Below are 72,089 nucleotides of genomic sequence, written 5' to 3'. Positions count from 1 at the left end.
AACGGGTGGGTCAGATCGGGTTCGGGTTGGGTACATCGGGTTGCGAATAAAAAATGGGTCATTTTAAGTGGGTTAAAAATGGGTTCAGGTCAATCGGGTTGTGGGTCAGGTTGACCCATATTTTTCACATGAATTTTTTTTTTTTTAATAAAGAAAACAACATGTATTTGCCATTTGGAAAGTCATGCAACAAATTACTTGATGTAAAATGTATTACTTTGAATTCACCACTTATATCAAGAATGAACTCAATTAAACTTATTAATACTTATTCAATAATTTTAAAATTATACAAATCCTAACATTGCTATCTAAAACCAAATAACACAAAAATAAGTAAAACAAATGCACAAGTTTTATTTTTACAAAATATCAACATCCCAAAATATAAAACAAAATTACAAATGACTTATTGGATAACTCATTTGACAAACAATAAAAACATTTAAGAAATTTACAATCTTGAAAATTAATTTTATAATCTATTATCAATTGTGGTTGACACTCTATTTCAATTTGAGATATACATTAAAATTTGATTGTTTACTTATTTATACATGGTCTCTTTTATGAATATCATATCATTGTTAAGCAACATACACTCTAGGAAATATCATAATTTATTTTGAAAGCCATTTATTTTGGACATAAATCGTTAAAAAAAAAAAAGGTCTAAGCATTCATAATTTATGCTAATTTGATACTTTGGCTTCACTATTTTCACACTTATGAATGTTTCTCACACATATCTATACTTTGGCCCACCTCCCATGTATTGGCTAGGTACAAGTAGGTGGTGCCCTGGCCCTTTGTGCATTCCGTCTGAATTTGTTTATTTCTAGCCTTCACACCATTTCTGTTGCCTCCGTGTTTATTTTATTCAGTTGTGCATTCTGGTTGGTGTTTATCTTTTGTGGCATGAAGGATGTGAGGGCTTTTAGGCTCAGGTTCCCTGCCTTTTATCCCTTCTTCGACTGGGCATTACTTGGGCAAAGGCCCTCATCTTCCTATCGAGCCCATGTTTTTCTTTCTTGCATCCGTGGGCCTCTTGGCTATTGATCGTACCATATTGCTTCATCGTGACTGCTATAACTTTACTTTCCTCTTTCATTTCATGATACCCTGTTAAATTTGTGGGCTGATGTTCCTACCGTGCCAACCCACCTCTTCATCAGTCTTTTGCTTAAGGCTCCCTAGGCCCACTTTTCACATCTTTACCTTTTTTGGGCTTTGTTGGCTAACATTCCTGCTGTGCCAGCCTATTTCATTCCTTGAGCTTCCTCGGGCTATTTACTTCCTTGGGTCGTTTACTTTCTCTTTACCTCTTTTACTCCCACGGGTTTTTTACTAGATCCTTTGGGCTTCCTCAGGCCAATTACCACGTCTTTACCTCTTATTACCTTTTGGGCTTGTTGGCCTTTAGGCTTACCCATTGAGTTTACTAATTCATTTCTCAAGCTTCCCTGACCCATTTGCCTCTTCTTTATCTCCTTTTATTCCCATGAGCTTATTACTTCATTCTTTGTGCTTCCTCGTCTCATTTACTTCTTCTTTACCTCTTTTTTATTCTTGTTGGTTTGCCAACCATCAATCCTGCCATTTTAGTTTGCTGGGCTTATTTTCTCGTTTCTTTACTTTTTTCCCTTCCCACCTTCTCTATATTGTTAGGCTTCTTCTGTTGTTAGGCCCTTTGTCAAAAACAGGCATCAACATTCAACTTCCTGAGCATATGGATTGCTCCTACAATTCATATGCAAATACTCATGTAATTAATTTTTTTTTCACAGGTTTTTTAAACAGTGGACCCCACCTTGTTTCCTTTTCTGTCAATCTTGTCCGAAGGTGATTACCAATTTCTGCGGTCGTTTTATCTCTGATTTTTTGTTAGCTTATCATTAGGTTAGGTTGAAGCCATTTGGGTACCCTATCGTAGAGTTCTTTGATAAGGGGTTGGGCTTTTCTTGGAGAGCTTATAGATATTTGAGTAGTGGATTTACTTGTGCTGATTCGACCATAAGCCTTTTTATGGCCACTACTGGGACCACCACCCCATTGACTGCTTTTGATGGGAGGGGGATTACATCTTTGGCAGCCACCAATGCTGAGTGGTTGCCTTATCTAGCTGATAAAGGTATCTGCTATGTTCATTATTCTACCAATAGAGTAAAGATGTAGTTTGGGTTTGATCAGGACATACCCAACGAATTCACTACTATCTTGGAGTCTACTACTTCTGTCCACCCTTTCTTGCGCCTTAGTGCCTTTGAGTTTTGGAGTAAACACTTCACAACAGTCACTATTCTGAGTTCACAAAGAGAAGGCCTTTATACTACTCAAATGCACTAGTATTGGCAGGCCATAATGATCTCTTTTGGCCTAGAGTTGTTAGGTGACCATGGGTTTTATCTTATCCCTCCTAAGGGCCTTCATACTATTATTTTCACCAACCCACGGTTGTTGCTTCCCACTAAGTCCGTGGTGGCATTTGCTAGGAAGCAAAACAGGTCTACTATATTTGAGTGGCAGGAGAAGGAGAGGGGATGGTACCTGTATGCTGTTGAGTTCCTTCCGGGTTGGGAAAAGGGGGTAAATGTGGGGAACCTTCCTGCACCTATGAAGAAGGGCTCAATGTCTCGAACCACCAAGCCTAAGTCCATTAATAGGGGTGATGATTCTTCCGAGATTTGCCTTGATCTCGTCCCATATAAGGGAGGCCTTCCCCCTATCGACAACATAGTTCTTGAGGGCTCTCCTCCTCCCTCTACTCGTACTCGTTCCAGTAGGAATTCTAATGCAGGCAAGCCTAAGCCTTCCGCTCCGAAGCCATCCATGGATGCTCCTCCTTCCAGCAGGACCTATGGCAATAAAAGGAAGACGTCTCCACTAGCCTAACTGCCACTACCAAGAGGAGAGTATGTTATCTCTAATTTTTTTTTCTTTCTTTACTTTAGTTATCTATTGGGCTGTCCTGCGGCTAACTTTGTACATGTGTTTCTTCTCTTCCATTGGCAGTCCAAGTACAAGAAGGATACTTCAGCCACTCGCCTTATATTGCTTTATGAGCCCAAGTTTGAGGTACGCTCCTTTCCTTTTCTTTATTTGTGCATGCATCCTCATTCCTTGTTATTGTCACATGTTATCATATACTATCTTTCCTCTCTTTCTCTCTCTCTCTCTCTCTCTCTCTCTCTCTCTCCCTCTTTGGCATGTTTGTTTAACACCCTTTCCTTAGGTTAATCCCGAGCCCATCTCTGTTTATCACCCTACGAGTGAGGAAGTTCCTACTACTGCTAGTAAACCTATGAAAGGCTTCTTTGACAGGGCAAATGTTGTGGCTGAGGCCATGGCTTCTGCTTCTGATGCTACTGCACAGGGAGCTCTTGTCAAGGCTCTAGTTCCTCCATTTGAGCCCATTTCTACCGAGAAGAGTACCCAGGATGAAAGAGTTATTACTGGTGAGTCCGCTCTATTCCTACCGAGATCCCCACTCCTCAAAAGGGATTTACTCCTGCAATGGCATCCCAGACTGAGAGCATCTCTCCTGCTACTCCTCTTATTATATCTACCAATGATCCTTTCATTGCCCTCTCCCAAGCCATGAAAGATGGTTCTTCTTTGGTGGTCACCCCATCTTCTATCCCCAGTTCTGCCACCCGAGGGCTTGATGCAGACTTGTCTTCAAATAAGGGGTCGAAGGAGGTCTTTGAGGACTCCAAGAATGAACCTATCATGAAGACATAAGTCTCTAATTCAGATGAGGACAGTGATGGTGATGAGCAGGAGGCCAAGGCCATAGGTATGTGTCCTTTACTTCTACTAGGTCTTCTTTTTCTTCTCTTTCTGTTATTTCTTAGCGTATCCTTTATTTACTTCGTATGTGTTTCTTGCCTTGTAGTCACGGACATGCCTAAGGGGCCCAAGACTGTAGCAGACCCCACAATGCCTTCAGCCCCTATTTCTACAATACCTACAACCCCCACTCCTGTGGGTCTTGGTAATTTCCTTACCCTCGTACTATTTTCAATTAAAACTTTCATCGTTGCATTCATCTCTTTCCTTTGTGTATTCCTTATGGGCTTATGCTATGCCTTGTTTTCCTTTTCAGGCCCGTCTTCTGTCGAGGTGGCTCCGACCTCTCAATTTAAGATTGGTAGTACGTCTGCCACCATTCCTTATCTTGTAAGTGAGGTTGCTGCCTTCTTCACCCGTTTTGACCAAGTTAAGACCAACGACCTTGACCTATCAGGCTTCTGGGGTGCTGGATCTCCTTATGTTGATTTCCATGGCTTTTAGGTACCTGAGGAGTGTATCACTTGTTTAGAGGCAGTCTACAACAGCCATAGAGATTTTATGCAGGGATTCCTTTTTGGTTGTTCTACGAGGGAACATTTCCTCAAGTTGTTGGGGAGCATGATGAATGACATTGAGCATAACTTCATCAACACAATTTTTGTGGAGAGGATCTTGCAATGGAGGGCTGCAGTTCAAGAGCTGATTAGAGTGTGGAGTTTCTGTTGTACCATTTGTGAGAGATTGCTTAGGCCTTCTTCATGAAAAAGGTCCAGCCTGCTATGGATGCTATTGACACTCACATCGAGAGTTTGAAGAAGGAAGTGGCAGACTTAAAGGCACGTCGTGAGCGCCTTCTTTCTGGTGTTACTGGCTCCAACCGCTTTGAGGATCAGACCCTTATTTCAGGCCTTTGATTGGAAATTTATCCTTATGTAGCTTTATTTCCTTCCCTTATGTTTACTTCTTTCCCCCCTTCTCTACACAATACACTTTATTTCTCTAACACTTATGACTTATTTCGATAAGTTTGATATGACTTATACATTTTGGTTTGTAATCTATTATGCTAAATCTGCTACAGCTACTATTATGCTTTATGATACAGTATGTTTTGCTAATACATCATTCATGATCTTCATTACTTTCTGCTTTTGCTTTAAATCATGAGTTACAGGTAAAGCATGCTACAATGCTTTCTTGTGACACTATCCCTTGTAAGGGTGGTCACATGGGGGGGGGGGGGGGAAGGAATGATTACATGATATTTTTTATGCATAATAGCATTTCAGCCACTTGCCATTAATGGGGTTCATTAAATCTTTTCCATCCATCTAGGCTAAATGATATTACCCACTTGTGTGTGCTTCCCTTGCTATGAAGGGTCCTTCCCATTTTGGTGAGAATTTAGATGGTCCTGCCATACCTCACTTGACATGGTCTACTGTTCTCAACATGAGCTGTCCTTCAGTAAACATTCTCTCTTTAATTGTCCTGCCATAAGCTTTGATCATCCTTTCTTTGTATCTGCGACTACGCTCTTGGGCTTCCTCTCTCTTCTCATCCAACCCTTCTAGGTCCTCGCACCTTTCCACCCTAAAGACTTCCTTCTCCTATTCTTTCTTTCACGTCTGTATAACCCTTAAAGATGGTATCACTACTTCTTCCGGGCTTACCACTTCTATACCATATACTAAGGAGAAGGGAGAAAATCCTGTGGCAAATTTGGGCAAGCTTTGGTAAGCCTATAGTGCGTCTAGTAGATATGTTACCCAACCTCCACTGTACTCCTAGCTCATCTTGTTGAAGATCTTACTGAAGGTTTTGTTTGTTGCTTCCGCCTACCCATTCCCTTGCGAGTAATAAGGTGATGACCGGTGATGCTTCACCTGATAGAACTCTAGCATCTTCCTCACTTCTCTGTTGACAAATGGGTACCATTGTCACTTATGATTCTGTGAGGTACCCCAAATCAAAAAATTACGTTATCTTCAATGAAATTTGCCATAGCTTAGTGGCTTTATGGAGTGGTATGGCCTCTACCCACTTGGTGAAATATTCTGTAGCCACAAGGATCCATATGTACCCATGGGAAGGTGGATTGACTGGTCCTACCAAATCAAGCACCCAAGTATGGAAGGATCATGGAGTGACCATGCTCTGCAAGCTTTATGGGTGAGTGTGGATCAAATTGGCTTGCACTTGACTACTGTGGCACTTCTTTACAAATTCTGCTGCATCCTTCTTCATAGTGGGACAATAGTAGCCCATATACTGTATACACCGATACAGCTTCTTCTTTCCCTAATGCTCTTTGCATTCTCTTGCATGCATTTCTTTTAACATCTCGCCAGCTTCTACTAGACCTAAACACTATAGTGGGTCCCCATCATATCCCTTCTTAAAAAAGAATTCCCTCGTGTAGGAAGTAGCAAGTTACCAACTTCCTGAGTTTATACCTTTCTCCATGCTTTTGTGGCAGGATGCCTTTCATCAAGTATTCTATGAACGGGCTTCTCCAATCCTCTTTGGTAAACACAACATAGCTTTCTTCCCTGTCTAAGGCAGGCAGTAGGCTTCGCACTGAGTTTGGGTCAAGTCTGCGTCCTTACCCATACTTGGCCAATAAAAACCCACTCTCTGCAACCTTCGGTATAGGCTGATCTCACCATAGAACCCACAAGTTCTGTTGTGCACTTCTTTCAGCTTTCTTTGGGCCTCTTCGTGCCCCATACATCTTGATAGAATTCCTTCTGGCATTCTGCAGTATGGTTCTCCCTTTATCAAGACATTGTCCTTTAGTGTCTTCAATCCTACTATGTCTTCTTCTTTTAACAGGGCTTTCTTGATGGGAGCCCTCCAGTCCTCCTTGCATCCTTGCTTCTCCTAAAACCTTTCCTAGAGTATTTCAATTATGGATTCCCTTTACTTATCAATCTCAACTCTACTTCTGCTCCCTTCAAAGGCTATTTGTGAGCCCAACGCATCTGCATATCTATTCTCGTTCCTCTGAATGTGATCTATTTCAAATGTACAAAACTTTTCCTCCATCCTTTGGGCTAGTGTCCTGTATAGGGCTAGATTTGGTTCCTTTAAAGAAAAGCTCCCCTTAGCCTGGCAAACTACCAAATTAGAGTCTCCTACCACCTTTAAGTGTTTGATCCCCATTTCAAAGGCTGTTGCCAATCCTATCAGGTAGGCCTCGTATTCCGCTGTATTGTTTGAACATGGAAATTCCAACTTGAATAAGAGTGCCACAGTCTCTTCACCCTTGTGATAAAGGACCATTCTCGCACCTCCTAAGTTTGCTATAGAGGAACTATCAAACTTCATGATCCACTGTTCTTTGGCCACTTCTGCCATAGCTACTTCTCCTAGTACCTCATCATCTAGCGTGAACTCCTCTTCTCCTAGAAATTGAGCCAACAGGTCTACTATGGCCTAGCTTTTCACTACCTTGGGTGTTCCCGCCTTCAAGTCATACTATGATAGCTGTAATAGTCATTGAGATATTCTGCCGAATAGAATAGGTTGTTGAAGAAGAGCTTTGATCGCGTGGAATTTCATCATCAAATGTACCTCATAAGCCAAGAAGTAATGGCATAGTCTTTGCTATGCATAGACAATTGCTAAGCATACCCTTTCCGCCCTGGGATAGTGGGTCTCAGCATCCCTCAAGGCACGGCTTATGTAGCAGATCGGTTGCTCAATGCCACTTTCATCTTCTTAGGCTATCAAAGCCCCAATGGCAGATGAGCTGGAGGCTAGGTAAAGTAGCGACAATTTCTTGCAGACTAGGGCTTGCACTGTGGGGAGGTTCAACATAATCTGTTGTAGCTTTTGAAAAGCTATCTGCTATGTTACCCCCACTCAAAGTCTTGTCCTTTCTTTAATAACTTCGTAAAAGCCGAAGTGATTGATGCTAAACCTGGGACAAACCTTCTAATGTAGGAGACTTTGCCTAGGAAACTTTTCAACCCCTTGACTATGGCTGGTGGCTCATGATTGATATTGCCATTGCCTTGGCTAGATCCACGTTTATCCCTCTATTGTGGACCAGAAATCCCAGAAATTTCCCAGCAAACACTCCAAAGGCACACTTTTGTGGGTTCATTCTTAGCTTGAAAATTCAACATCTTTCGAATACCTTTCTTAAACCTTCACATGATCTTCTCACCTTCTCGATTTCACCACTATGTCGTCCACATAGTCCTCCAGTTCTCGATGCATCATGTCATGAAATATGGTAGTCATTGTGCGCTAATAGGTTGCATCTGCATTTTTTTAGCTTGAAGGCATCATTGTGTATTAAAAATTCCCGATAGGCGTTCTAAAAGCAGTCTTTTCCACATCCTTCAGTGCCATTCAAATCTGTTTGTACCCGCTGAATCCGTTCATAAAAGAAAACATGGCATTTCCCGCAGCAGAATTTATTAGCAGGTCCATGTTGGGCAATGGGAACTCGTCTTTGGGGCAGACTCGATTAAGATTTCTGAAATCGACACAACATTGTGTCTACCCGTTTTTCTTTTTCACAGGTACAATGTTGGACAACCACTATGGGTGTTGAATTGGTTTAATGAACTTGGCCGCTAATAATTTTTGCACCTCCTTCACTATCTGCTTCTCTATTTTGGTGTGGAACACCCTGGCAAGTTGACCACCTGGCTTGGCCTCAAGATCCACATTGAATGTGTGTACCACTAACCCTAGGTCTAGTCGAGGCATCTAGCTATAATCCCAAGTAAAAAGTCTCTAAACTCCTTTAGTAGTAGGATCAATTCTGCCTTTTATTCTTCCAACAACTTTAAGCTTATTGAAATTGGTCTCGGCTTTTGTGGGCTTGTGCCTAGGTCAATCTCTTCTAGCTTTTCTTCTGCCATTACTTACACGTCTTTTTCTACCGCAATCTCCTTTTCACTTTTCGTGTCACTTTCTTCCCCCAAACCATCTTGAGCCACACAGCATACTAGGGTCTTATGTTATGGCTTTCCTCTGGGACCCCTTTACATACAACAGGTGGGCCCCACACACCTTTATAATTTATATGCTATCCTGCTATTAGGTGTTCGGATCTTGACACATCATGGCATACTACCTAGCTCCAAAGTTGTCTCTTTTTTCCTTTTCCTCTTTCACATCAACAACTCTCTTAAGTTAGGCTCTAGGTCGTCCTAGATGTCCTCCCACCTAGGGACGTAGGTGCCTTACAGCTTAGATACTAAACTCTCTCCAGATGGCACTCATTTGTCGTAGAACATGATCTCAACCAAATGGGCCTCTACCTGCTCAAATGGGGATAGGTTTGCTGCTATTCGTATCATCTTACCACTCAATCTCCCTTTCACACACTAGTGATAAGTGGATGGAATTAGGTGATGTTTGTGCAGCCATGGCCTTCCCAGCAATATATGATAGGAAACTTTTGTCTTTACCACATGAAAACGGGCCAAGGAGGCTATCAGGCCCACCTTCAGCCATAGTTGTATTTGACTTGCAGTATACTCATCTCTTCCTTCGAACCCGATCACTTCCATTGGACATCCTTCAATCTTGCTTTCCAGTATTCCTGCTGCTTGCAACGTGTTGAGTGGGATGAGATTTACTGAAGCGCCCATGTCAACCAGAGCTCTCTTAATGACAATTTGGTTTATGGAAGTTGCTAGGTAAAGGGGCCTTCTATGGTTTAAGTACCCCACCGCCATGTCTTTATTGCTGAAAGTAATCTCATTAGTGTCTTACAGGAAAGCTTTGTCAGCCTTGGCTTCCATAGCAAGACATTCTACTCCCGCTTCTGAGGCAATTCTTACCAAAGCCTCTGTGGCCATCCTTTGTTCATTTGCTATGAGCTCCAGTTGGTCAAACAAGTTCTTTAACCGGGAGTTCTTGTGTAAGGTAGTAATGGTTGCAGCAAATGACGACTGCTGCTACCCCCTTTCCTTTATGATTGGGGAATGGGTTTCTTTGCACCTCTGGTTGGGAAAACTCAAGGGTTCCTTCTCTGATTCTACGATGCACTAGTCTGTGAAGTGTCCAGCATTTTACGGCAGCACTGCACATAGTTATGCAGAAGGCAGAAATGTGGGTCCCTCCATTCTTCTTCAGTGGGCTCTCTGGAGACTTGATTGGGTTTAAAAACTCCATCTGCAAGCCATTTGTCTAGGAGCACATCTAACTCCTTTGGTGTGTATGCTATTAGCCAAGGGCTCTCGTACTCCCTTCCTTCTGACTTCCTTTTCTTCTTGTTGGTGGACACTGTCATGGCCTGCAGTGTGGATTTCCGCTCCTTAGGCTTGTCAGAGCTAGGCCTGACTGATTGGGCGATCTTTCTAGCCTTTTGCAATAGCTACGCAAACTGTGAAATTTCCAAGTTTTCCAGAACGGCTCTAAACTCCATGATCATATTTCCCATGCACATTTTCACTAGCGTCTTCTCTTCACAGTGGTCATAGCAATTGAGGGCTATGTCCCTAAACCTTTTAATGTAATCCATCAGGTCTTCACCATTTTTCTGCTTAGTACCTTACAAAGTTACGAGCGTTACCATTTCTTCTCCATGGAAATACTTGGTGCAAAACACATCTACCATATCATCTCACGTTGGGATTGATCTTGACTTCAAGCCAGTGTACCAGGTATATACCTGGTCATATAATGACTTTGAAAACTCTCAGAGGCAAAGGTCCTCATCTGCTGCGTAAGGACCAAGGATGTCAATAAACTTACTTACATGCTCAACAGTTCTTCCCCTTCTTCCATCATATTGTGCGAAGGTTCACGACTCATATCTCTCGGGATACAACTTGCTGAGCATCCTCAATGGATAGGGAGGTCTTCATGCATAGAATCTTTCATTGGGTGCATTGGCCCTTTCTTGCTCTAACAGTGCTGCGACATTAGCCATCATGACGAAACACTGCTCTGTGTTCTACGGGCCACCACACACAGGGGTTTCTTCCTTGTCTATTACGTGCTCGAGGTCATGTTGGCTCCCCTTTTTCTTAGTCTTGTCTGCCTTCAGCTGGCGCATTTCTTCCATCAGTTACTATTGGGAATGCTGTACAGATTGCAACACTTCAATGAAGAAGTTAGTATTGTCAGCGGGGTTCCTTTGTTGCTACTGTGGCCCAGCCCCCACTCCATTAGCACCCTCTGCTTGATTAGGTCAGTGCGGCGTGGCTGGCCTTGACTCTACCTGCGATAGCACGACACTCATATTTCTTGTCGTCTTTGATCCTGGGGGCATAATTTGCAAGGGATCTATTTTCTTTCCCTGTCTTTTTCCTAACTCCCTAGTGGAGTTGCTAATTTAAATGAGGTGGGCCTTTTGTGTTGGGCTTTGATTTCTCCTGCTGTACTGCGGCCCATGGGTCTGAGGTAAAAGAATTAGGGTTGGCCTAAATGAAATACACTTTAGGCCAGTTTGTGCACAAGTCGAGCCGTCCCAATATATACGCGTTCTAGCAGAGGCATTGAGTGTACGATGTGCCCACAACAAGAACAATTGTTACAGATGTTATAGCAAGAATACAGTATGGCAGAATAACTATAATACTAATAGATGAAAGTAACACCAAAATAAAGGGAAGTAGCTCAATAAGGTTATGGCAGAATAATAAAACAAATAGCTGTGCATGTAAGTCTAAAAGTGGCTATATGTGAGTGTGCACTGCATAATTGATGGTAGTTAGTTAGTTACTGTTAGTTGGATAGAGTTGGTTAGTTAGTTAGAGACTTTGATGTATAAGATAAGTGTGGATGGTTACAGATTCATTCATTGAGTAATAACACCAGATTGAATATCTCTCTCTCTCTCTCTCTCTCTCTCTCTCTCTCTCTCTCTCTCTTAATTCTTTACATTTCTTCTTATACTCTGTCAATGGAAGCCTAGATCCCCTCGAAGTGATCTACCACTAAATTCCCTTTACTTCCTAAATCCTAACATTGGTATTAGAGCTTTGTTGATACCAATTCACCACCATGACTGAATCACGATCTAATTCCCAGAATACTGAGAAAATTACAATGATGTCTAAGGTCCTTGACTGCCATGAACAGACATTAAAAGAAATTCAAAAACAATTGCAACCCCCCAACTCGTTTATGCAAAGAATAGTTAAAAATGAAGAGAAGCGTCTTCATTCTCCCATTAATGGGTCACGAGCTTTTCAAATTGGGAATGCCAACAATTTAGAGTCTTGTTAAGTGTGTCCCATCAAGAACTTGAAATTGGAATTCCCTCGGTTCCAAGGTGAAGATCCAACTTACTGGATCTATAAGACCAACCAGTTCTTTTCATACCATAGTACACCTGAACATCAGAAGATAATCATGGCTTCATATCACCTTGATGGGGAAGCTTTGATTTGGTTTCAAGATGCTGAACAAGTAGGTGGCTTTGCTAGCTGGGAGGTCTTTATCAGAGCTTTACAAACTCATTTTGGTACCTCAGCCTATGATGATCCAATGGAAGCACTCACTAGGCTAAAGCAGACTACCACTGCGGTATCCTATAAAAGTAACTTCAAAATTCTTTCAAACAAAATCAAGGGGTTGTCTGAATCTCACAAACTGAGTTACTTTTTGAGTGGTCTAAAAGATGAAATTAGATTACCAGTAAAGATGTTAGTTCCTAAGTCCCTTAATGATGCCTTTGGGTTAGCTAAGATTCAAGAAGAGTACTTAATAAGTAATAGGAAGACTTTCAAACCAATATCAGATATTAGTAAACCTTCTATCTTAGGATTACCTAAGTTGGAGGGCAGAAATGATTCAAAGGTTAAGCTTCCATTGCAAAAGCAAACTAATGCTCAAATGGAGGAGAGAAGAAAACAAGGCTTGTGTTATAACTGTGATGAGAAATGGCATTTAGGACATAAGTGTAAAGGGGCAAAGCTGTTTTTACTGAAGAGTTGGGATGTGGAAGTTGGGCCTAATTTTGGTGCTCAATTAGTAGAGTTGGAGGAGGATGGGGTGGTGTTGGGACCTCAAGAGAATGTGCATTTAGCTAACATTGTAGGTGCACCTGCTGAAATCACTTTGTATGCTTTGGTGGGAAATCCATCTGCTCAGACTATGAGGGTGAAAGGTAGGATCAAGAATCATGAGATGGTGTCTCTCATTGATTTTGGGAGCACACACAATTTCTTGGATGCTGCTAAGCTACATACTCTAAACTTACCATTGGATACTTCTCAAATTTTAGAAGTTAAAGTGGCTGATAGCAACATTATCAAGACTTTGGGGTTTTGTCATGGAGTGCTAGTCATAATCCAAGGGTATAAATTTGTAGTGGATTTCAATGTGTAAGGTTGAATTTATTCAACCATCTTATTGGCTTTATTCCGTGCCAAATTTGCTTGTAATTCAGCATTTAGTAACCCTGTATTTAGGTGGGTTTGATGTAAGGGTAGTGAGTGAGATAGAGTGAAGTTTGCTCAAGAGTGTGCAAGAAAACAGAGTGTCGCGGCTGGGTCTCGCGGGTGACTCACGGCTTCAAGCCGCCAGAAGCAACCTCACGTGCCAAGCATGCTGGAAGGTGAACAGTCTGCTAGCTGGAGCACTACAGGACAAAACAGGACAACTGGCCATACGGTTATCTCGCGACTGGATCTCGCGACTTAGTCAAGCCGCAAGGTCAAGCCGCGAGCCACCCCTGTTTTGTAGAATTCTGACGTTTCACATTCCTCTCCACTCCAGTATAAATACCCCTATTACCCACGATTGAAAGAGAGCTTCTAGAGAGAATTTTGAGAGAGAAACCCTAAAGAAAAACCAGATTGTTTCACCCACAATCTCTACCTTAGAATCTCTTCAAATTCCTCAACTCTCTTCCTCTCCATTGTCAAATCCTTGAGAGGCATTATACCAAACCAGGTTCTCACCATCATCATCATTGTGAGTCTGTTGTTTGGATTTCTGGGAAGCAGTTAGGAAGGAACCAATTTTCATTGGTTGATGCTACGGTCTAGTAGCGGAATCCGGAAAGCTAGAAAAGAAAAAGGTTCGACGCAACCTCGTTGGAGCAAGAAGCTTGGAGGGCTTAGGTGCACTGGGTAGATTAGGCTTGGAGGGTCTATTGCTGTCCTTGTATCCCAACTATATTTTCTAGTGGATTGATTACCGCTTGGAGGGCGGCGGAGAGGTTTTTCGCCGAGGACTTCGGTTTCCTCTTCGATAACACATCGCGTGTTGTCTTTGTGTTTGCATCTTCCTTCCTCTATCTTTGCCTTTAAATTATCTGCTGTGGATTTTATTTTGTTATGGCTTAGATAGTATTTAATCAATTTCGTATGATAGCATATGTTAAGTTTCCGCACACTAGTTGTTTGACATATTGCTTGAATTGATTAAGTTGTTATTTGGGGGTCTAAACGTTCAAAGGTGTTTTTACACGTTTTTGAACTTTCACAATGTGTTGCATTTGGGGGGGGGGGGGGGGGCAGTGGTCCTTGGCACTCAGTGGCTGTGTACATTAGGTGAAATTGTATGGGATTTCAAACTTTTGACCATGAGATTTTGTTATTTAGGTAAAGAAGTGTTCTTGCAGGGCTTGCATATGTCACCTTACCCTTTTCAGAGGTAGATAAATTGTTTTCTAGTACTGAAAAGAAAGGCTTGGTCCTCTATATTTCAGCTGTCAAAAATGCTGGTTTTGATGTTCAGCCCTTGTTACCTGCTGCCCTGTCAGACTTGCTAGCTTAGCTCTCGAAGGTGTTTGAAGTTCCTATAGGATTACCTCCAATCCAAGGGCATGAACATCAGATTGTTCTCAAAGATGGCACACCACCAGTCTATGAAAGACCCTACAGGTACCCCTATTTCCAAAAGTCGAAAATTGAAAAAATTGTAAATGAATTACTAGAACTTAGTTCAATACAGCCTAGCCAAAATCCTTTTTCCTCACTTGTTTTACTTGTTAGAAAGGCTGATGGAAGTTGGAGGATGTGCATTGATTATAGAGCACTCAACAAGGCCACCATTAAGGATAAATTTCCAATTCTTGTGGTGGATGAGTTGCTAGATGAACTTGCAGGTTCCACCATCTTTTCTAAGTTGGATTTGAGGTCAGGGTATCATCAAATCCGTATGAAACTTGAGGATGTTCCTAAAATAGCCTTTAGGACTCATGAGGGTCACTATGAGTTCCTTGTGATGCCATTTGGCTTGACAAATGCTCCTTCAACATTTCAGGCTCTCATGAATGCTATTTTTAGGCCTTATTTGAGGAAATTTGTGATGGTCTTATTTGATGATATTTTGGTCTTTAGTTCAAATTTGTATGATCACCTTTCTCACTTGAAAATTGTGTTAAGGATTCTCTAGTCTCATCAATTGTATGCTAAGCAATCTAAATGTGTGTTTGGTTATGTTGAGGTTGAATATTTGGGCCATATCATATCTGGGGAAGGGGTGAAAGCTAATCCTAAGAAGACTTTGGTTATGCAACAATGGCCAATTCCCTAAAATGCTAAGACTTTGAGAGGGTTTTTCGGTCTTACAGGATGCTATAGGAAATTTATTCAAGGTTATGGGGCTATTGCTCAACCTTTGACTAACCTCCTCAAGAAAGATAGGTTCCATTGGTTAGACAAAGCTCTTATTTCTTTAATGAGCTCAAGGCTGCAGTAGCTCAACCTCCAGTTTTGGCTCTTCTTGATTTTACAAAGCCTTTCATCATTGACTGTGATGCTTCAGGATATGGGTTAGGGGTTGTTCTAATGCAAGAGCATAGGCCCATTGCTTATCATAGTCAGGCCTTGAAGGGGAAACATCTCCATTTGTCTGCTTATAAGACTAAGTTGCTTTCTTTGGCCATTGCAGTCAAGAAATGAAGGCTTTATTTGTTGGGCAGACCCTTCATTGTGAGGACAAACCATCAAAGTTTGAAGTTCTTGTTGGAGCAAAGAATTGCCACCCCAGCTCAGCAAAAGTGGTTGGCTAAGTTGCTGAGGTATGCCTTTGTAGTTGAATACAAGAAAGGTGTTGAAAACAAAGTGGCAAATGCACTTTCAAGGAGGTTTGATTACATTCCTATGTCATGTCAGCAAGATGAGTCTTCTAAGGCTAGTTGTCTGCTGCTTCTTTCAGTTCCTGATCCTACCTGGTTGCATATCCTCAAAGATAGCTACTCTCAAGACCAATATATGCAGTAACTTATTTAATCCATTCAAGCTGGTATTGCTCCCATTGGGTTTACTTGGAAAAATAATCTAGTTTTCTACAAGGGCAGATTCTTCCTGGGTCCTCAATGCCCTTTGAAGTCTCAAGTTTTGCAGTTGTTTCATAGCAACCCTATGGCTAGTCACTCAAGTTTTCTCAAGTCCTATCAGAGGGCTAAGAGAGAATTCTTTTAACAAGGGATGAAGGCAGATATTAAAGCTTTTGTGAGGGAGTGTGATGTGTGCCAAAGAATTGAGTCTAAGACTTTTGCTCCAGCTGCTTTGCTTCAACCTTTGGAAATTCCTACCACTCCTTGGACAGATGTAAGCTTGGATTTTGTTGAAGGTCTACCTAAGTCCCAAGGGTATGAGGTAATTCTGGTCGTGGTAGATAGGTTGACAAAATATTCCCATTTTGTGCCTATCTCTCATCCTTACTCTGCAGCTAAGGTTGCCTTCTTGTATATGCACTATATTTTCAAATTGCATGGCATGCCAACATCTATTGTGAGTGAGAGGGATGCTACATTCACTTTACTGTTCTGGTCTGAATTATTTAGGCTGCAGGGTACTAATTTGGCCATGTCAACTGCTTACCATCCTCAAACTGATGGTCAAACAAAAAATTGTTAATAAAAGCTTAGAGTAATACCTAAGGGCCTTCATTAGTGACAGTCCTCACAGATGGGCTAAATGGTTGCCTTTAGGAGAGTTTTTGTTTAACTCCAATTTCCATACCAACTTGAAGTTAACCCCCTTTGAAGCTTTGTATGGTTTCCTGCCTCCTACATTGCAATCCTATGTGCCAAGTACTACTAGGGTGGCTGCTTTGGATGCTTTATTGTGTCAAAGGGAAGCTATCCTAGCAACTCTTAGGAGGGAGTAGTGTTAGACATCTACTGTGTAAGTGTATCTAGGGTACAAGTGTGTGTGTGTGTGTGTGTGTGTGTGTGTGTGTTGGTGCAGGGGTATGCATGTACTGATGCAAGGGTGCGCGTGTACTAATGCAGGGGTGTGTGTGTATTGTTGCAAGGCTGTGCATGTAAGTGGGCAAGTGGCCACGTGTGAGTGTGCACTGCATAACTGAAGGTAGTTAGTTAGATACTGTCAATTGGATAGAGTTGGTTAGTTAGTTAGAGACTTTGATGTATAAGATGAGTGTGGGTGGTTAGGGATTCATTCATTTAGTAATAACACCGGATTGAATATATATATATCTCTCTCTCTCTCTCTCTCTCTCTCTCTCTCTCTCTCTCTCTCTCTCTCTCATTCTTTACATTTCTTCTTATACTCTGTCAATGGAGGCCTAGATCCCCTCAAAGTGATCTACCACTAAATTCCCTTTACTTCCTAAATCCTAACACTCAATCTCTCAAAGAGTGGGTCTGTCGAAAGGGAGAGAAAAATGTAGTCTATTAATGCATGCATCTATTCCTACCACTTATGTCTCTCTAATTTTTGCATATTCTTTTCTTTTCTCTCTTTTCTTTCTTGTTCTACCTCTTCTTCTTTCATTCCTTCCTGTCCCCGTCCCCCCGATACTGTTCACAGCTACCACTTTTTATACTATCTGCCATGGTGGGATTTACCATTTTTACCCCCTCAACTGCTTTTGGCTTGTTATGGGTGTCCTTCCGAGATTGCGCACTGGCCTGCTGGCTGCTCAACCACTACCATTGCTCTGAATGTGTTGGTTACACCACTCCCCATTCCCAAACAAAATCGCTTGTCTTGTTTCTTACGTCTCTTTGTTTTTCACTACCCTCATCTGGAAAAGGAACAAGCCTCTCCATTAACTACCTCAATGGCATGCATCAAGTGATTCCAGCCCACACTTACCTCTTTTGGGTGAGATGCCATCCCAACAGGACATCTCTACCCAAAGAAGTTTAAGTGGGAACCCCAAAATAGACCCCTTTTTTCTCCCCACTACCAGACCACACCCTCTGAATACCTTGACCCATGACCCATCTCCCATGTATTGGCTAGGTACAAGTAGGTGGTGCCCTGGCCCTTTGTGCATGCTCCACTTCATCTGAATTTATTTCTTTCTTGCCTTCACACCATTTCCGCTGCCTCCGTGTTTGTTTCATTTTGTTGTACGTTCTAGTTGGTGTTTATCTTTTGTGGCGTGAAGGATGTGTGGGCTTTTGGGCTCATGTTCCCCACCTTTTATCCCTTCTTGGACTAGGCGTTGCTTGGGCAAAGGCCCTCATCTTCCTACCGAGCCCATGTTTTTCTTTCTTGCATCCGTGGGCCTCTTGGCTATTGATTTTACCATATTGCTTCATCATGACTGCTATAGTTTTACCTTCTTCTTTTACTTTGTGTTACCCCGTTGAATTTATGGGCTGGTGTTCTTGCCGTGCTAGCCTACCTCTTCACCAGTCTTTTGCTCAGGGCTCCCTATGCCCACTTTTCACATATTTACCTCTTCTGTGCTTTGTTGGCTAACATTCCTACTGTGCCAGCCCATTTCATTCCTTGGGCTTCCTCGGCCTATTTACTTTCTCTTTACCTCTTTTACTCCCATGGGCTTTTTGCTAGATCCTTTTGGCTTTCTCAACCCAATTACCACGTTTTTACCTTTAGGGCTTATTGGCCTTTAGGCTGACCCATTGAGTTTACTAATTCATTTCCCAAACTTCCCTAACTCATTTACCTCTTCTTTACCTCTTTTTATTCCCATGGGCTTACTACTTCATTCTTTGGGCTTCCTTGGGCCATTTACTTCTTCTTTACCTCTTTTTTATTCTTGTGGGCCTGCCAGCCATCAATCCTGCCAATTCGGCTTGCTGGGCTTGTTTCCTCATTTCTTTATTGTTTTTCCCTTCCCACATTCTCTATATTGTTGGGCTTCTTCTGTTGTTAGGCCCTTTGTCAAAAATGGGATCAACAAGTAACTACAGGCTAGTAGAAAATAAGAATACAAGATAGACAAAAAGACAAAATATGGGGGTGGTTGACAACTAAGTGGAAGGTAGGGTTGTCCAACCCACCCATGGAACTGACCCACTCACTCAAACCAATCGGACTGATTCAAAAACTGGCCTATCTGACGCCCGTGATGATCGGCAGAGGTTTCCACACTTTAGAAACTAATTCTGGCAGGTCAATTGGAGGTTCATTACATCAAAACCCGAATTCTGGCAGGTCGATTGGTGGTTCATTACATCAAAACCTGATTCCAAACCACTTGACTGATCTCCACCCACTAAAATTCGTTATTTTCTGAAATATGAGGCACTCTTCAATTAGATCTCACTAGATTCAACGATATCTCGTTAAGATCTTGTCAGATTTGGCTAGATCTCATCGAGATCTCGCTAGATTTGGCCAGATCTAATGAGTTTTGGCCAAATCTTCTCATCCCTGACTCTGACCACAAGACCAACTACAACCCGAAGAAACCCAACTCACCCCAACCAAATCTTCTTAACGGTTGGCAGCAAGTGCAATTCCTAGGGATCTGAAGTGATCAAATCAAGTTTGGGTTAGGCACAAACCAAACTTGACCCAACTCATGGACAACCATATTAGAATGGCTTTTGATTCATTTTACTTAAATGCTTTGTTTTGTCCCCAAATTGAGTATATGAGTTTATGGTAGGCACACCCAGACCCATTTTCTCCTATCTTTAACCCTTATGAACCAAACAATGAAAAACCCACCTTCTCTCTCTACTTTTCCTTTTTGTGTTTTTCATCCACCCACTTTTCATCTCAACCAAACCAAACAGAGTGTAAGACTCTAAAATTTGAGTTATTAGCTCCTGCGCTTCTTTGGTGGATCTTGTATCTTCAACATATGATTCATTGGCTCTTACATCGAATCCTATCTTTTTATTGAAATAAATAAAAGTTGTAAGATTAAAATGCAAAATTCACCATAATTTATTTTAGTCCTCTAACTTTGCTTTTGTTCATTTTAGTTTAAGTTTCAAATTTATTCCATTCTATCAACTTCTATTAATATAAATATATATATATATATATATATTAAAAAATTATGGAAAATATTTTCCAATCATTAATTTGAATTTTTTTAATTTCAAAATATTGAACAAAAAAAAAAAAAAAAAAAATTGGACAATTACTTGCAATATTTAACAGAAGTTGATGGAAATGCTTTAATTGAATAAACTTGAAACTTAGAAGGCTGAAATAAATTCTGATGAAATATAGATGATGAGTTTTGCATTTTAGCCAAGATGCAACATGGCTCTTTGTACTTAGAGCTTGAGAATAACAAGTTGAGTTAAATGGAACACCATTCTTTCTTATGGGACACATAGCTATAGTACAATCGATCTTCACCATTATTGAAGTGCCAGGAGGACAACTTGCACTAACAGAAATTTTCAAGATTTATAAAAATGTTCTCCACTTCAAAAATAAATAGTTTAAAACTAGGACGAAACAAAAACAAGTTATGGGCCTTAAGATTTGCATATACATGATTCAATCGGCATTCAGTGAGAAGGATAACAAATTCACAATCCTAGATTTCAAACATTTGAAAACCACTGGTCAATAATAAATAAAGCTCTAAAAACTGAACCCAGACAAGAAGAAGATTATGCATTAATAAGCTAACTGAATGTCATCCCCATATGCTAATATAGCTAAAAAAATATGTAATATATGTACCTAAAGTATAAAACTACGCTATCACACAAAGCTAGCTTCCAATTACCAAAAACTCACCAGTATAACCTTCTCGAGAATCATTAACTGGGATGTCTCCATTTATATTATCACTACTACATCTTGTAACTTGGTATTTAAGATTCTAATTCATAGATGAACAGCAGACAAATTGTACCCAATATGGTCTCCCCTTGACTTTCCTCTTTTCTCTCTTAATTTCTGAAGGATACCTTGCTGGAGAGTTCCATTCTTTTTTCGCCTGTGACTTGGCAGCCTCATTTGTAGGCGACTCAGGACCTAAAATAGTGTTAACTGTTGTGGCAAAAGCACCATTATCTTTTGGCACTGTTTCATCTTTCTGAATTGCAGGAGCTGGATTTTCTTTAGGTCTTGGTGACTTTGATTTGGTTTCAAGGGAAGCTTCACCCAGAAGGGTTTTTAAAGGAGTGTGTTGCTTTCCAGTGCTCCAGTTTGTTACCTTCGCAATAATCTCTTCATTCTTCTTTCTCCCCTGTGATTCATTCACAACATGAGTAAGAGAAGGAAACCACCCGGCCTGCAAAGATGCAGACTGCTGTTGCGAATTCTGTCCCATCTGGATCTCGGAAGCAGCTGCTTTTTGGTCAACCCCATCTCTAGATTCAACTAATGTCATAAAAGATGGTGCCTCAAACATATCTGATTTTTCAGAATGCTGTTGTTCCTCAGCTGCTTCTCTTGGCTTCTCCAAGTTGCCTTTCTCTGCTTTTGCTGATGCTTGGGAATCAGATGATGGCAAAGCTTCAGCATCAATAACCACTGCTGCATCTGATTGGGTAGAAAGCACTGTTCCATGCACCAAAACAAAAAAGAGAAAGCATGGACCCTTATCAAATTAAGGTATAATGGAAGAGAGGATGAGTAACATTACTGAAAGAGGAGGAAGGTTCCCAAACAACCTAAATAGATTTGTTCTAAATGTTTACTGATCCACCACAGGATACCCTAAGGAGATCATTCATTGAAGTTAAACAAGTTTGATTCATTAATTAATAAAATAAAAGTATTAAAAATGATTGAATAAGTATAGACCATCCAAGACTTTCCATAGCTTTTTACAGAGTCTGTTCATGTGTCTATCCATATAAAATAATGAACAGAATCATCTCATCATACTAATTTGAGCTACGTAAATGCAAGATCTATACATACTGCAAGCTCTATTATTGTCTTTAAGTCTGATTAATATGCAATGAGGCACATTTAAAGCATGCAGCAAATGGCACAACACGCTGTTATATCGTTACGCCACATAAAAAGTTCCTAATAGCCTGAATCTCATAGTGAGAATAATAAATATACCTGAAACAGACCCCCAATGGCCTTCCAAACTATCAGTTTGGCTAGAGGAATCAACTGAAACATCCATTGCAGATGCAGCAACCTGTTGCTTAACAAAGTTACTATCGCCTTCCAAAGACTTGGAAGTAATTCCAGAAGCACCCACACCAAACTCTCTTGCATGGTTTTCATCAACAGCAGCAGAACTTTGAAAAGAAGATTCACTGTCCAAATGAGAGGGATGTGACTCTTTTGTCATGTCATCTCCTGAGGTTTTATGTAATGAGTTGACATGTCCCCCATGGTATGACTCATTAGCAGTACTTCCTCCAATAGATTTTATTTCCCCTTCATTGCCATTGATTTCATCTTTTTTTATGCCAGTATCTGAAAAACTGTTCTTGCCAACTCTGCTTAAATAAACTCCATCAAAATCCATGCATTCATGTTCTGGTAACTTTTTCACAGACCCATCCATTATGTTATCTGCAACCGTTTGTGATTCGTGAAGACTGCTGGCAGACTCAGAAAATAGTTTTGATTTCATTGAAAGATGCTCTTTAGATTCATCCTCGCTTTCAATTCCATCTACATCATACTTTTGAATTTTGCCCTTTTCACGATCACCAGCTTCATCACCTTCAGGTAATTTGATTGTTGGATAAACTGGGGATTCAAAGGGATTACCAATAGATTCAGAATTTTTTCCTGAGATTTTGGTATAGTTTTCCTCTGAAACAGATTTTCCAATGTTATCTCCAATCCCATCCAATTTCTCAGTCATAGCTTTCTCACAATTGCCAGCATCATCCCCACCAACTAGATTTGTTGCTTGGTTGATTACAGCATCAGATGATAATTCCATAGCATTTTCAGGAAAATTAACCTGTAACGCATCATCACAAATATCATGAGTTTCTGGTACTTCATGAGACTGGACGGTATGGTTTTCCTCCATGTCAGTGATCACAGCTTCTGCAGGAACTTCTTTTTCATTAATTGTGAGCTTGACCTGGGACACATCAGCTTCCTCTTCAACAAGCACTTCATTAACCACAGCCACACTGCTCCCATTCGAATCACCACTGTCTTCCAAAACAAGAATAGCTGAAGAAGGGACCTCAGCTCCCTCATTCAATTGCCTTGGTTGGAAACTGGAATATTGCTCCTTAGAAGCAGAACCATTAGCATCTTCCTTATCCATAATTGTTGCACATGAGTCCAGGCTTGCATATTCATGTAGTTTCACTCCTTTGTTGTCTTTAAAATCTTCAACCATGATTGCAGGAGGGTCTAATATTGATGTATCATCAGGCACAGAAAGGACATTCACATTTTCATTTTCATTTGTTTCTTCCTTTTTGTTGCAACTCTCACTTATATAGCCAGAATTGGCAGAGTGTATTCCTTCAGCAGCAATCACATTGATTTGAGAAGCATCAATAGAGGCATTCACATGATCAGAAGAATCATCACGCACAGGAAGGACATGTAGACTGTAATTCCCTTCTTCCTTTTTGCTGCCACTCTCAATTATGTCACCAGAGCTGGCAAGATCTTTTACTGCATGTGCAGCATCCACCTTGAGCTGAAACGTATCAATAGCAGCATTAACATGATCAGCAGAATCAACTTCGGGAGTAAGATCATTTTGGCTCATCTTAGAACTGGACCCACCATCATGCTCTTCCCCTGTCTGGATAACTGTATCATCTGGCACAGGATCTGAAGTTTTTCCCTCTGTTACTTCTGACTTTGACACTAACTCAAATGATTTTCCAGCAAATCTACTGGGTGAGACCATAGAAGCCATTAGATTTCTATCTAACTTAGTTTCTTCAGTTCCCTTTGTGTCAGGCTCCTGCACAACAGAAGCCAAAGGGCATTCGATAACATCCTCGCTAGCACTGATCTTCTCACTTTCTTGTGATGCATCTGTTAAAGTTTCAGGCTTGACGTTATTTGAATCGCTCGGTGAATTTTTCCCATCATAACTATGCATAACGGATTCTTCAGCTATACAATCTGAAAAAGAACTTGCTTTTGAACTGACTGTAAAGGTGGACACATGATCTTCAAACTCTGGTGAAGTCCTCAACTGATTAACTATACTTTCAGGATCTTCAGGATTCCCTGTTTGGCTGCTTTCACTGGAAAGACTCGGTGGCTCAATAATTTCTGTACATTTATATATAGCATAATCATTCTAAGAAACAATTTATAGAAAATAAAAGTCATTTTTAAGTTAAAATCAAATACTAGATCCCAAAAGAAAAATAAAAGCCTAATAGAAGATTGATGGATGCCCTGATTGGAAAAGAACAATGAGATTAAAAAATAAATAAAGGTTGTGAGGTTTGCACATGTATGTTTTGCAGGTGTCACTCAAACAAAACAAAATGCATTCAAGCTACAAAATATATACAGAGTGATTAAAAAAAATTCACCAATGTAGTAAAACAATATTTTTGGAAGACCTAAGCTTCATCTTGTTCAGTAGGTCTGATTAAGGTTGACTGTCAACTCAGGAATGTAGATTCGTTCCCATGGTTCAATCCTTCCCAGTAAAATGCGGCATAGGATCCTCTCAATTTCAAGTTAAATGGAGAGATTCCATTTCATGGTTAAGAGATTATCTCCTGGATCTGACAGTGTACAGAGTTCCACATCAATGGATAGACCTTTAGATCTGAAATATTTAATCTAAACCATGATATGGACCAATTTCAAACAGAGTTTCCTAATACATCAACTCAAGGGGACAGACTACCTTACTAAATCTAGATTCCATACAACAGGAACAACTGTTACAGATGCTTACTAAGTTTCTAATTCCTTCCAGATATCAGATGCTTGTTTGAGTTCCTATTAACAAGTTCTACCACTTCCAGTAGTAAAAATAGTCTATATACTCTTTTTTTCTCCTCTTGTTATGGTGATTTATTTGCCAAGATGTATCAATTGAGGATCTTTTAAGAAATAGACCTCGTCATTTGGGGGTGGTTTTCAATTTCTAGCAATCCCTAAAACTCTCAAGATTCCCTCTACAGGACCATGGTTGATAGCCTCACTATACAAATTTGAGGAGATGCTGTATGGAGTATCATTTATAATTTTCCAGTCCCATTCATGCTAAAGCTGAACTAAGTTTTGGTTTTTTAATAACTTGTTTTGAAGGAAATTTTTTTTTTTTTCCCTATATTGGCTGACAGAAATAAATACGTTAAGAATAGTTTTGGTATGTCATATAACATTATTTAGGGTCCATTTGAGATTCGCTTATTTTGCTGAAACTGAAAACTTTTTACTGTAAGTACTGTAGATAAAGGTAAAAGTTAACTGAAATAGTATAGTAGGACTCATGAATAGTATCAAAGAGTGCAGTGGGGCCTATAAATAGTAATAAAAATAAGCTAAATGGTAAAATAAGTTGACAAAAAAAAATTTTGCCGCATATACACTTAAGAGACATTTTTTTTTAACACAAACTTATAACCGTAGAAATCCTTTATCCAAAAATTTCAGCCCTCATAGTGGTTGGCCTTGCTAGTAAGTTAAATGATTGAGACAAACAAAACAAATGAAGAATTTTATGCCAACATTTGAGTTTTTATGGTCCGTTTGGATGGAGGGGGAGTAGAGTAAAGTAGAGTAGATTTAGCCTAAAATTAACTTATCTTTAGCTAACTCTACTCTACTCCCCTCCACTCTCCCTCCTTCCCCCTTCCATCCAAACGGGCTTTAAGTTCAGGTAAGTACATAGCTCTAGAAAAATCTTACAGATCTACCCTTGCAGAGTTAAAATACCAAGCTATTAACATATCCTTGTAACCATAAGTAAATGTCTCAACTACTCTAGCACATATATGTCAACCATTATTTGCAATGCAGAAAAAACAGCTAGTATCAATAAATACTTAGGCCCACTACAAGCTTACCAGCAATGCCACCATCCTTAAATGATTTGTTGATACTTGGATCATCCTTAGCAACCTTTTCCGCATTAGTAGCTGGTTCTTGATCATTCTTTAATGGTTCTTCAACCCTTGACTTAGTTCCACTATCTGAAAATTCGGCAACCGCATCTGAAAACACTTCATCTTCTGATATATTCGATCTTGCCCCAATTCCACCAATATCCTTTGCAATGTTACTTGGCTCGACAACTTTTGGACCTTACACACCCAAATTCACCCACAAGAACACGCCAATTCAAGATATAAAACCTTCCATTTTTCTTATTAGGAAATGAAGAAAAATTCGAGCAACTATTTGTCTAATTAGACACCAATTGAATATTTATTTAATTTTAGTATTAGACAATTAGTGCCAAGTAACAATTATTTCTTTCCCTTATATTTTATGAATAACCAAACACAGCACACCAAAGTACTAAACAGAAATAGAAAGTATATGTATAAAGCAATAATAGTTCTCACTAGGGGGTTTGTGATCATCATCAGAGTGCTCATCATCAGAAACATTCAAATGGGGGTTCCCCTCAGAGTCAACCAGCTTGTAACCTTCAATAGTTCCACAAATCCTCTTGTGTGCACGTCTGAGTTTGGCACTTGGGTGTGGATTTGGAAAGGGCCATCCACATTTGCGACAAACATGGACTCCATGGCCCTCGAGCCCTGCAAAATCAACAAAATTGAACCACCATTAAAAATAATAATAATAATAATAAAAAGAAACTTTTTTCCACACAAAAAAAAAAAAAAAAAAAAAAAAACCCCATAAGAGACTTTCCATACAAAATGAAGTACTGAAAGAAAACCAAAAAAGAAACTATCCAAGATTCATATACCATATACACACATATACGTAGAGAAAAATGAAAACATGAAAGTAGAAACAAACAAAAAAAAAAAAAACCCATAAAAAGATACATAAAGAATCAAACAAAACCTGGCGTGTGAAGCTTAATGTGATCTTGGTGATCCATCTCAAAGAAAGAAGAGAGGAGAAGCTTGTGTGTGTGAGAGAGAGAGAGAGAGAGAGAAAGAGCGCAAAGAAAGGGTTTTTACACAGAACTAAAAACCACAGGAGACTGACTGCTAGTGATGATAAAAGTCTTTTTCTTAAGTGGGTCCGGAGACTGGTACGTACTACTGTCTCTCTCTTTGAGAGACTGAATAACCCGTATCCCATGTGCGCATGATGATATGAATGACTCACACTATCAATGCCAAACCTCATACTACTTAATCCCAACCAAATATTTACTATTTGCTATTACTAATTATTACACTTTTTACCCACTCCATTTCACAATTATTTTATACAGTATATAGACTCTAATGATTTGTCATTTTCATATGTAACGCTATTTTTCCTATGCAGCTCAGTGCTCGTTTGGATTCAATCGCTGAATCTTGGGCTGCATTTTCTGATTTTTTTTTTTTTTTTTCTGCCAGCCGCTACATTTGATCAAGTCAATTGTGAACAGTATATTCGTGCACTATTTACGGACCTACAAATTTCACTTTTCATTAACTTTTTCATTAAAAATGGGTCCCACGACACTATTCACACATTTAAAAATTATTTTGCTATAGTGTTTTCAGTTTCAACAAAAATAAACTCAATCCAAACAAACCCATAGTGAGTCCAAAAACAGTGGCCGCTTTAGAAATTCGTTTTAGGATGATCACTGAAAATTTTAAATTATATAAAATTTAATAAAGAGACAATTTGAATATATTAAATTCATAAAAAAAAAAGACTAATAAGAGATAAATTGAAAATTGAAAATGCTAATATGAGAATAATAAAGTGGCCACAGCAACTTCATAACAAATGTTATGCAACAAGCTGTTATTGGTAAGTAAAACATGTTAATATTGAGCCCAAATTAGAATTAGTAACAACTTACCACATAAGATTTATTGCAAAAATATTGTGGATGTAGCATTATTATTGTTTTTGTTGAATTCAAATTCTTGTAATTCTCAAGTCATGTTGTTTAACATTTTTATTAAGGTGGCCAAAATAAGTTAATATAGTATAATTTTTTTTTTTTTTTTTTTTGTAAGAATATATTTGTGAGCCAAAAACTAGCGGCCCAAATTATGGTGCTATATCGTGACCCAATACAATTAATTTATAGAGGTAGGTTATCGAGGTCTACCTTTCAAACTTAGTTGAGTATGTCAGATGGTTAAGAAAAGGGTATGCGGTCTATGAAAGTCTTCCAAATGAAAGAAAGAAGGAAAAAAACAGGAGAAGATAGGTACAACTGCTTCCTCGGGATGGTCTGAGGATGCCTCTAAAAGTCTGATTATAATTCTTATTTGGTTACAAAGTTCTTGATTACACTTGATCTCTCCTTTCTCTTTTTTTTTTTATCCCCCCTTTTCTAAAGGAGACTATTTCCCTTATATAGCAACCTAGAATGCATTTCAGCCTTCCACTTGGATAGACATTATTTCTCATTCGGATGCTTGACCCATCAAGGCCTATCTGGAGGTAGTGGAATGTGTTGTTAGTTGTGAAGGCACTGTTCAGGAGTTATTTTGCCATTAATGCGGCCAGCTGAGTTGGTGCAGTGCATTGAATGCGGAGGTGATGGGCATTTTATCTGGAAACTTCCCCTCTTCTTTGCTTACACATCTCCACTTCTTTCCTTGGTCACAACCTCCTGGCCTAAGTAGCTTATCTACAATCCTCCAAGGAGCATTCACTCCTTAGACTCCTCAAGCTAACCGTTTCCTCAGCTTCCATATCGAGGCTCTTATCATTGTGCTGGGTTAAGGCTAGTAAGAAGCTGGGCCCATCTTCTCCTCGAGTCGAGCCTGCCTAGTAATATTTCTCATCTAAGCCTCACCCCTCACAATATATATACATTTTTTTCAAGTCAAGATGGTCACTAAATAGATTTATTTAAACTAATTATTTATATTTTTTTTGCTAAGTATAAAAAAATAAAAAATTTGGCAAGTGAGGGTGGTCCTATGAGCCACCATTGCCCAAAAGGGTGTGGTCCTATAAATTTTTTTTTTAATTATCTAAGCTCTTAGCTAGTCTTTTTTTTTTTTTTTTTTTTTTTTTTTTTTTTTTTTTCTATCTACTATTTTTTTTGGCTTTTTTATTAGGTAAAACATTTTTAAGATATTTTTATTAGAAACATCCAACATGTGCCAATCAGTTAAACTACAAGACTCTTGACAAAAAATTATAATTATATATATATATATATATATCTAAAATATTAAGATCATGAGATTAATGTTAAAAAATTATTAAGAATATAGTTTTAAAAATCCAAATGGTTAAGTGTAGGTTAACATCAAAAACAAAATGTACTCTTTAGGGAAAAATGCAGTTAACATTTTCTATCTTATGACACTCTACACATAAACATATTTTGTTTGTAATTGTTTGTGACACAACTCCATTGCCCTTTTTTTTTTCTTGGCCATGTGCTTTCCATTGCATGCGGATGAAAAAAAAAATAAGGGGGAGAAAGGAGTGGGGGGCCTTTAGGATTGCACTTTTTTCCCTATTTTTTTACCAAAAAAACAAAGTTATATCAAAGTTTCCAACATATTAGCCAATCAAACACCGATAATTTTGGCAACTTCTAAGATTTTTGAATTCCTACCTTAAATTCTTACCAATCAAACACAATCTTGTACATTTATACTTTTACAAGACATATTTTTTAAGGTAAATAAATCAAGAAAATAATTAAGTTAGCCCAAACACAAAATAGGATAACAAGTTGTTTTGGCGCAAAATTTGGGGACTTCACATCCCAAACAAGATCAAGACTTTCGCTTGGAAGGCATGTCGAAACATCCTCCCTACAAAGGGACTTATTTTAAAAATAACTATAAAACCTATACTATATTATAAGTTAAGCAACATTTCAAACTTATTTCATATCTAACAATTCGAGTCCAGTGGAATCGATTTACCCAGAAATCTGATGTGGACAAAGTAGGAAACCGAGTTTATTGAACTCGTTTTCTATACATAGAAATCGAGTTCAATGAACTCGTTTTCTATGTATAGAAACCGAGTTCATTGAACTCGGTTTCTATGTTCCATCTACTCTGATGTTCACGTGTAGTCTAAGCTGGAAATCGAGCCTACTGTACTCGATTTCTATAAATGGTCCCCAGCACTCCACGTGTTGTCGTGGGTCCCAGCTAGGACATATTTTCCCTCTTTGTACGCACTACACTCTCAGACACACCTCTTAGTAACTTCACTCCACTTTCTCAGTAAGCTCCACTTTCTCAGTAAGCTCACTCACACTCATCTCACACAAGTTCACAACATCTCAGGTATACTATGATTATTTGCTAGTTTTTATATTTAAGAAAAATTGACAACATATTAGGAAAAGTTATGTTTTTTTTTTTTGGTTAGTGTAAATATAATTTAGAACATATTAGGAAAACTTATGTTTTATTTTTTTTTGTTAGTGTAAATATTGTGATTAACCTATTTGGTAGTATATTGTGATTAGTTTTATTTTCTTTGAGAGGGTGATTAGTTTATTTGTTAGTATATTTGTTGTAGTGATTAATTTATTTGTTAGTATATTGTGATTAGTTTTTTTTTTTTTTTTTTGAGAGGGTGATTAGTTTATTTGTTAGTATATTTGTTGTAGTGATTAATTTATTTGTTAGTATAGTGATTAATTTATTTGTTAGATATTGTGATTAGTTTATTTGTTTGTGTATTGTGATTAATGTATTTGTTAGTGATTAATTTATTTGTTAGTATATTGTGATTATTTGCTAGTTCTTTTTTTTTTTTTTTTTGAAATTAATATTATGATTAATTATAAAAAGTGTAATCACATTCATAGTATGACTCATGTTATGTCCAAAAAACTAGTCATATCTTGAAATTGGTTTTGTTCAGTCCATTTATTTTGATAGCTTGCATTTAATCATGACAAGTGAAGCTATTTGAGTTTTGACATTAGTGCTCAATTGAATGATGAACTTGATTACTTACCGCCAAACTAATGTCTAAATATTTGGACACATTTATATAAGATCATGAATCTACTTAAGAAAAAATATATATAATGGATATTGTGAGGCCCTTGTGGATATGATGGGAACATTTAGTGCTAAATATTGTGATCAATTGTTAGGAATATTTAGTAATTTTAGGTCTTTATCATGGATATGAAATGGATTATGAGTTTGATACCTAAGATATTTGTAGTCTTGTTACCATAAATTATTTCAAGATATATTTATTTAAGATTTGTAATAGAAATTTCAAGGTTGGTATATAATATTTTTGTTTATGAGAACTTATTTGAATGGGTTTTGAAAGTCATGCCCCTAGAATGATTTGGAATTTTAAAAGAATATGAAATTGGTAATGACTATTTTTGTATGTGACCTAAGGTGAGTGTATGCAAATTTGGTTGAGATTAGTATTGTTGGCATTTCATACGCAAAGTTTTGTGATTGATGTTGATTGAGCGGTATAAATTTGTCACTAACACTATTGCACTTGATGATCTATAGGTTGATAATGATCCCTATAAATATATACTACGGTGGACCCCTTAGCAATGTCAACCCTTATGACGGATTAATGTTTCAAGGTCCGGGTATCCAGTGCTACTATATGATGATACGCCGTAAGCTAAAGACCCTGAATGATTTGAAAGTAAAAATTATGAAAGAGTTGCAAGTGAACCCTGCTTTGCATGACATACATATTACTTTCCGTTCTCCACATGAAGTTCTCAATCAATGCATTAATTATAGATATATGGTGATAACAGAGGACAAACATGTGAAATTCATGTTTAGTAAGATGGAAAAATGGGAAAAGGTAGCCGATTTTGAGTTGTACGTCAGTTTGCAACTGCGTGTGGAAGTCGGCATAGAGGAAATTGTACAAACAACTTCATCTCTACAGTTTGCAGTCCTAGATGATCAATGCACCACATTGGGAGGCTATACACCCTCTTTTCAAGAGACACCAACAACAATTGAGAGCGAACCTGGAAATAGATATGAAGATCAATTTTGTACACATCGAGGCGAATCCTCTACAATTCCAGTAGTTGAAGATGAAGATGAAGACGAAGACTATATTGGGGAAGATATTGACGATAGAGATGAGAACGAAGAGAGGATTGAGAGAGACGACTTTGACAGGAGTGTTGATGACCATGAAATTACTCCCATTCCTCATGTTAATGATATGGCTGAATGTGATGAAGATGATGCGGACGCTACTATTAGAGTTCAGCATGTTACAAATGCGACCCCCGTTTATGAACCTCCTGCCTCATCATTTTATGAAAATAATTAGAAAAATATGGTTGATCCTAAAGTTGCTCAGCAAGCATTTGGTTCTTCTTAGAATGCGAACATGAATTTTGCGAAAGGGTTGATTTTTGCGAATAAAGAGGTGGTAAAACGTGCACTAACAATTTACGCCGCAGAGCATAATAGAAACATTGTGACTAGTAGGTTGACCAAAAGTAGATTGTCTATGAAATGCGTCGATGAGTCATGCATGTGGTACGTTGGGGCAGTCGAGAAGCCTGAACATGAACTATGGATGGTCACATCTTATAGGGGTCCTCACAGTTGTATACCCCTTGCCACGACCCTTGATGGTAGAATGATAGATTGTAATTTTCTTGCAGCAGAATTTGTTCCATTGTTGCAAGAAAAACACATGGCAACAATTTATCACCTCAGAGATTTCATCAAAGGGAAGTATTATGGGCATAAACTTTCTTACTATAAGATATGGGATGCAAAACAACGAGCTATTGCAAAGATATTCAGGGATTGGGAAAAGTCTTACCAAAAGTTGAGAAAGTTATTGTTGGCATACTTGGATCAAGAAACTGGCACCCGGTACTGGTGGCACACCATACCCAGGGACGAGTTCGATGATACAATATTGCGCTATGTATTTTGGGCTTTCGCTCCATGCATTGAAGGATTCAGACATTGTAAGCCAGTGATCAGTATTGATGAGACTCATTTGTATGGTAAATATCGAGGGGTGTTGTTGATTGCAATGGCCACCGATGCCAACAACAAGGTTTTGCCTCTCGCTTTTGCCGTTGTGGACAAAGAGTCAAGGCCTAGTTGGAGGTGGTTTTTAGAACGCCTTAGGATCTCATTGGAAGATGTGATAGCAGATAAGGATATTTGCATAATTTCTGACCGACATAAGGGTATTCAAAACGCAATTGCAAACTAGCCTAGAGATGATGATGGACAACTACGAGTAGTTCACAAATATTGCCTTCGACATGTTGCTAGCAACTTCAACACGCATTTTCAAGACGCCACTTTAAAGTCATTGGCCTTGAAAACGGGGTATGCTACTCAGGAAGCTAAGTTTAAGTTGTACATGCAACCTATCAAGGAAGCAGAGATTGAGGCCTTTAGGAAGAAACGGAGAACCAAGCGGCAGGAGAGTGAACTAGATTCATCCATCATGCCATACACATATCTAATGAAAGAGGATCTAAACATGCGGACCCAGCTACATGATGGTGGATACCGTTATGGGGCTATGACAACCAATGTCTCAAAGTGCTTCAATGGAGTACTGAAAGGTGCCCGTGGTCTACCCATTGCTGCAATGGTTGAATTCACTCATTGCAAACTTGTTGCGTATTTCCATGATCAACACAAAGAAATTACTCATGATCTCTCACAAAGCAAGGTATGGAGTAAATATGCCTTAAAAATCTATGGACAAAACCTACAAAAATCTCTTGGCCACCATATAAATGCGTTTAATTATGTAAATGGTATATATCAAGTAATTACTGCATACAACATCCATAGCTCTGGAGGGGGACACCATAGTCATGAAGTAAACCTAATGGACAGAACATGTCATTGTGGAAAGTGGCAAAATCGAAAGATCCCTTGTTCACATGCAATTAAAGCTCTTCAGCACTTAGGGCAAGATGCGACTACATATATTGACCCATGTTATAGTTTGAACAACGCCATTCTCACCTACTCACATGCATTTGTGGTGCCAAAGTCAGAGTTATTGTGGAGGGATGTGGACGGTCCAAAGTGGGTGCCTGACCCAAACTTGTTGCGGGGCAAAGGTCAACTTGTGGCGTCTAGGATACGAAATGAGATGGATGGGGTTCGGCGAGAACCAGGAAGCCGGAGGCCAGATTCTGACTTAAGGGAGATTCAACAAAAGCAAAGCTGTGAACTGTGTCATCAACATGGGCATAACCGTAGAAGATGTCCACTTTCCCGTGGGGTTTCAACAAGTAGTAATGATCCGAACTAGGTAAGTGATGCTTTTATATAAAATGCCATGATTGTATCAATTAGCCAAGTTGCGTAGATTAGTACGTATGTTTTGGCTTTTGGTATCTAACGACAATATTTGAATTTTTGTCAGGCATGCAGATACTTGATTTTGGAATGGCATTGTAGATGTAAATTGGGGTTCTCTTTATTGTGTATTTGAACTTACTACTGGGTTGTATCGGCATTGACCTTTATTTTTTTTATCACTGAATGAACTTGTAATCGAAGTATTCTATATCTAATGTACCTGTTTCTAGATCGTGATATTATGAATGTTCAATTAGTTGTTAATTATTTCCATTCTAGCTAGAGACTACATAGATGGCAATCCCAAAGAAACAGACATGTACTTTAACACAAGTAGCTTAAGCTTGAAGGTGCTAGAGGGTTCAAAAGAAGTGTTGGTGAAGAACCTTTACTTACTACACTGATGTGCCCCTTTCCTACTATACTGGACTTCTTGGTAAGTAATTTGCTCATCAATTGGGAAAAAAGTTTATAAGATGGATTTGATTTTCAAGAAAATTAAAGAAACAAAATAAAAAGGATTTTACTTCATAATCTTTTATATGATTGGAATATACAATTCATGGAACTCTGGATTAAAGATGAATTTGATACTTTGCAGTGTAGTTATTCATTTATACTACATAATCTATCTTGTTCATGTCACTTTTTTCTGTCCTCTACACCATCTCCTCCTCTACATACTAGTAACTATAGATATTTTCTTTTTTAAAAAAACATTGACATAGTAAATGCTTCATCTAATTGGATTTACTTTTGCACATAAGTATGCCTGGTATGACTGCTTATGCTGGTTTCTATGAACTTTGCTCACCAAAGAAAGGACAATATGTTTTTGTCTCATCAGCAGTTGGTGCAGTTGGCCAACTAGTTGGGCAATTGGCCAAATTGATGGGTTGTTATGTTGTTGGAAGTGCTGGAAGCAAAGAAAAGGTACATCAACCTTAATTGGAATCTTCTTTAAAATATTTGAAGAAGAAAAGTACTAGGTATGCATTGTTCTGATAGGTGCTACCAAGAATATCATTTTTATTCAATAATTCAATTAGATATTGGTGACAACAATAAAGTACACATAAGTTGATCTTCTGATTATATCATCACCTTTTACTAACATCTAGATTATATCATCCCCTTTTACTAACATCCATTTTGAATGAATTTGAAACAATAGTATATATTTTGTTCTTAATTCGAACTGAATTTGCAGGTTTGATCTTTTTTGTTTTCCTCCTTCAATGAGCTGTTATTTATTTGTCTCTAGTTAGACATTTAAAGTATTTTAACACAGTACAACCAGGTGCTACCACTAACACCAAAGAAAGAGCCAAGTCTTTTGAGTATGATACACACACATTTATTGGAAGACCAATACTTGCCTACTGTACTGTCCTCTACTGTTATATCGTATTATGGTCCCACTATTTTAACCATAATTCACCACCATTTGTCATTCATGCACTACCTTTCACAAGTTCTTCAGATATTTCAATTTGCATTTTCTAAGAGCTGTAATTGCAATGCCAGCATAGTGTGAATTGGTATTTTTTGTAATGGACAGCATTTTCAATAACTTAATTTCGCTTCAAACTTCAAACACCCACACACACACACACACAAAAGTACTACTACTATTATAGTTGAGCACTAAAACTTGGAAGGGGAGAGAGAGAGAGAGAGAGAGAGATCTAATAGCGGATTTACCCCAATGACCAGCCTTAAAGTAATTGATCCTTAAGCAAACAATTCGATTGTAACAATTAAAACTACTTCCACTTGGAACAACTAATGGCGATTAATGTTTTTATAATATCATACATGTACAACTCAACTTGATAAAATATGCAGAGTAACAAAGCCTTAAAAAAGTAAAAACCCCAAGAATATAAAAAAAAATCAGAATATCTAACAACTGTGTGCCACAAAATTAATATTCCAGCTATCAATCTAGTGTACATCACTGTTCACAGTGGGCTGACATTCATATCTAATGAACAACAATGACGCCAAGAACCATCTGACGGTAAAACTGGGGGTACAGGATAAAGCTTCTTCAATGTTATAACCAAACACGTGATCATATATTCTCCTTCCATACTGTTCAATGTCTTCATCTTTTCTACGTTCAAATACATCTTCTACATGTTCTGATGAGCTCGTAGCATCAGTAGAACGCACATTTAAATCATTTTCCTGATTTTTGTCTCCAAATAACTTTGTGAAAATTAAGTCCTTTGCCCATACAATACAGTGAACAAATATGTCATAGCCTAGGACTTACAGAGCATGAGTTTATCTTGAAAATGATCAAAGCAAGAAGCCTAAATCATTAACCCTTGTGACAAATGATCATTCACACATGATTATAAATGTAATTCCTGTAAGCTGTTACAAACCATATGACATTTTGCATTTTTTAACTGTTCGATCAGAAAACAAATTACAATTGCAGTTGCAGATAATTATCTACTGAAATCTAAAAAAATGGCAGTCACAATAACTAGGGAGCCGCAAGTTAAAGTTTTTCTGTCCTTTGTAAATGGGTGTAATTTTTCTTGTTCTTTTCTTCTTCCATTTTTTGTTTTTTGTTTTTTGTTTTTTGTTTTTTGTTTTTTTGCCACCTCCCAGGTTTCCAAGGTAATTTTTCATTTTTAGAGGTGAACCTCTCACAATATTGCACTTGGTCCCTTCAATGCCTCTTCACTGCAGCTTGTTTTCCTCAACATCATCTTACTACATATCTTCTATTTTCGCATTATTGAAATTGTTATTTAAATACTTACAAGCCTAACCAGCATAAGACCTCGACTATTTTATTAAAAAGAATTGTCTAGTTAAAAGTATTAAGTAATAATTCATGGCAGACAAAATAATCATCCAAAAAAAACAGAATGATTCATGACAGACAACTGCCAACTAAAGGCTCATGTTTTCCAACTCAAACATACTAAAGCAGTTGATTAAAAACGAAACAATAACAAACCAATAAGCATTTGAAATACCTTTGATGGTGTACTAGTAATAGTGCAAACAGGATAAGTTTTGGGGGCAGGTTTTGGCTGACACTCATAGCACTCCGTTCTTCCCTTCAAATGTACAGTTACCTGCTTCCACAAATTAGTAAAAATAAGGAAAAAGAAACCATCATCAATGAAGGAGCCACAATCTAGTACTCTAAAAATCAACTGTTCAGAATAATTATCCTATAACTGTTATAGAGAGCACCATCCTTATCAAAATAACAAATGCCATATATAATTTTTTGATAAGTTACAAATGCCATATATATATGGACAAAAAGTGCAACCACTTTCTTGTCAAATCGTCTTTGGAAAAACAAACAAGAGTTATGATTTGCAATTATTTTATGAATTAATAAACCTACTTTGTGTGTGTGTGTGTATGTGTGTGTAGAAATACACAAAATACACTGATCAAGGGAAGGGGATATGACAAACACACATGCGCACAAACAAAGCATAACTGAATAAAGTCCATATTACAGACCTGTTTTAGTATAAGATAAATGATTTCTTTCAAATAAATATAGATACTAAACGTAAATCACCTGCCCAAGGAAGCCAGTAGTCCCACTTTCAACCAAAGGAACTTCAGCAGCCAAGCATAGGCGATTCACATGTTGTCTTGCATCTAAGTTGTCAAGGCCATTCAGAACAACATTAAATTGCTTGAAGAAGTCCACATTAAAGTCAGGATCCTTGACATTGGCATGGTATGGCGTTATGCTTATGTGAGGTCTAAATTTTAAGACAGCATCCCGAGCAACCTGGTTGAAAATTGTATGAGAAGATCATAAAAAAGAAGGTGCCTGTGCAAGATATTGGAAATGTACTAACTTTGGCCTTGGATTGCCCAACATGTGATTTTCGGAATAGAAATTGTCTGTTAAGGTTGCTGACTTCAATAGTGTCCATGTCAATCTGCAAATTAGAAGCAACAAATGCATGAGAAAATTGTTACAAAAACAATAATGTATACCAACAAATCTCCTGCTTAAAACCACTAAAACTTTGAAAAATCATCAGAAAATACAGTATCACCACAGCCACAGAAATTGTAGACAGAAAATAGTTTATCAAACAAGAATGACTAATCACTAAATTATCCAGAAAGAATCAAATATCAAGTGGAGACTGGAGAGAGGAGATGGGGTATGGAACACATGGACTTCTTTATCTTATAATTATACAAATATGAAATACATGGTTAGTTTCAAATTATACTTGGTGTAAATATAGGTTAATGTCAGTTATACCACCCAATATATTTTTATTGGCCAAGCATTTTGTCAAATTACCCACCAGATTATATGTTTTCCATACCCATCATGCTCATCAAATATCAAGATGAATGGGGATTAAGAGCCATCTCCATCTTTAAGAGTGCTAAAGATTTTTAATTTTTTAATATTTTAAAATACACTAAATGCATAATTTTATGGATTGGGTAGTAAAGGACACTTGATTGATTTGAAATTTAACATCGATGATTATTGAGCAGTTTAAATTTATATAGAGTTACTACAATTTGAACCTAACCCAATACGTACACACACGTTTGAGCACATGCACAAAGACAAATAATTGTCAATATAGATATAGTAGCTAATGTTGCAAATAGTAGCCATATTTCCCACATTAACTGCAAGAATATTACAAAAACTCACACAATCACACAAGGCAATTACATGCTAAGGTTGACATTAGGTTCAACAAAATCATATTTGCACCTTATAGATCACCCAAGAGAGGGTTAGCACAACCAAAACCATAGCTACTCAACTGCAACCACCAGCATCTCTTAACTCCAAGACCATGCATATGCTATCACCATGACCACCTATCCTACAACCACCACTAGCCAACACATCAGAGTCTTTGACCACACCTCATCATGACCTTCAAAAGCACCACCACCAAGACAAACATTTTTACTGAGCTCATTACACTACCATTTTAGGCTACTAATCATGATTAGTGCAGTACAGCCACCTCAGGCCCATTTCTAGGAACACCACCACATCCAACAATATTTAAGATTCAATCAGCACGTATGCCATTGGTAGGTGCTATTGCTGAACAAATAAAACGGCAAGACCATTCTCATGATTACACTACCATTTTAGGCTACTAATCATGATTAGTGCAGTACAGCCACCTCAGGCCCATTTCTAGGAACACCACCACATCCAACAATATTTAAGATTCAATCAGCACGTATGCCATTGGTAGGTGCTATTGCTGAACAAATAAAACGGCAAGACCATTCTCATGATCTCCAACAACCCTTCATAAACAGAAACCAACTTTGCCTCCATTACTAAAACCTTCCACGATGACCCAGTAATTATTAACACTTTTGCATTCCAAAACTAGTTAACCTTCACCACCAATACACCCAACACTGACCACCCAAACCCATAGAAACAATTTCCCTTACAGACCTCTAGCATCCATCAGTGCTGTGACCAACAAAAGCACCACAGCAGCATGTGTTCCATAACATTTTGATGAATAGTAGCATGTTCCCTATAACAGGTACTAGTTCTACATCTGACAAGTATCTGTGAAAGAAAATTCCAATACAAGTAAATAATAGAATATATCATTCAAAAAACATTATTTATATGAGAAATATATCTTTGATCAATACCCATCACCATCTTTGTCAAGCTGAGCAAACAATTTTTTTGCTGGGGCCTCCATTGAATCATCAAATTGATGTGAAGAATGGTGACCTTCTTCATCATAGTTCCTCACCATGTCAAAAAGCCCATGAAAAAATTCTTTAAAGTTAACCTTCCCGTCTTTGTCAGTGTCTCTTTCCCTAAGGAGGCAAAAGTGCGAAGTGACCAATTAGACAAGGAAAAGCAATGACATTACAACAAAATCAAAGCCCCATTAGAGAAGACATTGAAGAAACAAAGGGTGAAACATTGTAGTAAGATAATAAAATTAAAAGAGTCATTCATCAAACCAAGGCAAAAGAATCGACTGTGTAATTGTGTATGAAGCAGTTAACTCATCAAATGTAGTTACAAGACTTTGAATAGAATTGGTTACCACTAGATTCATACACATGTACCCAGAACTTAAAGGAAAGGTCCCTGACCACCAAAGAATTCCCATCTTTTTTTTTTTTTTTTTTTTTTTTTTTTTTTTTTTTTTTTAAATAAGTATCAAAAAATTCCCATCTTATATACCTATATGGTTAAAATCAGAATTCATAGGTAATTAGCTTCATATGAAACAAAATGAGTTCAGAGCCAAGAAAATAAAAATTTTCAACCAAGTTAGTCAGAATTTTTAGATTTTATAACTCATATGAATATTTATTAAAAAGAGAAACGCAAGTTAGTTAAAGTGTTTACATGAAAGTTTAATGTGAGTGAGAATCAAGTGTCAAGTCCCTTATAAACGCAAGTTACTTCCTAAAATGTTTCACTTTGCCTCCTCAGTAAGTCACTATTAACTAAAAGTAATGGAAACTCAAGTGAACTAGCCTTGAAAATTATCAGGACACTAAAAAATCTGAAATATAAACACCGAAAGGCGAAAGTATTTTAGTGCCAGAAAACCACTCACAAGAAAATGGTTTCTTTATTAAGGTTTTTAAAAGTTGCTTCGATACATATTTTGGTCGTAGAATACAATCAAATATTCATATGAAGCAAACTTGAAGTCTAAATAGGTTGTAAACACAGATTACATGAATTTCTTTTATTTTTAGTTTAATGAGACATAGTAATGGTCAAAATTGCAAAAATTTAATGGCATAAGGTAGGAATTGGTGCAATTGAAAATTTAAGGTTTAAACAGCAAGGTCAAACTTTGGGGGTTTTCATGTAATTATTTCACAAAAATTTCTCAAAACTTACAAGAGGGCACGATCCTCGCAAAAACTGTTGTCCACTTCAATGAACTTGGACTCAGCCAAGAGTTGCATCACTAGCCTAGAAGTCACAATAGGTGTATTTCCAAGCTCCATCACAGTCCCACGGATTGATGCAAGAATAACACGCATCACAATAGGTGTATTTCTGCTACCCCAAGAACCCGCATGATACACTTCATTATATATTGATTCTCCTCGGACTCTGGAAATTTGAAGGCATTAAATAGGTTGGTCATCAGCTCAACAAAAATATGGAGCAACGTCATGTGCAGTATACGTAGATCTTCCCCCCTCATCCTTGTGTAACATGGGGGGCCGATTCAAACCATGAAAGTTGAAATCGACGACGATGAGTATCATCGTTGTATGGATAGTCTATATTTTTAGGTTGATATGAACCTTCTTTGAGATAAGCTCGTTGGATTTCATTTTATTTGTTGATAGAGAATTCACATATTTGTTTATGTGATCCTAAATCACGATCTATCTCTTTAAATTAAATTCTTGAACATTTGGAGAGATCAGGGTATTCATAGGCTTGAAGTATCAACATTTGTTTCTACAGCCACAGGTGTCCTAATTTTTGAATTGCTAACATCTTTTTTCTTAAATAATGCATCAATTGTTTTTCGTTTGCTCATAATTCTTTTAGCTTTAAGAATATGACTCAAAAATTAACCTAAAAAGAAGTTTAAAAAATAAAATTTTAATTAGAAATTTTTACTTAGTTATATGGATGTTATTCATACTCAAGAAAAAACAAATTTTCCACTATAATTTAAACATACAATCTATTTTTAATACGACTTTAATTAATAATAAGCCCTCAAACAAAAACAAAAATTAAACACACAAGTATTGGTACACAACATAAACCAAACAATTTAACAACACCCACAGCCACATCCACAGCCATATGATATCTAACTAATCAAAAATAGGTAATAAATCAAAACAATTTTACCTTAGAAACTTTGTCTTCACAAAGTGCAAAGATGAGTCACTCGTGTGGCAATGCCTACTGCCTCCAACTTTAGATCTTCCCTTCAAGACTCATCACAAACAATCTCCCCATGCCTTCAATCATGTATTTCTCTAAAAATCTATGAAAATATAAAGAGCATGTGAATATTTAGGTGTAGATAGTTGAGAAAATAAAAAAAAGACACTTAAAAGAGATGAATGTCTAATACTTAAGAAAGAGAAGAAAACTCATCAGTCACCAAGTTCCAAAACTAAAGCTGATGAAGAAAGAAAAAATTGGTCATGATTTTTTTTTTTTTTTTTTTTCGAACTGTGAGTACAGAGGACTGGAGTTTTGAGGGCTGGTAGGTAGGCAACGGTACTAGTGGAAATGAAAATGTATCAAAGAAGACAAAACAAAAGAATAACAAGTAAAGAAAGGGATTCCGTGGGTCAGTGGGTGGATTTTTTGAGATGAAGAGAAAGTGAAGTTTTGTTTTTTGTGTTTGGATTTGAGCGGGCCAGCTTGTTTTATTTGGAGTACATAAGGTGATAAGGCCTAAAACTAAAGCCGGGCTTGGGAGAATATTTGAGCTGGGCTTGGGAGAATAGTTGAGAGTGGGCCATGGGGGGGTCGGCTGTCCAATATTGGGGGGGTCCAATTTTTTTTTCTACCTACTCTAATGGAAAAAAAATAAAAAAAATTTGCAGGGGCCAGGGTCCCCCCAAGCCACTATGTGGCTCCGCCCCTGAGTATATGGCACAGTCCTTATCCTTCCAATTCGTAACTAGGTTTGCAGCAAACGAAGTTAACAAATGCTGAATCTGTGCAGAAACTATCTCGGTGACCTGTTGCTTATAATTGGTCGCAATCCCTTTAAGAAGCTCACACACAATTCTCGTCCTAGTATGAAGATCACTACCCTCAATATCCCTCCGAATGAACTCAACATAATTCATTTCAAAGAGTTTCTCGTCCTCCTCCCTCAACCTCACATTCGGTGCACACTTGTGCTCACTGTGGTCAAAAACTTAATCACATTCATATAATGTTGTTTCTGCAACTGTTTAAATTTTAACTTATACTTTTTCAAATTAGAAGGCCCACATTTTATTTTGTTATAATGAATAACAAGGTCCTTTCACTTATCAAAGAGGCAGAGGCATATTATCAGGAGCTTGAGAAAAACCGTCTGGTACGTTTGATGCCCGTCTGATGAAATTTAACCACTATATATTTAAAATCATCATTAAAATCACTTATCACTATATCTTTGGAAAGGGCATCAAACGTACCAAACGGTCTTCCTCAAGCTCCTGGTAATGTGCCTTTGCCTCTTTCATAAGATAAATGACCTTGTTATTCATTATAACTTAGTAGGCCTTGGAATTTGAAAAAGTATAATTTAAAATATTAAAAATAGTGGCAGAAACAACATTATATAAAAATAGAACTTCATAGTGGGCTTCTTCAGCATACCAAGTATATTGCAAATCTTACACAATTGATCTATTTCACTGCCCATTCTATCATACTGTTATAAGGTGTCAGTTCATAAGTGATTCTTTTGGTAACCCAAGTGTAGATTCAACACCCCCAAGCATGCCCATCTTCACACTCTCTACTGTTGCATTTGGGATGTTTTCCTGATAATAAAAATTGTTCAATAAAGTGACCCAAAATAAATCCGCATATACCTACAAATATGGACAGTTGCATACATGATTCAACAAGATACACAAGCATAGAAAAAATTTTACACAATTTCTTGCTTCTAAAATTTTAGAAATATGGTAAACACCATTTAGGCATTTACTGTTTTATTATGCATGGCAGAATTTATAAGACTTGCAAGTGATGTGAAGCAATATATTATAAAATCAATAGTATAAAGCCATTTTATACATATTATGGGAATTTAACTGACAACATTTTAAATGGGTTTATATGTATAAATTGGGTCTCCATAAGCATCAATCTCTACAATTTACTTTAAAAGGGGATAATTACAATCACCATTCACAGAGGTACCCCGTGGAGTCTCAGATTTTATTTTCGAAGTTTGAATTTCTGATTTTTCTAGATTTCACTTTGGAATTCTAGTTTGCTCAATTCAGATTTCTGCAACAAAACAAGATTATAACGAAGAAAAGATAATAGGACTAAATTTGTAATAAGCAGACATCAATTTCTAAGCTCAAAGAGCTCAACAAATTTCAGATATCAAATATCATAAAGTAGATGAGCAAAGGCTGCCTACAATGACTCAAAGAACTGTTAGTAACCCTAGAATCCTAATTCCCAAGTCTTTATATTTTATCTAACAATTAAATCATAATCATAATCACATGACCCAAGGAATAGACAGATGTATATTATGAAAAATCCAATCACAGACTTCAATGAGATACATAATCCCAAGGAACTTCCCTAAAATCCAACCAACAAGTATATTACAACATAGGGCCCAATTTATTTTCTAGATGAGTTCGAAGTTGGTGCTAATGGTCCATGAAGACTATATCTCTCCTAAAGTAGCAACAAAATTTCCATTATACATAGGCATATAAAAAACTTGATTCTCATTAAATCATATATAAAATATAATACACAATATCACAAGAACGCAGTGTAAAAATCACTAGAGGGGGAAAAAACCCACAATCCCATAAAATCTGTAGAAGATGGTAATGGTGTAGGAGGAATTACCTCTACTAACGTAGCATCAATATTTTCGGCCTCTTTAGGTATTGCATACAGCTTGATTCTCATTAAATCATATATATACAATAGATAGTGTGTATCTTCTCTGGCATATCTGTGATCATAAGAAGGCAATTAGATGATGATATGAGTAAAAAAAAAAAAAAAAACCTTTGCTTGCCTAAAAATATATGATAAAGAAAAGAATTCTAAACTTAGGGAACCACAACCTCTCCCCAACCCCTTTCTTATTGAACAAACACACTCATCACCAAATTATACAAACACAAACTAAACTTTATCACAAAATGGATGTTCAAATTTTATTAAACCCATCAGCTAAACCACCCAGTTCATATTCCTAGATCCAAATTATGGCACAACATACCCAATTACCTATAATCCAACTTACCCAAATTATGGCACAACATACCCAAGTCATCCAATATATTACATATAGCCTAAAATAAACAAATTGAAAACTCAATAGCAAAATTCACATACACATTTAGATGGGGTGTTAATCCTAATGCATTTTACGCTTATGTTGTCTCGTATAGTGTCTGGTATGTGGGGGATGGGGTACTGCATCTCCTTGGTGAGGCTCCTCGCGTTGCTGCAAAGATGGAGTTACAACCAAACAATGGATTACATGAATTCCAATACCAACCGTAATAGTAGTTACTCAATATTCATTACATTAAATGACTTGTCATATCATGGGGCCAGCCTTGTGTCCTGCTTTATGACCACCTATCTCACAAGGAGGTGCTTTTGTTGTGCGTTTAGGTCGACCTTGTGGGGGTGACTGTAACCTAACAACCTGCTCATTCTCAACATGCACAGCTGGCTATTTTGCTTGACTCCCAACAACTGAAGATCCTACAACTGCGGGGGAGGATGGTGTAGCAAATGAAATGTGAGTGAGGCCCATAGTCATGGGATCTATATGCAGTCTAGGAGTGGGCATGAATGACATGGAGTGACTATGGGGTGGTACATGGTCTATATGACCAATGTTGTACGAGGGGGATTGAGTATGCATGACAGGAGGGGTTTGACTGAAATCAGGGCTGAGATCAAAGGATGGCGGAGTAAATGAAAGATGAGCGGGGTCAAAAAATGTATATGGGGTGTGTGAAGGGATCACGGGGTGAAAAGATGCATGAGTAGTGGGTAGAGAGATCTCTAGGTCAGAAATTGCATGAACAGTACGTGGAGAGATCTCTGGGGAAGGAGATGCATGTGGAGGTGGAGGGAACTCTGGGGCAAGAGATGCACGTGGGGGTGGAGGGGAATCCAGGCTACTGACAACCTGATGGGATGCAGCATGCTGACCATGGCTATGGCTGGCACGAGTTAAGCTCGTGCTTAGTCGTCCAGTATCTTCTGGCGCTTCTGGATTTTCCCCATCGATCTCTTCCAACGAAAGTTGGGCAGTTATACGGTGAAGGCGTTCCACTGTCTTAAGTACAGCTGAAATATGCTTGTACTCAGGACTGCCTACTGTATAACGTCTCAACAGCTGCTTGTGACTGGCAATCTGAAAGTAAATAAATACAATTAGTGCATCATACTCAAGTTCCTGATACGCAACAAAAATTGAAAAGAAAGGTCGAAGCAATTACCATAATAAGAAGTGAAGCCGAAGTGTGGTTGACGAACCTCCAAGTCACCCTATCGTACCAATCGAAGTATGGATGAGCAGGCGACATATCACCCTCTAGTCGTGCTCCATGACATAGAGATCGTGCTCGACTATTCCATACTTGGATATGGCCATAATGTTTGTCCCTCCAATTCACCTCCATCTTCCCCCTCAGGTCTATGGCATGAAGGGCTTCGTCAGTATCAACATTTGGGGAGATTTCTTGTACCATCCCGAACTGATGAACAACACGGTCCGGTGTATGTTTCTCTACTAGCCAGAAACATACAAGTGGTACCCTCGCCGACCATACCTCCCATCCAGCGACATAGAACGCAGGCAGGCGGGCTAATTCAACTTCATATGGTTGCCACACCACCTGAAATAGTCAAATAAAAGGGCAGCACATTATGCAATATTCCATATCTATGAACTCTTTTACATTTATAAATACAATAGTCATAAACAATAGAAGAAACACAATTTCGGTACCTGCTTTGGATGCATACAATCTAAAAGCTGACGGTACCGGACCAAACAGATTTTGGCGGGGCTATTCAAGGTGCTCACGACCCACACGGTCCTACAATTACGAAAGAAGGAGTCAATACTTGGAATTGAGAATTTGAAGTAATCAACAACAATAAATGAAGGGCAATCGTAAATTTAACATTACATACCACTAAGTTTATACTAATAAATGATTATCTAAACATATGATTAGTGGTGGAGTTAGAAATTAATAACACTTATATTATACATCAATCATAACATATGACCTTAGTGGTTGTAAAACGATATATAAAAAAATAAATAAAAATCCTATTAATGAGTCAAAATTTGAAGAATATCAAGGTTAAAATTTTATTTTCTATGTCTAACAATGTGTTTAAAATTATGGATCTATTTCCAATAGAGAGAATCGGTCAAGGAAGAGACTTACTTAATGGACAGTGGAGAAGGTGCAAATGGTGGGCCATATGCACCATCTGGTGGGAGGTCCATCCTTGGGCACAAAAAAGGGAATCAGACCCATGCCCAATACTGAACTAGCAACAAGGCCCCACCAATCTAACTGGCACCTCTGTCAGTTGCCCTGCATAACTCTCTGTACAACCTTGCAAGGCAAGCGCTCCCCCAACTGTACTGAGGTGGATTGCGAAGGTCCCTCAACATCTGCAACCATATCGTATGCACCCTATCGCTAGACTTATCAGCGAAAATTATGTTTGCCAGGAGTGCTAGGATATAACACCGTGCATATTGATGCACAACCACCTCTGCTGCACCATCGGACAACCCTTCGTCAATTTTTTCTAGTAGCTTCTTAATTTGGATCTTTTGTCCTTTAAGCACAGTACCATTAGTAGCAATTCCAAGCATACTCTAACATTCAGCAGCCCATGTCAAGTCAGTTGTTCCAACAATTGCCTCACCATCGATTGGAATCCCCAAAAGAACCTCCACATCTTGTAATGTGATCGTTGTCTCACCATATGGCAGGTGGAAGGTGTGGGTTTTAGGCCGCCATCGCTCAACGACGGCCGTTATCAAGTTATGATCAATCTCTCTACATGGGGTCCTATACAGCCCCTCTAATCCAACTCTCTTGACAATGTCGACGATACGATCATCCACTACTATCCGGCGTCGTTTTCGGAACTCGTCATTACGACCGCGGCATGTCAGTGGCCCGGGATCCTGCACATGATAGAACTATGGTGATGAGATGCAATATGCCATAACCTTTGTATATATGATTGTAGTTATTGATCCCAAAAAACAAAAATAAAGCAGTTATGAGGGGAAATTAAAATATCATCCCCAAAAAGGAAAAAAAAAAAAAAAAAAAAGCAACAACGGGAGAAAAATAAAAGGATGCAATGCACTTTATACATTTGTCTCGTAATGAAAGGCTTCCCATGCGAACAGCCTATTGCTGCCTCTGAACCAGGAAAAGTTAGATGGAAAATAAACAACCTAAATAGGGGAACGTAAAAGAAACTAAATGCAAAGGCTAGCATTCTCAATAATAACAAGAAAAATTACTGCAACAACCACAACCTGAACAACTTCTTGCCAAGCAACAATAAAATTATCATAGGTCACATTGCTTCAAACAAAAATAACTCTTATGAACCTAGGATTGCTTTGTTCATGTATGCACAGACATCGAGTTCATGTACACAACACATTCATGTACACAACACATTTAAACATACTCTTAGTCAATAGTGAAAAGAGTTTTAAATTATTTAATCCTGCGACTTCCACAAGAAACAAGTGAGTACTCTCTATTTAATAAAAATAAGAGAAAAATTCTTATCTCTTAGTTTAGACTATTATCTTTAATATAATTGTAGCCTTAAAAGAATTATATGAATGGATTTAACCATAATCATTATAACGTTTAAATGAGTAGGCAATTTATGTTATGTTGGCTGTGGGAAATTGTGTCTGAATTGTGTTCTTGCAATAGTAATAATAAGGCATTTTGAGTGATAGCAGGTTGTGTTAGACTGTGGAGCAGTTCAAGCAGATGCTTTGACAGTTGATCCTATTGCCTCCTTGGAAATGGTATGATGTAAATTTCAGAGTTAGTTAGCAATTGCTAAACTTTTCTCTTAAAATTATTGTTCATTTCATGTTAATGGAACATCAGTGATCATTCCCATGTCCATACTTGGCATTGGCATTGTCAGTACTACCCCGGGCATCAGTTTTAGCAACCGAAGTTCAGTGGCTGAACTCTATCAAGGCTGACTTAGTGGTACTTGAACTGTTTCTTTTTTGGATTTTTATTTATGAGGTTGGATTTTCTGAAATGGTTATAAATTCTGGTGTTTATTTGGTAATTGGTTATAAGATTTTTCTTGTTTTCCTTTTCTTGATATTTGTTTTTCTTTAGCCTTTTGAAAAATAATATATGTATTAGAATGAATCCCTTCTCCAAATTGTTAGAAGAGAATAACTTATTTTGTTGGTAAACAAATATCATAAAGTAATGAAACATAGAAGATTAATTACATCCTAATTCTTGGATTCAATAGCTTGTTTGAATATGAGGACTGCCCAAACGGGAGAGAGAACAATTGTTCTCAAAATGCTAATACCTTACAATGTTCTAAAGTTGGTCATCATATCATCACAGACAAGTGCAACTTGCATGAAATTTTATTAGACATAGAGATAACAGTTTCTTGAAAAAGAATGTTGCAAGCTGTTCTCTATTCTTCTCTATTAAGTCAGTTAAATTTCCGATTGTCCCAAAAGTTTAAGCTATTAAGAAATGGTGAGTTTAATCACTTAACCATAAATCTAACACTCCCCCTCACTTGTGGGCCTAAACTTCCCCTTATTAAGTGGAGGCCCAACAAGTGGGAATTCAGCACTGCAATAGATTTCTTGACTAGTTCTTAAAGGGTTCGTGAATAAGGATTGATGTTTGAGGGTGGGTTTTAGATTAGAAAAGATTATATCTTGATGGCTGTTTGGGGCTGAGACAAGGAATAGAACAAGAAATAAGATAAATAAAACACTAGTCAATCATACCTAGGCTTTCCTAAGCAATCACACTTGGGGTAGGAGAAGGCAATCACTCCCACAAATCTTAAAATAAGCTGCTGGAATTTTACCAGAATCAATCTCATTATGAATATTATTGACTAAAATAAAGCCTTTATATAGGCTATTGTTAATCCTTTCCTAGAAGGACTAGGACTCCAAAAACCTATTCCTAGAAGAGTGGTGATAGTTATACACTGTGTACGGGACACACAATGCCATGCCATCTGAAATCCTATTTTCAGTTAAAATTGTGAAATTGTGTTTTTAAAACTTTGTTTCACCATTCACAATTATAACTGAAATTGTGTTTTCAAAACATGATTTCAAAGGTGTGTGTGCTACAGTGAGTGTTATATAACAAAGAATTAACCTTCCTATAATGTCTAGGATTAATAATAACAAACAAAAAGGATTTAATAACTCCTAAACCAAATAGGAAAAGGAGTCAAAACATAAAATAAGACTCATGGGCTTTAATTTCTTCCTTGTACTTGTACTCTTACTAGAAAATAGAACAAAAATTAACAATTTTGTGTCATAGTTAACTGGTATTTGGTGATTGATTTCAGGTGTTAAGGTTCCCATTGCAGTACTAGGAGCTGAGATTGACAACATTGCTCCACCCGAACTCTTAAAACAATATGATGAGGCCTTAACTCCTCAATCTAAGGTAGGAAGATCAAATCCTTGTCTAGTTTTGTTTTTAATTTTTTTATATCCATTTTTATATGCTTCTTTACAGTGCTTAGCTGTTACATTATTTTATTATATATCTCAACCTTTTCTGGTTATGATTTTTTCTTCTTCTTAGATAATAAGTAATAACATTCTGGTAATAATGCTGGTTCATCATTCTTCTATTGAGGGTTGCCTGGCTGCATTTAATTTTTTACGTATTGGAATATTTGGAACATAACTACGATCCTTTTAGCCTAAATTTCATACTTTTATCATTAGTTTCATCTCAGAGTATTTTTCTTGGTTTTCTAGATGAAAGAGTGAATGGTAGCAGAGTGTACACCCACACTAACAGTCAACCAATCTAACTTAACCCAACTAATAGGCATGACCATGCATTCAAAGCTAGTAATACCATTGACAAACTTAGAATTTCAGAAATGGGAAGGAAAAAAAAATCAACATAATGTAAAAGGATAAGAAGAGAATATTCAGCAAGTGGTCGGTTTTAATTTTACCTTGCCTTCCCAAACAGCGCACACTCGATGTTTTTTTACAAACCTTAACACCGAATCCTCAATGGGCCCAGGACCGCACTCATCAGGGATCTGAGCATGAATAGTAGCCATATTGCATGAAGTTTAGGGAGTCAAGAGTAATATAAGCACATGTTAAATTGGCAAGGATCTCAATGTATAGCCCAATTTCTTGCACAAATGATAAGTATGACAATCAACCATAGGGAATAAACATACATATAAAAAACTCAATATGCTACCAAAAACTCAGTATGAGCTAATTAATTACGCCTTCTACATTTCTCCATTTTCATTCAAATGTGTTCTAAGGAGTTAGAGCAATGCTCCGACAAATCAGAACATTACAGTTTTTTGGTTTTCATAACAACTGTATTTAAAAACACTTCATAGAAAGGAGAAAGTAAAATGGTAATGTGGATAGAGTCTAGGGAGGGGAACAGAAAAAAGAAAAAAGAAGAGTATGTTTAAACTTTAAAGGTGCTGCTATGTACATTTTAATAAATTTTGCATAGATTGCAAAATTTTTAAAATTACACTTAAGACTTGATTTCCAAATAATATTTTAAAAATTGGAAATTTTGTTTTATACACTTAAATCATGTTTTGAAAACGCAATCTAAAGACTAAATGTGGTATCATGTTTTTAACGAGTTTAGTAGTTATTGATTTAGGTGGGTGTAACATTAAATAATTTTCAATAGATTTCAAAATTTGCACTGAACTTTTATGTGGATATACAAGTTAGTGCAACATTTCAAATTTAGAAATTTTGTGTTTTACATTTAAATCGTGTTTTGGAAAAATTAGTTTAGTGTAAATTTTGAAACACAAACTTTCAAAATTTGCAATAAACTTTCAAGGCAAATGTGTTTACACTAGACTTGTGCCAAGAGCCTTAATAGTTTAATTGGTACCTTTTAGTGCTTATAACAAAGATATTTAGGATCCAGTTATTTTTCACCCTCAACTTTCGATATATTTAAAAAAGAAATTATGTTTTCAAACACAATATCAATGCAAAATGTAAATGTATATAGAAACCATGCATGGGTATATAGATTTTAATATAGATGATCATAGGGAAGACTATCACCATATGCAAACATATAGTTATGTTCACTGTTTGTGTTGCTATCAAGTACAATGCATGCCAATAGAAAATCATTCATTACCAATAAACCCAGAAAAAAGGAATAATCAAAGCAAACCCATATATCAGTTGCAAGGAATAGAGAGAGAGAGTCCTTACTTTTGTGATAGACTACCAGCGGAGCCAACCCAGAAAGTTGTTAATCCAACTCAGACAAGAGATTGAAATTAATTTCTGTATGAAAGCAAAAAAAAAAATTCAGATACCACCTATATTAAAAATTACATAACAAAACCTAGAAACTCTACTCAATACCACCATCAACAAGTACGAAAATATAATTCAGACGATCAATTGAAACTGAGAATTCTGCTCATACCAATTTCTTTCTTCTTAAAAAAGCATACCATTCCAAATTTTCTTCCTATAAAGAAAATGGATATAACAATATCAATGCTAGTACCTATTTACTGGTAAGCATAACTTGTGCATAGTCATACTCAATTCAAATCACAGAAATATATAATATTAATATTAATAATAATAAATATTTTATAAAAATAAAAATCCAAAAACCCATTAATCTCAACTCAATTCACATTACACCCAAAAAAAAAAAAAAAAAGAACATAAAAAACAGAAAATAAGCAAAAATCATACAATGATATAAAACCCAAAAACCACATAGAAGAGATCAAATGAGAATGATACCCTACAGTTTGTTGGGATGGCGACGGCGACGGAGAAGTTGACGGCGACGGCGACGGAGACGGAGCTGCAGGAGAGGGAATGAGAGTGAGATAGACGGACGGCGATGGAGCGGGAATGAGAGTGAGAGACCCAAGCTGAGACTGAGACAGAGCGAGATGGAGGGGCGACGGCGACGAAGAAGGTGACGGCAACGGAGCTGCAGGAGGACGGCAACGGAGCGGGATCAGAGAGTGAGAGACCGGAGCGAGATGGAATGGAGTGAGAGTGAGAGAGAGACTGAGTTTTTTGAATGAGCGGACTGTGAGTGAGAGTGGGAGGGAATGAGAGAGTTTTTTGAGTTCTTACTAAAGAGTTTTTTGAGAGACACGTTTTCAGTTTATGATGACGCGTGGCAGAAAAGAAAAGAAATCGAGTCCAATGGACTTAATTTCAATCTATAAAAAACGAGTCCATTGGACTCGGTTTATATGTAAAAAAACCAAGTCCAATAGACTTGGTTTTTATACATAGAAATCAAGTCCAATGGACTCAATTTCTATGTATAAAAACCAAGTCTATCAGACTCGGTTTGTATGTACAAAAACCGAGTCCAATGAACTCGATTTCTATGCATACGTGGACACTTTGTCCACCTCAGCTACTGGCAAAAAGAAAATCGAGTACAATATACTCGATTTTACAACCCAAAAATCGAGTCCCCTGAACTCGAATTGTTAGAAACCAAATTAGTTTGAAACGTTTCCTAACTAATGATATTGTTTGGATTTTATAGTTATTTTCTAAAAAAAACCCCTACAAAGGCAAATCTTTGTCTATGACATGTTATTGATGAAGTCACTTGTAAAGCTTGTGGCTTAGCTAGCGAGACTACGAGTCACCTATTTTACAAAGCAAAAGAAACCTAGGAATTGTCTAGTATCCCTTTTGACAGAAATGGTTTGCTATATAGGGAGTTTGTGGACCTCATCTGGAATCCCATCTTTGTCCAACATATCGGCCTCGACTTGCTTGAGCTCACACTCACAATTGCATGGTGCATGTGGTTTAACTAGAACAAAGCTAGAATGGGTACTCCTTGGCAATCTGCTCGTGAGATCATCTCCAAAGCCCTTTATCTTCTGGAAGAGTTTCAGCTCGCTCATCTCAGGCCATCTTGATATAAAGATGCCATAGATAGCTGTTGGGTTCCCCCAACCTCACCATGGTATAAGGTGAACACTAATGCTGCCATTTTCTCTCCAAATAACTTCGTGGGAATTGGTTTAGTGATTTGTGATCAAGAAGGTTCAGTGATAGCAACTTTGAGTAAGCATCTGCCACTGCCCCTTGGACCTATTGAAGCGGAAGCAAAGGCAATGCATGAAGCTGTGCTCTTTGCTTGGGATATCGAGATCCGAGATACTTTCTTCGAAGGTGACTCATGCTCTCTCAGGCTTGGTCTCACCTCTGGTCTCCATTGCCAACATCATTTCCAACACTTTCCATAAATTATAGGAGTTCAAATCTTCTTAAGTTCTACATGTACAACACCTAGGAAACAAACCCGCTCATACTTTGGCAAAATATGCTAAAGGAATTGATTTTTTTGTAACTTGGATAGAAGAAAATCCACCTATTAGAGCATTCTCATCAGGTGTGTCAAATGTCAAATATTTGGCATTTGACACACCAAACACCACTATTCATGCCTTATGAGGTGTTTCAAATGTGTCAAAATTTTGCAACATGCTATAGTACTGTCTCAAATATGAGACGGTACGGACATCAATGCCAAAATTTTTTATTATTTGTTTATTCACCGGGTTTTCTCTCTCATATATTCACTCCGACTTTCTCTCTCTCTCTTTTATCTCATCTTTTCTCTCATCTGAGTTCGTTCTTTTCTCTCTGCATCTGAGTTCTTCTCTCTTGCCGATCTCGCTGAAGCCGCCAATCCCGCCGCTGATCTCGCTGAAGCCGCCAATCTCGCCAAAGCCATAGTCGTCCTCCACAGCTCCCTCTTCACTCTCATTCTCTTCCTCTCTCATCCTCAAGCTACCTAAAGCTGACCTCGCCTAAAGCCACCTCAAGCCACTGAAACCGATCTCACCTGAAGCTGCTTGAAGCCGATCTCACCGCTAACGCCTCCCGCCTGAAGCCGATCTCGCCACCTGAGCTGTGGGTTTGTTTGATTTGGGATGAGTTTTGAGGTTTGTGAATGTGGTGGGTTGTGGGTTAGTTGTGGCAGTGGTACTGTGGTTGTGGTGGCAATTTGGTGGTTGTGTTGGTGATTATTGGGTAGTTGTGGTGGTTATTTTTTGGGTTGTTGTGGATTTTTTTTTTTTTTTCTGGTTGTGTATTTTTTTTTTTTTAAGGTGCCGTTGGTGGATGTGAGTTTGTACTAGTGGTGGCTGTCGGTGTTGTTGCGGCAGTGGTGGAGTTGTTGTTGGAGGAGGAGTTTAATATATTATTTTAATGTAATGTAAATATTATTTTAATCTATAGAAGGGAAGAATAAAACATCTGATAAATGAGATATTGTAAAATGATGTGGTAAAATAATAAAGTAAGTTTTTGGTGTGTCAAAATGGCATTTTTTATAGAAGAGTAGATGAGAATGCTCTTATTGAACCTTTGGTGGTTCAAGATGCTATTTTTTTCTCTTCGTCTGAATAAAGTAACCGTATTTCCCATATATAAAAAAATAAACACTTCTACTCTGATTCTTTCCTCATAAATACCATTTGTTATTTCTTTGTAAGAAAGCTTTTCGTAAAAATTGACTTGTTTTTGAATTTTGTTACAAACTTAAGAATGAATCTGAATGTATTTTCTATTATTTGACTAACACTAAAATTCATGCCAATCATATTACCACAAACCAGGGGTGATCAAGTGATTAAGGAACCACTTAAATCAACTGTCACCCCGATTTTACTTGACCTAAAAGGTTGCAAACCAGTTCAATTGAATGGTTAGTTATATATCAAATCAATAAGGTTTAAGAATTCAAGTTGTTGAGCAAGTGCTGTGTATGAGAAAATCTCACCTGACAACCCAGCATAGATGATTTTTATGCATGTAGCTTTGAATTTTTCTTCGTACACATGGGTGCTTCCTAGTGGTTGGTCTTTTAGATTACCTTATCACCTTATTTTCATGTGGTAAAATTGATAAGAGTCCTCATCACTAGATTCAAATCTTCTATAATTCTTAGTGTAACTCCACCATGGAGATCCTAAAATCCTATCAATTCATTTTGAAATGAGTAGATTGGATTTAACCACATCATCGATATTTGAAAAAAAAAAACATTAACTGCCACCATTATGGTATTTATTTAAATTATTGATAATGTGGCAAAATCCAATCCACTAGTTTCAAATTATATTAATAAGATTTTAGGAATTCCATAGTAGGATAACCCTAAGAAGTCCAAAAAATCTTAATCTTATACCACCCTAATACTTGTGTGATGGTCACTCCATAAGTATAAGTGGTTTTGAGATGTGAGGGGTAAGGGCCGATGTTCAAGTCTCTAGGAAAGAGTTTCATACACATATATATTTAGATTAGACTAAAGTAGAATTTACATCTTGTATTAAAAAAAAAAAAATACACTTTGCTTCGAATCACGACATACAAATGGTGGTGGAACTCTTTGCTCACTTGCTCCTAATCGTTTTTTGAAGGTTTGGAACACAATGTCCTCAACTTCAACTTCATCTTAGGGAAGACTTGGTAAACTAGGTGCATAAGAGTTTTACAAATTTTGTTTTTATAGATGAGAGTTTTGGTTTGTGTTATTTTTTTTATTCGGTAAAAGATGACTCAATTATTTCTTTGTATTTAATTTATTTATATGACTGTTGAGGCCCATTTTTGACAGAGGGTCCAACAACAGAAGAAGCCCAACAATAAGGAAGATGAGAAGAAAACGAGGGGCAAAATAGTAAAGAAATAAGGAAACAAGCCCTGTGGGCTGAAGTGATAGCATTGATAGCCAGCAAGCACATAAAAGTAACAAGAGGTAAAGAAGAAGTAAATGGGCCGAGGAAGCCCAAGGAATTAAGCAACAAACCCATGGGAGTAAAAAGAGGTAAAGAAGGAGTAAATGGGCTGAGGAAGCCCAAGGAATAAAGTGGTAAACTAAACGGGATGACATGGCAGGAGTGATGGACAAATAGCCCATAAAAGTGATAAGAGGTAAAGATGTAGTAAATGGGCCAGGGAAGCCCTAAGCAGAGAATTAATGGATCAATGGGCTGATACTACATGAACATTAGCCAGCAAGCCCATGGGGTAATAAGAATTAAAGGAGGGACAAAGCCGTAGCAAATACAATGAAGAAGTATGACAGGATTAATGGCCAAAAGGCCCACGGCCATGAAGAAGAGAGACAAGAGCATGGGATCAGTAGGATATGAAGCTAAAGGCTTTCGCCTAATCAATACCCAACCTAGGAAGGGATAGGAGAAAGAAATCATGAGTCCAAAAGCCCACGCATCCTTCACACCACAAAGGATAAACACAAACTAGAACGTACAGCAGAACCAGACAACGCAAAAGTAGCAGAAATGGTATGAAGGCCAGAAAGAAACAAATGCAGACAGAGTGGAGCATGCACAAAGGACCAGGGCACCACCTACTTGTACCCAGCCAATACATGGGAGGTGGGCCACGGGTTAAGGTATTCAGAGGGTGTGGTTTGGCAGTAAGGAGAAAGGGGGTCTATTCTGGGGTTCCTGCTCAAGTTTCTTTGGGGAAATGTCCTATTAGGATGGCATTTCACCCAAAAGAGGTATGTGTGGGCCGTGACCACTTGATGCATGCCATAGAGGTAGGTGATGAGGTAACTTAATCCATATCTATAAGGGTAAAACAAGAACAAAAAGAGGTAAGAAACAAGACAAGAAACTTTGTCTGGAAATGGAGAGTGGTGCAACTAACATACTCTAGGCAGAGGTAATGGCTGGACAGCCAGCAGGTTAGTGGGTAGTCCTAAATAGATGCCCATAAGGAGCCAAAAACGGTTGAGGGACAAAAGGGGTAAATCCTATAATGGCATACGGTAGAAATGGGGGTAGCCATGAACAGTAAAAAGGGGAGGGAGGAAGAATGGAAGAGATGGAAAAGGAAGAATAAAGGGGAAAGAAAACTTAGAGAGATAAAAAGAAAAGAAAGGAAGATTAAAAGAAAACCAGAGAGAAACTAAAGCAGCAGAAATAGAGGCATGCATCAATAGACAACCTTTTCTTTCCCTCTTGACAAACTCACTCTCTAAAGATTGAGAATCAAAGCTCAAACCACTTAGGCCCTTTCTCTAGAGCAATTAACTTCTATAACAGAAGCCTTTTCTTGAGGTTACTCACATAGGAGATTCGTTCCCTTCTCGGGTTTGCTTCAACTGAAAAGCTCAGCCTATCTTCTAGCAAAGGAGCTATTTCTTTGGTCATTTTTATTGGGTGATTTACCCATTGATTGGCTAGAAATCACTTAGTTGTTTACCTTTTTCTACTATAGTGTATTTCATATTCACTATATTATTCTACCATAACTTTGTTCACTCTCCTCACGGTGTTAGTTTTATTTATTACATTTATTATCATAGTTATCTTGCTGTATTGTATTCCTGCTGTAACACTTGTAATAGTTATTCCTGTTGTAACCACACCTTACATCCCGCCCATAGCACCCATGTCAGGACACATCTACATTGGGTAAGCTCGACTTATGCATAAGCTGGCTTGAAGCACAACCCTAATAAGGCATTAAGGCCAATCCCAACTCTCTTACCTCAAACTAACGGGCCATAGCGTAGCAGAAGGGGTTGAGGCCCAACAGTGCAAAAAGGCCCCCACAATGACTAATTTTCAATTTTGAAGAGGATGTACAACTTTCCATTTGGAATCCCTTTGAATTGTGTTTCTCTTTCAATTTTGGTTTTAATTGTTCCAATCAATTGACCAACTTGAGACCCAAAAAGGAAAACCTAATATATATATATATATATATAAAGCTAAAACTCAAAGAAAATCCAATTAAAATCCTCAATTAGTGTCCAATTTTGTGTCATATATCTCTATTTTATTTTTAATTTGGTGCTATTGAAGGCCAATTTTTTGTCATTTGTCAAACCCATATTCCTATTATAAGACTTGGACTCCTCAAAGCCATATCCCTTCGTGAATAAAATCTTTCTGGGTGAGCTGGGTTTGGTTCCACAAAAAGATTTTATTCACGAAGACCTCTATATCCCTTGAGGATACTCAGCAAGCCGTATCCTAAGAGGTACGAGCCGTGAACTTTCACATAGTATGACAGCAAGAAGGGAGGGAATCATCGTTGAGTATGTAAGAAAGTTTATAGATACCCTTGGCCCTTACGCAGCAGACGAGGACCTTTGCCTCCGAGAGTTTTCAAAGTCCTTATGTGACTGGGCATATACCTGGTACACTAGCTTGAAGCCATTGTCAATCCCGACATGCTATGATATGGTAGACGTATTCTACACCAAGTATTTCCACGGAGAAGAAACGGTGACGCTTGCAACTTTGCAAGGTACCATGCAAAAAAGCAGCAAAGACCTCATGAAGTATATCAAGAGTTTTAGGGACATAGCCTTTGATTACTATGACTTCTGTGAAGAGAAGACATTGGTGGAAATGTGTATGGGCAATATGATCATGGAATATAGAGTTGTCCTAGAGAACCTAGAAATTTTCCAATTGCTTAGTTGTTACAGAAGGCCAAGAAAACGGCCCAGTCAGTCAGGCCCAGCACTAACAAGCCCAAGGAACGAAGGTCCAAGCCACAAGCCATGATAATATCCACTAGGGAGAAGAGAAAGAAGTCAGAATGAAGGGAGTATGAGAGCCTTCCACCAATACCATGTACACCAAAGGAGCTAGATGTGCTCTTAGACAAATGGATTGTAGATGGAGTTTTCGAACCCAATCATGTTTCTAGAAAGCCCACTAAAGAAGAACAGAAAGATCTACGTTTCTGTTGCCTGCATAATTATGTGCAACATGCTATCATAGAATGTTGGGCACTCTGTAGACTAGTGCATCATAGGATCAAAGAAAGGACCCTTGAGCTGTCCTAACTAAAGGTCCAGAGGAACCCATTCCCTAATCACAAAGGGAAGGGGATAACAGCAATTTTCATTTGTGCAGACTCAAGAGAAGACGAAGAGGAAGACCATCGCTGCCTACCACAACCATCACAACCCTGCAAAATAGGTCCTGATTCAAGAACTTGTTTGACCAATTGGAGCTCACTACAAACAAATAAAGGATGGCCACGGAAGCTTTGGTAAGCATTGCTTCAGGAGCAGGAGTAGAATGCCTTATTGCAGAAGCTCGGACTGATAGAGCCTTTCTACAAGACACCAACAAGATCACTTTCAACGATGAAGACATGGAGGTGGGATACCTAGACCACAGAAGGCCTCCTTACTTGACAGCCTCTATAAATCAAATTCCCATTAAGAGAGCCCTAGTTGACACATGTGCTTCAGTAAATCTTATCCCACTCAGCACTGCAAGCAGCAGTAATACTGAAGGGCAAGATTCAAGGATACCTAATGGAGATAACGAGGTTTGGAGGAAAAGGTGAGTACACAATAGGATACATACCACTATGGCTGAAGGTGGGCCCAATAGCCTCATTCCATCCACCTATCACCAATGTGTGAAAGGGAGGTTGAATGGCAAGATGATACAGATTGAAGCAAACCCATCCCCATTCAAGTAGGTAGAGGCCCATTTGGTCAAGACTATGTTCTACGATAAATGGGTACCATCTGGAGAAAGTTCGATATCCAAGCCAATTGGAACCTACGTTCCCAAGTGGGAGGACATTCAAGATGACCCAGAACCTGATTTGAGTGAGTTATTGCTGCGAAAAAGAGAATGAAAAGAGGCACCAACTCTGGAGCCAGATAGTATGCCACGATGCATCAGGGTTCAAGCACTTGATGACAGTATCATATATAAATTATGAAGGTGCGCAAGGCCTACCTGTAGCACTCAAGGGGGTCTGGAGAAGTATAGAAGCTGTTAGCAGCCGGGTTTATCAAACCGATTCAACACCCACGGTGGCTATCAAATCTTATACCGGTGAAAAAAAAAAGAACGGGCAAATACACTATTGTGTTGACTTTAGAAACCTTAATTGAGTTTGTCCCAAGGAAGAATTCCCATTGCCTAACATAGACCTGCTGATAGACTCTACCGCGAGGAATGCCATGTTCTCCTTTATGGATGGATTCAACGGATGCAATTAGATTCAGATGTTACTAAAAGATGCGGAAAAGACGCCTTTTAGAATGCCCATTAGGAATTTCTACTACACTGTGATGTCCTTCGGGCTGAAAAATGCGGGTGCAACTTATCAGCGCACTATAACCACCATATTTCATGACATGATGCACCAAGAAATGGAGGACTATGTGGATGACATAGTGGTGAAGTCAAGAAGGTGAGAAGATCATGTCAAAGTGCTAAGAAAGGTGTTCGAAAGATGCAAACTTTTCAAGCTAAGAATGAACCCGTTGAAGAGCGCTTTTGGAGTATCTACCGAATTTTTTTTGGGATTCTTGGTCCACAACAAAGGGATAGATGTAGATCTGGCCAAAGCAGTGGCAATAGCAACTATAAAGCCACCAACCACGGTCAAAGAGTTGAAAAGTTTTCTGGACAAAGTCTCCTACATTAGGAGATTCATACCCAACCTTGCATCAATTACTTCGGCTTTTACGAAGTTACTAAAGAAAAGACAGAGCTTCGAGTGGGGAGACGCACAGAAGATAGCTTTTCAAAAGCTACAATAGATTATGATGAACCTCCCCACAGTGCAAGCCCTAGTCCACAGAAAATCGTTGCTACTTTACCTAGCCTTAAGCCCGTTTGCCATTGGGGCTCTAATAGCCTAGGAAGATGGAGGTGGCATTGAGCAGCCAATTTATTACATAAGCCATGCCTTAAGAGATGCTAAGACGTGTTATCCCAGGGCAGAAAGAGTATGCTTATCAATTGTCTATACGTTGCAAAGTTTGTGCCATTACATTTTGGCCTACAAGATACATTTGATGACAAAAATCCACACGATCAAAACGCTTCTTTGACAACCCATTCTGTTCGGCAAAATATCCCAGTGGTTATTACAGTTATCATTGTATGACTTGAAAGCGGGAACACTCAAAATGGTATAAAGCCAGGCCATAGCAGATTTGTTGGCCTAATTTCCTGAAGAAAAGGAATTATCGCTAGATGACGAGGTACCTAGAGAAGTAGCTATAGTAGAAATGGCCAAAGAACAGTGGATCATGAAATTTGATGACTCCTTTACGACAAACTTAGGAGACGTGGGAGTGGTCCTTTATCGCAATGATGAAGAGACTGTAGCACTCTTATTCAATTTAGAATTCCCATGTTTAAATAATACAGTAGAATATGAGGCTTCCCTAACAAGATTGGCGACAACCCTTAAGATGAGGATCAAACACTTGAGGGTGATAGGTGACTCCATCTTAGTGGTCTACCAAGCTAAAGGGATCTTTTCTTTAAAAGAACCAAGTTTGGCCTCCGTATAGGACATTGGCCCAAAGGATTGAGGAAAAGTTTTGTACATTTGAAATAGAGCATGCCATGAGGAGTGAAAACCGATATGCAGATGCACTAGCTGTGTTGGGCTCACAAATAGCCTTTGAATGAGACAATACTAGAGTTGAGATTAAGAAGCAGAGAGAATCCATAATTGAAATACTCAAGGAGAAGTTCCTGTTAAAGGAAGAATGCAAAGAAGATTGGAGGGCTCCCATTAGGGAAGCCCTGTTAAAGGAAGAAGATATAGTAGAATTGAAAATAGTAAAGGACTATATCCTGATGAAAGGAGAGCTATACCGCAGAATGTCAAGAGGAATTTTATCAAGATGTGTGGGGCATGAGGAGGCCCAGAGAAGCAACAGGACTTGCAGGTTCTGCAAAGAGGTTAGCTTATAACAAAGGTTGCAGAGAGCAGGCTTCTATTGGCCAAATCTGAGCAAAGACATAGACCTGATCCAAACCCAATGTGAAACTTGCCATCTGGCCATAGACAAAGAAAAGAGTTACATTGTGTTTGCCACGGAGGATTCGAGATGCCTGTTCATGGGATACTTGGCAGAAGAGATCTAGAAACAAAAGCATGAAGAAAGGTATAAACTCAGGAAGTTGGCAACCCACTATTTTCTACACGAAGGAATCCTTTTTAAGAAAGGGTACAACAGAGACCCACTATGGTGTCTAAGGCCAAAAGAGACTAGCAAGATGTTACAAGAAGTACACACAAGAGAATGTGAAGAGCATTAGGGAAGAAAGAAGGTATACTGGTGCATATTGCATATGGGCTACTATTGGCCCACTATAAGAAGGGACGTAGTAAAATTTGTAAAGAAGTGCCATGGCTGCCAAGTGCAAGCCAATTTGATCCATACCCATCCACAAAGCTTGCAGTGCATGGTTAACCCATGGCCTTCCCACACTTAAGGTCTTGATTTGGTGGGACTAGTTAATCCACCCTTCAATGGGTACAAATGGATCCTTGTGACCACATAATATTTTATTAAGTGGGCGGAGGCCATACCACTTCGCAAAGCTACTGGCAAGGCTGTGGCAAACTTCATCAAAGAAAACATAATTGTTTGGTTTAGGGTACCTCACAGAATCATAAGTGACAATGGTACACCTTTTGTAAACAAAGAAGGGAGAAAGATGCTAGAATTCTATCAAGTGAAGCATCATCGGTCGTTGCCTTATTACCCATAAGGGAATAGGCAGGAAGAAGCAATAAACAAGACCCTCATTAAGATCATCAGCAAAATGAGTCAAGAGTATAGCGAAGGCTAGGTGAAGCATTTGCCAGACGCACTATGGGCTTATCAAAGCTTACCCAAATCTGCCACGGGATTCTACCCTTTCTCCTTAGTACATGGGACAGAAGTAATGAGCCTAGCAAAGGTAATGATACCGTCCCTAAGGGTTATGTAGATTCAAAAGAAAGAAAAGGAGAAGAAAATTTTTATGGTGGAAAGATGCGAAGACCTAGAAGGACTGAATGAAAAGAGGAAAGAAACCCAAGAGCATAGCCGCAGATATAGGCAAAGGATGACCGAAACTTACGGCAGGACAATTAAAGAAAGAATGTTTACAAAAGGACAACTCGTGTTGAGAACAACAGACCATGTCAGGCGAGGTATGGCAAGACCATCTAAATTCTCACCAAAATGGGAAGGACCCTTTCGTGGTAAGGGAAGCACATGCAAGTGTGTATTATCGTCTAGCCCAGATGGATGGAAAAGATTTGATGGACCCCATTAATGGAAAGTGGTTGAAACACTACTATGAGTAGGAAAATATTACGTAATCGTTCATTTTTCCTTGTTTTTCTTTTCTTTCCTCCAAGTGACCACCCTTGCAAAGGATATGGTGTCACAAGAAAGCATTGTAGTTTGTTTTACTTGTAATCATGTTTAAAGGCAAAAGGCAAAAAGTAATGAAGATCATACAAAAATATACTATATCATAAAGCATAATAATAACTATAGTAGATGTAGCATAATAGGTTACAAGCCAAAATGTATAAGTCATACTGGACTTATCAAATAAGTCATAAGTGCTAAAGAAATAAAGTGTACTACGATGGGAAGTGAGGAAAGAAATAAACACAAAGGAAAAACAATAGCAAAGCTATAAATGTCTAGTGATCAAAGGCCTAAAATAAGAGTCTGGTCCTCGAAGCAGCTAGGGCTGGTAACACCAGAAAGGAGACACTTACGATGAGCCTCTAAGTCTGCCACCTCCTTCTTCAAATTCTCAATGCGAGTGTCAATGGCGTCAACAGTTGGCTAGATCTTCCTCATAAAGAGGGCTCGGACAATCTCTCGAAAATGCTCCAGCAGAAACTCCACAGCAAACCTAACGTGAATCAACTCTTGAACTGCGGCCCTCCACTACAGAATCCTCTCAACAAAAATGATGTCGATGAAGTTATACTCAATATCGTTCATCACACACCCTAATAACTTAAAGAAGTACTCCCTTACAAAATGACCAAGGGGAAATCCTTGCATAAAGTCCCCCACAGCTACTGTAGACTACCTCTAAGCACACAACACACTCCTCAGGTACTCGATAGTCATGAAAGTCCATATAAGGAGATCTAGCATTGTAGAAGTTTTCCGGGTCAAGGTCATTAGTCTTAACCTGCTTGAAACGGGCAAAAAAGGTAGTAGCCTCACTCACGAGATCGAGAACGGCGGCATAATTGCTACCAATTTCAAAACAAGAGGTTGAAGCCACCTCAGCAGGTGGCAAACCTGAAAGAAAATTCAAGGCACAATATAAGCCCTTAGCAAGGAAACGAAGAAAAGAGGTAGGCACAATGACAAAAGTCTTAATTGAAGAAGGTACAAGGGTAAGGAAGTTACTAGGGCTAGTAGGAATAGGGGCTGTAGGCACTGCAGAAATAGGGGCTGTAGGCACCGTAGGACCTACTGTAGCCTTGGACTCCTCAATCATGTCCGTGACTGCGTGGCAAGAACATCATGCAGAGTAAATAAAGGAATGCACTAAGCGGTGATAGGAAGAGGAGAAAAAGAAGGCATTACAAGAATAGAGGATACATACCCATGGCCTCGACCCTCTACTCATCATCACTAGCCTCATCAGAATTAGAAACCCGTGTCGTCACAACTGGCTCATCATCAGAATCCTCAAAGGCCTTCTCGGACTCCTCGTCAAAGGAAAAATCTGCGTCAGGCCCTTAGGTGGCAAAACTAGGAATAGAGGACGGGGTGACAACCAGTGAATATCCATCCTTTACAACCTATGAGAGGGCAACGAAGGGGTCGCTGGTAGGAATAGGGGTGGACTCTCCAATGGCAACTCCCTCAGCTTGGGTGATCTCCTTGGTAGAAACAGGCTCAGATGGTGGAACTAAAGCCTCAGCAGGAACTCCCTGGGCAGCGGCAGCAATGGCAGAAGCCATGGCCTCAACAATGATATCTGCTCCATCAAAGAAGCCCTCCATAGGTGTGCTAGCGGTAACAAAAGCCTCTTCGCCTGTAGGACGGTATATGGAAATGGGCTCGAGATCGACCTAAGGAAAGGATGTCGAAACGAGAAAAGGAGTGAACCGGCATACAAAAAAATATAATAATATAATAATGATAAGGAACAAGGATGCATGCATAAATAAGGAAAGGCAAAGAAGAGAAAGGAATGTACCTCAGTTTTGGGCTCATCAAGCAGTATGGGATGAGTGGCAAAAGTGTCCTCTTTGTACTTGAACTGCCAAGTGAGGAGAAAGCACGTGCTCAAAGTTAGCCGCAGGAAAGCCTAATAAATAACTAAAATAAAGAAGAGGAAAAATTTAGAGATAACATACTCTCCTCTCCGCGATGGCAAACAGGGCTGGGGGAGATGTCTTCCTCTTGCTGCCATTGGTCTTGCTAGAAGGAAGAGCATCCACGGATGGCTTCGGTATAAGAGGTCTAGATCTGGCTATGCTACCAATGGGGGGAAGGCTTCCCTTATACAGGACGATATCAGAATAAGTCTCAAAGGAATCGTCACCCTTCTTGGTAGACTTAGGCTTGGCGGTCCAAGACATCGAGCCTTTCTTCGTTGGCATAGAAAGGTTCACTACCTTCACCTTTTTCTCCTAACCAGAAGGGAACTCACCAACATACAGATACCACCCCTTCTCCATCTCCTGCCACTCAAATATAGTCGACCTACTCTGCTTCCTAGCATATGCCACCACGGACTTGGTGGGAAGCAACAACTACAAGTTCGAGGAAATAATGGCATATACACCCTCAGGAGGGACAAGAGAGAACCCACGGCCACCCAAAACTCTTGGCCAAGGGAAATCATCAACGCCTGGCAATACCCATGAATCTGGGTAGTACAAAGATCCTCTCTCTATGAACTCAGAATAGTGACTGCTGTAAAATGCTTGCTCCAAAACTCAAAGGCACTAGAGCACAAGAAAGGGCGAATTGAAATAGTAGTCTCCAAGATTGCAGTAAAATCATCAGGTATGTCCTGATCAAGCCCAAACTGCCATTCCTGCCATGTTGGCCTATTCTTTGAACGGTGGTCCCTGCCTTACTCACTTTTCTACTATGAACAGGATTGTCTTTTCAAATTTCCTAGTTTAACAGTTATTCTCCTTTCCTTTCACTTTTCTCTCGCTGGTGGTGTAGCGCTACTCATACTTTCTTTCTCTCCTGCGGTGAGATCATCGTGACTTTGGAGGATGTAGCCAATCAGTTGTTGCTCCCCATTCTTCGCGATGTTGATCCCTCCGACATTCAACTTTCTGCTGAGAAGGAAACCGTGGAGACAAAGTTGAGGAAGGGTCTTGGCGATGGGAACGTAAAGCTTACCAATTGGATTGGGGCTTTCTCGAAAGCTTCTGCTGCCACACGCTGTGCTGCCTTCATTAGATTTTGGCTCTGTAAGTTTGTCTTTGGTTCTCATCCACATTATGCTATAAAGCCCGTTTACTTTCGGTTAGCCATAAAAATTTCTACTGAAGTGAATCTGTCATTGGCTCTTTTGCTTTTGGGTCATTTGGACATTTAGTTGGATATTCTACAAAGTGATGAAAGACAGGCAGGTTCCTGCCATATAATTACTACATCTATTCACGGTATTATCCTGCAACACCTTCTTTAGAAGCGTTATGCTAGGCATTTGGCTAAGTGTAAGCCAGTTCGCCATGATAAGGAAGAGTTTCAGTCTTGTCCCAAGGTGATTACAGACTTTTATAGGGGTTTTGTCATTGAGTTTTCGTTGGCATACTACTGGGTTGGGTTGAAGCCTTTTGGTAATCTTGCTGTGAAGTTTTATGATAAGGGAGTGGATTTTTCTTGGAGGGCTTGTAGATACTTCAGTGTTGGGTACACTTATGCTGATTTAGTGATAGGCCTTTTTATGGGTACTAATGGCTCAACCACCCTATTGGAGGCTTATGATGAGAGGGGGATCACTTACTTAGCTGCCACCAATGCTGGGTGGCTGCCTTACTTGGCTGATAAGGGGCTTCAATATGTGCACTACTCTGCCCATAGAGTGGGGAGGCAATTTAGGCTTGATTAAGATGTGCTTGATGACTTCACCTTAGTTCTGGACACCACAACTTTAGTCCAACCCTTCCTACGCCTATATGCCTTTAAGTTTTAGAGCAAGCTCTTTACCGCGGTCACCATTCCCAGTTCCCAGAGGGTAGGTCTTTGCATTGCCCCTATGCTCGCCTATTGGCAAGCCGTTATGACTTCATTCAATGAGGAGCTATATGGTAGTTGTGGGTTCTCCCTTGTTCCTCCTGAAGGTTTGCATGCCATAATATCTCCTCACCCACGATTGCTCCTCCCTACAAAATTTGTGATTGCCTATGCTAGTAAGCAAAACAGGTTTGCTATATTAGAGTGGCAGGAGAAAGAGCAAGGATGGTTCTTGTACACGAGTGAGTTTTCCCGTGGTTGGGAGAAGAATGTGAAAGTAGTGAACCTTCCTGCATCAATGAAGAAGGGCTTGTAGGTTCGTCAAGCCTAAGTTTACTAAGAAGGGTGTAGATGCCTTCGAGGTTTGCTCAGATATAGTCCCTTACAAGGGAGGCCTTCCTCCCATCTGTAACATAGTCTTTGAGAGCACTCCTCCTCCTTTTACCAGAGCCTGCTCTACTAGGAGATCTATTGTAGCCCAGTTTAGGCCTCCCATGCCGAGGCAACCTTTAGATGCCCCTCCTTCCAACAAGACCCGTGGCAGCAAGAGGAAGACATATCCTCCAACCCCATCTACCACTATCGAGGGGAGAGTATGTTATCTCTAATTGTTCTGCTCTCCTTATTTTAGTTATTTGATGTGCTTTCCTGCAACTAACTATATGCATGTGTCTTCTTTTTCTTTGGTAGTCTATGTATAAGGAGGACACTTCTGTTGCTCGCCTCATTTTGCTTGATGAGCCTAAGGTTGAGGTATATTTCTTTCCCTATCTTACTTTTCTTACTCATGCATATATTCCTCACTTTCTTGGGCTCGATCATCCTCTTCTTCATTTTGTTACTTTTTTCAGACTAATGCTGAGCCGATTTCTGTCTACTACCCCATAAGTGAGGAGGCTAAAGTTGATGCTAGTGCTATTGTTGGAATGGCTTCTACCAAAGGCATTGTCCCTTAGAAGGAGAAGATGTCTACTACTGCATATGTTTACATTAAGAGCTTTTTTGATGTTGCTAATTTTATTGCCGAGGCCATGGCTTCCGCTATAATTACTACTACTAAGGAGACTCCTACTGAGGCTCCAGTTCCTTCATCAAGGCCAGTTTCTATCGAGGAGAGTACCCCTGTTGTATGGGAAGCCATTAGGGAATCTGTCCCAATTTCTATTGAGCTTTCCACTCCCTCAAAGGGAGATGTTCCTCTTATGGCGACCTAGACCAAGAGAGCTTCTCCTATCACCCCTCCACCAATTATTTATACTAATGATCCTTTTGCTGCCCTTTCATAGGCAGTTAAGGGTAGGTCCTTGTTGGTTGTCACTCCTTCTTCTATCCCTATCTTTGCCACCCAGGTGCCCGATATGGAGTTATCCCCTGATAAGGGATCTAAGGAGGTCCTTGAGGACTCTGATGATGAGTCAGTTATAAGATGAGGGCTTCTGACTCTTATGATGCTTTTGATGACGAGCCTGACACTAAGGCCATGGGTACACGCTTTCTTTTATTCCTTGTGCACCCTTTTATTTGCCTTGCATGTTATCTCCTTATGCAGCCATAAATACCCATGAGGAACCCAAGGTTGCAACAGTTTTTGCGAAGCCTACAGCCCCCATTCCTGCTGGTCCTATTAATTCCCCTTCTTCCTCCATTTTTTTTCTCTTTCCTACTTCCATATCCTCTTTTTTTCTTTATTTCCTTGTCCAAGGCTCATGTAATATTTATTCTTAGGTCCATTGCCTACTAGGAGGATCCCAAGCGTTGCATTTGAGAGTAGGGGTAGTTTTGCCACTATCCCTGACCCCATGGATGAGGCTACTACCTTCTTTGTTTGCTTTGAGCAAGTGGAAAGGACTGATCTTGATCTGGCTGACTTTTAGGGCACTAGGCCTCCTTATGTGAACTTCCATGGACACCAGGTACCCAAGGATTGTCACTTGGAGGCGGTCTACCATAGCCATGGAGACTTCATGCAGAGGTTTCCTCTTGGTCGTTCTACTAGGGAGCACTTTCTCAAGCTGCTAGGGTGTGTGATGAACAACATTGAGCATAACTTTGTGGACACAATTTCTAAGGATTCTACAATGGAAGGCTGTAGTTCAAGAGTTGATCCATGTTGATTTTGATGTGGGATTCTTATTGGAGCACTTACGAGAGATTGCTCGAGTCTTCTTCAAGCAGAGGGTTCAACCTGCTGTTGATATTATTGACACCTGCATCAAGAGTTTTAGGAAAGAGATAGCAAACTTGGAGGCTCGCCGTAGGCGTCTTCTCTCCGGTGTGACTGCCTTTGACCGCTTCCAAGGCGAGACCCTTATTACTGGCCTTTGATTATTCGCCATGTACTCAACCACTTATTATTATTTCGTAGCTTATCATCTCTCCCTTTTCTTTCTTCCTTTTAGAATACACTTATTTTACTTGGCACTTATAACTATTTTGATAAGTCCAATATGACTTATGCTTTTGGTTTGTAATCTATTGCTACTTTTGCTACAACACTTATCATGCTATATAATATTGCATATTTTTGCTAATACCTCATGTATAGTTTTCATTACTTTCTGTCCTTTTTCTTTCAACATGATTACGAAGAAAAAAAAGAAAGAAAACACATTACTTTCTTGTGACACAACATCCCTTGCAAGGGTGGTCACTTGAAGGGGGGAAAAAAAAACACCACATGGAATTTCTTATGTGTAATAAAACTTAAGCCATTTGCCATTAATGGGATCTATAAGATTTTTCCATCCATTTGGGCCAAGCGATAATACCCACTCGCATTAGCTTCCCTTATCACGAAGGGTCCCCCTCACTTTGGCGAGAACTTAGATGGTCTTTTAACATGGTCTGCTGTCCTTAATACCAGTCGGCCCTTTAAAGATACTCTTTCTTTTATAGTTCTGCGATAAGCCTCTGTCATCCTCTGCTTGTATCTGCGACTACATTCTTTGGGTTTTCCCCTTTTTTTATCTAGTCCCTCCAAATCCTCACACCTTTCTACTATGAAGACCTCTTTTTCCTTTTCTTCCTTTCACATTTGAATGACCCTCAAGGAGGGTATCATTAATTCTACTGGGTTGACAACCTCTATCCCGTATACTAAGGAGAAAGGAGAAAATCCTATGGCAAACTTAGGTGAACTATGATAAGCCCATAATGCGTCTACCAGGTGTGTTACCCAGCCTCCACTGTACTCTTAACTCATTTTGATGAGGATCTTGTTCGTTGCTTTAGCTTGCCCATTCCCATGTGGGTAATACGGTGATGACCAGTGATGTTTTACTTGATAATACTCCAACATTTTCCTAGCCTCCTTGTTTACAAAAGGAGTGTCGTTGTCATTTATAACTCTGTAGAGTACTCTAAACTTTGCAATTATATTTTCCTTGGTAAAGTTTGCCACGGCTCCTTTGGTGGCTTTGCGAAGTGACACGGCCTTCATCCACTAACTTCTTAGCAAGCTTTTCCTTTACGTCATTAAAAGTGTTGCACTTCTTTCTTCCAACCAGTGAGGGAAGACCAAGATATTTCTCATGTTGTCTAATGACTTGAGCACCAAATCTACTTTTAATTTCCTCTTGAACTGAATGATCAGTATTAGAGCTAAAGAAAAGGGAGGTCTTCGCTCTATTTAATTGTTGGCCAGAAGCACGCTCATAAACTTGAAGGATACTCTATAGGGAGTCACATTCTACCAAGGATGCCCTACAAAATATAAGACTGTCATTTGCAAAAAATAAATGAGATAATTTGGGTCCACCCCTAGAAACAGCAA

General features: G+C 38.7%; 5 protein-coding genes and 1 long non-coding RNA gene across 6 annotated transcripts; 2 read left to right on the top strand and 4 right to left on the bottom strand.

Annotated features, from left to right (window-relative positions):
- Positions 1-20,506: 20,506 nt before the first annotated feature.
- LOC115994258 lies at positions 20,507-27,062 on the bottom strand. The gene is made up of 5 exons (XM_031118326.1): positions 26,832-27,062; positions 26,360-26,557; positions 25,859-26,095; positions 21,942-24,098; positions 20,507-21,425 (listed from the first exon to the last, which is right to left on the bottom strand). Exons 1-5 carry the CDS (start codon positions 26,866-26,868, stop codon positions 20,743-20,745), a joined length of 3,312 nt encoding a protein of 1,103 aa, XP_030974186.1. The 5' UTR covers positions 26,869-27,062; the 3' UTR covers positions 20,507-20,742.
- A 5,220-nt stretch (positions 27,063-32,282) lies between these two features.
- Positions 32,283-33,131, top strand: LOC115950053. Its single transcript, XM_031067303.1, has one exon. It carries the CDS (start codon positions 32,283-32,285, stop codon positions 33,129-33,131), a length of 849 nt encoding a protein of 282 aa, XP_030923163.1.
- A 153-nt stretch (positions 33,132-33,284) lies between these two features.
- Positions 33,285-34,196, top strand: LOC115950052. Its single transcript, XM_031067302.1, has one exon. It carries the CDS (start codon positions 33,285-33,287, stop codon positions 34,194-34,196), a length of 912 nt encoding a protein of 303 aa, XP_030923162.1.
- Positions 34,197-37,143: 2,947 nt separating this feature from the next.
- LOC115993659 (SUMO-activating enzyme subunit 2-like) lies at positions 37,144-38,183 on the bottom strand. Its single transcript, XM_031117604.1, has 3 exons — positions 38,104-38,183; positions 37,815-38,033; positions 37,144-37,350 (listed from the first exon to the last, which is right to left on the bottom strand). Exons 1-3 carry the CDS (start codon positions 38,179-38,181, stop codon positions 37,207-37,209), a joined length of 441 nt encoding a protein of 146 aa, XP_030973464.1. The 5' UTR covers positions 38,182-38,183; the 3' UTR covers positions 37,144-37,206.
- An 837-nt stretch (positions 38,184-39,020) lies between these two features.
- LOC115950698 lies at positions 39,021-41,451 on the bottom strand. Its single transcript, XM_031067926.1, has 3 exons — positions 41,145-41,451; positions 39,920-40,093; positions 39,021-39,830 (listed from the first exon to the last, which is right to left on the bottom strand). The coding sequence occupies exons 1-3, from the start codon at positions 41,288-41,290 to the stop codon at positions 39,713-39,715; spliced, it is 438 nt and encodes a 145-aa protein (XP_030923786.1). The 5' UTR covers positions 41,291-41,451; the 3' UTR covers positions 39,021-39,712.
- Positions 41,452-46,787: 5,336 nt separating this feature from the next.
- LOC115994478 lies at positions 46,788-47,506 on the bottom strand. The gene is made up of 3 exons (XR_004093221.1): positions 47,420-47,506; positions 46,969-47,059; positions 46,788-46,855 (listed from the first exon to the last, which is right to left on the bottom strand). It is a non-coding gene; the product is annotated as an uncharacterized LOC115994478 (long non-coding RNA).
- Positions 47,507-72,089: the final 24,583 nt, after the last annotated feature.

Source organism: Quercus lobata, chromosome 6 (assembly GCF_001633185.2).
Source record: "Quercus lobata isolate SW786 chromosome 6, ValleyOak3.0 Primary Assembly, whole genome shotgun sequence".
In the NCBI taxonomy this organism is placed as follows: Eukaryota; Viridiplantae; Streptophyta; class Magnoliopsida; order Fagales; family Fagaceae; genus Quercus; species Quercus lobata.
This window is presented reverse-complemented; position numbering and strand designations above follow the sequence as displayed.

Coding starts and splice junctions, on each gene's coding strand:
- LOC115994258 (XM_031118326.1), bottom strand. CDS start 26,868: ATGGATCACCAAGATCACATTAAGCTTCACACGCCAG. Junction 26,096..26,359: donor TGATGATCACAAACCCCCTA/GTGAGAACTATT, acceptor TGGGTGTGTAAG/GTCCAAAAGTTGTCGAGCCA. Junction 24,099..25,858: donor TAAGGATGGTGGCATTGCTG/GTAAGCTTGTAG, acceptor ATAAATGTACAG/AAATTATTGAGCCACCGAGT.
- LOC115950053 (XM_031067303.1), top strand. CDS start 32,283: ATGAATTTTGCGAAAGGGTTGATTTTTGCGAATAAAGAGGTGGTAAAA.
- LOC115950052 (XM_031067302.1), top strand. CDS start 33,285: ATGCAACCTATCAAGGAAGCAGAGATTGAGGCCTTTAGGAAGAAACGG.
- LOC115993659 (XM_031117604.1), bottom strand. CDS start 38,181: ATGGACACTATTGAAGTCAGCAACCTTAACAGACAATTTCTATTCCGA. Junction 38,034..38,103: donor TTGGGCAATCCAAGGCCAAA/GTTAGTACATTT, acceptor ATTTTCAACCAG/GTTGCTCGGGATGCTGTCTT. Junction 37,351..37,814: donor CTACTGGCTTCCTTGGGCAG/GTGATTTACGTT, acceptor TTGTGGAAGCAG/GTAACTGTACATTTGAAGGG.
- LOC115950698 (XM_031067926.1), bottom strand. CDS start 41,290: ATGCGTGTTATTCTTGCATCAATCCGTGGGACTGTGATGGAGCTTGGA. Junction 40,094..41,144: donor TGCGAGGATCGTGCCCTCTT/GTAAGTTTTGAG, acceptor TTGCCTCCTTAG/GGAAAGAGACACTGACAAAG. Junction 39,831..39,919: donor CTTGACAAAGATGGTGATGG/GTATTGATCAAA, acceptor TTTCTTTCACAG/ATACTTGTCAGATGTAGAAC.